This window comes from Heterocephalus glaber, unplaced genomic scaffold (assembly GCF_053883595.1).
Source record: "Heterocephalus glaber isolate CG9 unplaced genomic scaffold, H.glaber_assembly_v1.0 deba00001762, whole genome shotgun sequence".
In the NCBI taxonomy this organism is placed as follows: Eukaryota; Metazoa; Chordata; class Mammalia; order Rodentia; family Bathyergidae; genus Heterocephalus; species Heterocephalus glaber.
Genome location: NW_028258459.1, coordinates 1,024,851 through 1,096,939, shown reverse-complemented (window position 1 = coordinate 1,096,939; position 72,089 = coordinate 1,024,851). Strand labels below are relative to the sequence as shown.

Here is a 72,089-nt window from a genome sequence, read left to right as displayed (position 1 = left end):
TCCCTTACGTTTATTTGCTCCTTCTGTTACTTTAGGAAGTAGTGTTCCTCTCCTATGGAGGACACAAGATCCTGATACCTTCATCATGTACTTCCCAACCTCAGAACTGTGAGAAAATAAATGTCTTGTCTTTATAAATTACCCACTACATGGTATTCTATTTTAGCACCACAAATGGACAACGACAATATCTGTAATCATATACATAAACAGTAAATATAAAAGAAAAACATAACAAAAATAAAATGGACATTTTAAATATTCCTCTTTAGATTGCTAAGCCTTGAAGTCCTATTAAGAAGGGCAAGCTGACCCTTAGTGGCCATGTGTTCACTTCATCCCTGTGGCCTGATGAAGCAGCCACCAGCACAAAGGGACACCATCAATTGCCTTGTCCAATCACTCTCCTTCAAGTCTTCTGGTCACTTCATTTTTTATTTATTTATTTTATTTTTGGGGTACTGGGGATCGAATTCAGGTCCTTGTGCTTGCGCAGCAGGCGGTGAAACCACTGAGCTAAATCCTCAGCCCTTCTTGTCACTTTTTATCAAATCAGAAATACCTCCACCACTGGCTTATCTCAAAAGCAAGAATAGAGTCTACTTTGAATATACTGGAAACCTGCTAAGAGCAAAACTTTTAAAATACAATTGAAATGCTTTAATAGTAACAAAAATAAAATTCAATAGTATGATTTGAAATTAGCCTTGAATTAAACTCCAATTTGATGAAAAAGGTACTGGAATGATTTATATACATCACAATCTTTCTATGTTTAGAGAATGTAGGCTCAAATGAGAAATCTGATAGATGATGGAAAGAAAAGAGTAGTTAATGTCAGACAAAAACAATGAAAATGTACTGTAGAAAAGTCAATGCAAAAATATAGTTTAGGACCATTTATCTTAATCTCAGATTGGAAAATTCTGAATGAGCAAGGGACCAAAACTAAGAAGGATTTCAATTGACTTCTATTAAGCGTAGCAGTAATAACAGGACTAGTCCCATATATTCTGGTTCTCCTCTTCTGGGCACACACGTGGTAGGATTGAGATTTTCCAACCAGTGTGGGGAAACTAATTTCACACTTCCCACTTGAGTTGGCTGAGTCCTTGCTTTGGCCAATAAAGTGTGCAAGAAACGAAGGAGTCCCCAATGCCACTGTGGCCATGGCTGCCTAGAGAAAGACTGAGGGTCTAGCAGTATGAGTGATAACAGTGAGCAGAGTTCCTGAGACCTGAGTTGGGCATGCAGGGGCAATAAATATGTTTCTCTGCTAAGCCACTGAGATTTAGGGGTTATTTGTAACTACAGCAAAGGCTAACCCCTACTGACCCATGCTGTTATTAGCCCCAACCATCAGCTGTCCTTGATCAAATTTACCTAAACCTCTATTTCTAGTAATAGAAAGTTTTGTTGCTGGCATCTACCTAGTTACAAAAAAGAGACTGTTCAGCATTTCAGAGGATGGGGAGACAGAATAGCTCAAAAAGAGTAGCATAAGCTTTTTGAGTTAAAGAAAATCAGAAAAGTATCCAGGCGCTGACCACTATTACCTCTGCATCGTGAGCAAGTCATTAACTTCTCTGAACACCAATTTTCTTTCACCTGTAAGTTGTATAATATCAGCAACAATTTGTCGGGGTTATTCTGAGGATAAGAAAAGACAATGCATATAAAGCATTTGACAGAGTGGCTCAAAGACAGTGAGCATTCAGTAAATGAATATCATCATCATCACCATTATTTCTCAGTGTGTATTTACAATCTTACTTTTGAAATACCATAAGGTCAATAACTTGCCAACCTTATGGCACCCCACATATCAGAGGTAAGTATTTTGTGCTTGCGTATGTGTCATATATCTTGATTCCTCTGTCCCTTCTTAATGGAAGAAAATAGTGTTTGCAGAAATCAAATACCAGCCTTAACTTGTACATATACCCAAGATCATGTAAGTCATTACAATGTGCTTTTGAGAGTTGCCACTTCACTGCTCTATAAAAAGCTTCCTGGAAAAGTATTAACAGATGGCCTCTTATTCTCTGAGACTGTTAGTAGCACACCAGATGGCAACCCAAATGAGAAGATTCAACTGAAATTCTCCAAACCAAAAGAAATGTGACACTAGCTTTTTAATAAGAATACAGCATTAGAGGTAGCAAAGAAATGATCAACTAAGATGAAAACTCATTTTCTTGCCTTATTTCAATGTGAAATCCAGTCTTCATTGTCTTACCGCCTGGCCCGATAGTTTCTATAATAAATGCTAGAAATGATTTGCCCAACACAAACCGAAATTTTCTTCAAAATGACTGACAGATTTATGAAGTGTAAGGCTAGTCCAAAGAATGAAAATACAATGCAGAGCCCCAGGGACCCATGCTCTGTGCCACGGACACTCCTTTCTCTCCAGGACCAGTCATTAGTTTGCAACATTTTGCTGTTATTGTTAGAAATATTAGACCTTGGCTCAACTGTCAAACTTTTGACAGGGAGGTAATAACTGTTCTAAGATACTCATCATCCTTCCAAATATATGACTTATCTATGGGTGAACACAAGTGTAGACTGGGCAGGGTTTCCCCTCCAAGGCTTTACTGCAATACAAATTCTTTATCAGGCGCTTTTGCATTTTGAAGAAATCTTCCCCCATTAGGGTTCAGAAAAGACGAATGAAGTATGCATGTCTTGGTGGAAGATATCCTTTTGCCATCTTAGGCTACATGCGTACATGGGGATGGTTTTGCATATCAGAGAATCCCCCTTTATAAATGTTTCAAGAAGATCATGGACACCTCCTAGCCCGGCATTGGCATTAGCTACCCCATTCTGCAAACTACCTTGGATTTTCAAATATAGACCCAAGTGGCCACATGGTACATATGAACTGCGGCAAAGTGGATGGCAGTATGGTCTGAGGTATAAACATACGATATTAAAACATGTGTATATACTGTTTGAATCAGTCACTTGCGGAAAATGGTGAATCACTGCCTCCCTGACTATCCAAGGCCCTTAAAGAGAGTTAAACCTGAAAAATTCTTAGCCTGGACCACTGCTATCCTCTCTTGTCTAAGTACAGCTCTAATGCAGGCTGGGGTAAACACAAAAGAAGTGTGACGGCTACAAAGCTCATTGAATGTATAGGAGCTCATTGCAGTTTTCTCGTGAGCTGTTGAGACAATTAATTTCAGAAAAAAAAACTATGTATTTAGTCCATCCTCTACTCTTGTGGATCCTCCATACCTGTGGAGCCATGCCTGTGGGGATCCATTAATTGGAGGAGACAGACAGGTTCTAGAGCTCAAGGCAACAGGTATTATCTAAAGAAAGAATGCGTTGATCAAAGGGGCTGAACAGCACAGGAAACAGTTCAAAGAAGCACAAATTGCCATGTGTGTCTAAAGGCGAGAGATCCTGGATCTGGGTTAATGAGGAGAGAAACTTTGCTTGAAGACAGAGACAGAACCCTGGGATTCCTCCATAGTAGAGTAAAAACTTCCTATCCATAGGCCACACACTTCTCTAAGAAATATTTGGCTAAATGATTCTGCTTCCCAGGTCTCTGGAAAGTAGACACAAAACCATTCTGGATGCTGGAAAGAAGGAATTCCCACAATAAATTCTTTACCTTCTTGCCTTATACAAGTACAATACATCGCTGTCTGGTGCTTCTGGCAGACTGAGTCTATCCTCATTTCTTGTATCCTGACACAGTTCAAAACTGGGAACTAGAACCAAGAACTGAAATTCTTAACCTGGGGTTCATGGTCCTTTAGGGCATATCTTTAGAAGTTCAAGGAGCTTCCCTAAATCATAGGTATAAAAGTGAGTACATGCGCATATGAGTATACAGGGATGTAGAGCAAAAACGGTATGTTCTTTGAGATCCTTAACGTAGTCTATAACTCAAAAAAAAAAGTGAAAAATCACTTCTCTGGAATGTGGAGACCTAACCAAGAAGCTGCTCTTGAGAAACCCACTTACCACCAACCATCACACGCACATGGCACTTATGGACCTAGGTAGCATTGTTGCACCTCCTCCCCAAATTGCAACAATACCTAAACTGTGCTAATCATAAGTATTCCTATTGTGTCTAAAACTTGTCAGGAACAATTTTACCACTTCCCTCAGTTATTTATCTCCTTTTATTAGCTACCAATTCCTAGCTCCACAGATAAGATTGTGGTTTTTGTACTGCTAAGTCTTAGAGTAATTGGCTCATACTTCAAGAATTAAAAGAGAGGTCTAGTGGCAAACTAGTTCTGTTCAACACAAAAATGTCTGAGCTTTCTTTACTATACAATGCATTGGGACTCAAGAAGCAACATTAATCTCATAATAATTAACTGAAAACACAATTGCCAATTAACAGAATAGGACAATGTATGAATTTGCAAACTACACAGATGTCCTCTCAGACAAAGAAAGCAATTCTGTAAAGTCAAACAGACTGATAATAACATCACATATTTATCACAGTGGTGGATGCAGACAAAAATCCCACAGAGAAAGCCTTCCTCTTGGTTTCAGGATTGGCTGCAATCCAAAATTCACAGACTATAAACAGTGAAAAACTTTCCATGGAGAAAAGTTAGGGATAGAACTCACTTGGGGTCCCTAACTTTCTGAGGAAGTGCTCAACCCATAAGTCAAAGTAACATTTTCATCAGCCCAAGGTGGCAGGCAGGATAAATGACCTGGCCATGAATGCACACGTTGAGAAGAAACTGTGCAAGAGGCCCTCCGGAAATACCTGTGGAATGCTGACTCCTATTCCAACAGACCTGTGTTGGAGAGGAAAGCCCCACTGAAGGTGTTACACCACAGTGGGAAGCTAAGCTCCTCCAACTCTGCCTCACTCCAGTGAAACACAACCACTTCATTGTTGACTTTCTGTTGAAACAAGTTTCTGCTTTCACCAGCAGCCTAATTTGCAGTGCGCGCTGGCTGGGCTTTTGTGTTATGTAAAGTTGAGGTTGAAGATGGCCCTAAGTCAGGTCCTAGTGGTAAAGCCTAATGCCGCCCTGGTCCAGGAGATTACAATTTTCTCTGTGATTACTGCTGCTCCAGGTGAGCAGATGTCCACATATTTTACACTCTATTTTTCTGAGGTGTTGACGTTTTCCAGCTTTTGAAGATGTAAATTTGTGATGTGTGAAATGAAAAGAAAAGTACAGTACCAGCTTCTTTGAAAATCTGAAAGAAAAAAAAACATTAAAAACATTCTTTCTCCTTGAGGTCATTGGGTTGAATCCACCTTGGGCTGGTTGTTACCAAACCACGTGACTGAGACTTAATTTCTAAATATCAAAGTTTCAGAGCATTGAGAGAAGAGAGAGAAAGTGGTGCCGAGTGAAGACAGGGAGAAAAACAAGTTAATCAGACATCTCGGCAGCTGGTTCAGTTGGGGTCCAGGCCCCCCAAAAAGGAGTTAATTGTTGCCAGGAGGCTCATAATAATGGTCTCAAACCACTAGAAGCTTGTGCGAATGAAATCTCCTTATTCTTTTTTCAACTAAAAAATACTGCAGACTGGTCTTGAATAAAGAAGAAGGATTCATCCTCTCCTGTCCAGTGGACCATAGCCAGACTCGGCATGAGAGCCTTTTTGGGGCTCTGGTCTCTGAGACTAAAGTGGAGAGTACAGAGTTGGAGGTGATGATGGGTGATGTGACTCCCAGAACCCATGGAACCATACAGTTAGGGCTCAAAGTGTCCTGAAACATAGATGTCACCCCACGAAAAGAAGTAGTGCTTGGAAATTTCATAAACATTTTAAAATCCCTAATAGAAGCTTTTCTGTGAGCAGTGATAGATAAAGAAGACCAAAACCACATGGGCCTACAGATGCTGGATAATGAGTAAGACTCCTGCCCACACACTAGTTTCTCAGTACCTCCACCAGAGTTACAGATGGCCACATATTCTGGAACAGTCATTGAAACCACATAGTAAGTTAACACACGTGCAGAGGCCAAAGAGCTACCAGCTATGTAAAGTGACTAACACAGTACAGGAAGTCAACACATGGTGGGTATTGCTATTATGACATAGTTGTTTGAAACTGAACAAATTTTACCACTGGACTGTGCTCCCTAGACTTCTTAGTATGTCCTACTATACAAAGCACAGTTCCTGAAATATAGCATCAATGTAGTCAGTGATCGGCAAATGTTTTTCAATGAATGAATGGAAAAGCACAATATAAATATAACATGAAAAGAATGTTCTTTCATTCCCTACATTAAATCAATACTGTTACATTTACCTCTTGTAATTTTAAAAGCCATTTCTTATCAATGCCACTGCTCTATTCTCAAGGCTAGCCTGGACTCTACAAAAGTTTCCTAACTGGTCTCTCTTCCACGCATCTCAATTTCTCTCCTAATTTATGTCCCACTTGGTAGGGAAAGGGATCTATTTAAAATTCATATCCACTCATCATGTTGATCTCCTCCTTAAAAGACCAAAATGGATCCATTGCACTTAAGATAAAAATCAAGCTCTTTACCACAGTGTTCCAAACTAAAGATGGGTGTAAATTTTTTGCTATCCCTTCCTTCCTCCAATTCCTCATTAAGAAGTGGTATGTAGCCACCCTCACTGTGAGTCTAGGATGGCTTACTGACTTGCTGAACTAATAGAATGTGGCAGATGTTATGTTTGGAGACTTCCAAGGCTAAATCACCTTTTGCTCAGCTTTCTTAGAGAACTCTCTCCAGGGCCACCAGCTGTCATGTAAAAAGGCCAAATGCTCTGAGATAGCTGTACTGAAGGATGAAATGCCATATGAAGAGAGAGGTCAAAAACCACTGAAGCTTCAGATATGTGTAGAAAGAAACCAACTAGAAGGGCTTCCCAGTATGGCTGTCCCCTGACCCAGATGTGCACAGACAATTCTCCATCATCTCTGCAATATGAGGGTGTCTCTTGGTGTAAAAGAGACAACCTATGGGGTTGTGGGGGGTTGCAAAGAGGTGATTTGGTCTTTGAAGGTAATGTAAGGATGATGGGAGGGGTGAAGGAGCTGGGTTCGTCTATTGTTAGAAAGCTTCTGAGTTCCTCTCTGTCTCTGGCCACCGATATATGGCTCCTTCCCTTCACATTCATTCTTCAAACAACTTCCATCCTAATTTTCAGATTCTACACCTGCAAATTTATCTACAGGACAAAATTTCCAAAATTAATGCACAGTGTGCTTTCCTGGTCATTCTCAGTTGTGTACGAAGTTGCAGAAAGTTTGTCATGCCAGGAATGGTTGTGCACACCTGTAATCCCAACACTCTGGGAGGCTAAGGCAGGAAGATCACAAATTCAAGCCCATCCTGGGCAAGTTAGCTACTTAGCAAGACCCTGTCTCAAAATTTTCAAAAAGAGCTGGGGATGTAGCTCAATGTGGAGGCTCTAGGTTCAATCCCCAGAAAAGAAAAGGAAAAAAAGAATACAACTAGAAAGTAGATCATCCAGATCCAGCCCTCCCCCACCAACATAAGGCTACCTGGATCAGAGGCCAACCACCAAACCACCCTTCCCAGCCTCCTGACTGTAAGCAAAATGACATGGCTACTTTAAGTCACTGTTTGTTATGCACAGATGGATAACTGCAACTTATGGCCCACAAGATCATACATCACTCAGCCCCTCATTCTTTTCTCCAGACTTGTTTCAGGACACTCTTTTATCGTTTTGCATTCAGCCTTTTTGACCACCCATGATAGCTTTTGTCTCTAAGCTTTTCACACACAATGTCTCACAATTACAAAACCACTACCAGCTTTCTTCATTTGACTAGCTTGTCCTCCAGGTCTTAAGATACCATCCCAGGAAAGTTCTCCTTAAATCCCTCAATTGTGTCAGATTCCTACAAAGATCACTTGCCACACTATCTTGTCATCTTTTATGGGTCTGCCTTCTGCTTTGGGCTGAAGTTTTCCACTACAAAAAAAATTGTCCATCAACCCAACACCCAATATATTGGTGAACACATGGAGATCCTCAATAAATATTAGATGGTTAGTTGATCTGTTAAATGAATGCCTGTATTGATGCATGATACAAAAATAGTGAAACAAATGTCAGATGCCAGCATCTAATCTGACCTCACTGAAAACTTACTTGTGGACCTATAGGAAATAATTAATCTTCTCATAGCAACAGCACTTTAATGTATATAAGTCACTATCTCATCCATCATTTCATTCCCCTTACCCTCATCTCTTTAGATCTTCTCTCTTCCAAGTGGAAATAATACTTATAACTTATTTAAGAGATGAAAATAATGTCATAGACCTAATACCAAATAAAGGAAGATTATGAAAGTGAATATGATTTTCCCTTACAAGTAGAATATTTTCTAATTGGCTGTGGAATATTTCCATCAATATATCCCATAGGCATCTCGATCTCAATGTAGCCTTCACCTGTTTTAAAAAATACCTGTGAACTCCACTAGATATCTCTCCATGATAGGATTTGTACAAAGACGCATCATCTAAGGCTGATGTCTTTGTTGTATTTGACTCCTAAGGAAAATGGGCTTTGAGGATTCACTTTTCAGGCAAACGGAATTTGTGACTTCTCCAGAGGATGCTTGGTAGGCATCCTCCTCAAGACACATACGCATATGCCTGTGTACAGAGAGTATAGTACATGGTAGCTTTGGTTTTTCATCTTTGAGACACTGAATGATTGTATTGAAAGCATTCAAAACGCTAAGCACCTATTGGAAAAGAAAGGAGTGTCCTTTGCATATCAGGAACTGACTGGGTACTACAGGGATGCTGGTGATCCAAGTAGTGGTGACCTAACTGCAGTCTGTTTACAAAATAAACTAGTCGTTGAGGTCCACTGTCAAATAACTTCACCATCGTGCATCATTATACATCAAATACCTCGTACTGCTTTGTGTCTACTGAATTTTCACTTTCTCTGAACTGTTGATGAATGAACATGTTAGCCAGCCCACTTCAGCAGTACCACCTTCTTTATCTCTAAATGTTCGCCCAGTTATTTGAGTATTTATTACTTTATGCCATTATCATTTCATAAAATATTGGAAAACTAATAAGTAAAGTGCTGATTCAAGTGATGCAATGTGCAATACTCATAAATACAATTGAAATATAGGCATTAGGCATTGAAAGTAGCAAATCTTTGGATGGTGTGCAGTTATAAAGGAAAAAGGCCAACATTTTAAAGTTGTCTTGAAACATCAGAAATTTTGATCTAAAATCACATCTAAAATACTTTAAATAAGTGGAGACATTTGAATATTTTAAGCTGAGGAGTGAAGCCTCCCATTAAAATTTGTAAGTTCATTCTCTAATTTTCACATCTTTTATTTTGTAGGATAGTGATGAATTTCCTGTATCTTATTTAATCCTCATAATTCAAATGAGAACAATAAATTATGCTAAGCCCTTAGGCTAGGCACTATTTAGAGATGAATCATATGGCCCTGCCCTCTGGGGCACACACACAGTGAGGGGGAGACAGGAGGTCTTAAAGGTGAGCACAAAGATTATGGCTGCACAGAGGTGTGAAGTCCACCCTCCTGGGAGTCTGATTTCTTAGCACAGGGGATGTCTGTTCAAGCTCTTATGTGATAAGCAGGAGAAGGCAAGGTAAAGGAAGCTGAGAAGGGTATTCTCGGGGCAAAGAAGATCATGCATGGCCAAGGCATGTGACAGCATGATGTCTACTAGAACATGAACTTTGAGATGGGGAGGGAAAGGAAATGAGACTGGAGAAAACAAGGCAGGATTACTGACAAAGGCTAAATGCTGAATGACCTTAGTCCCTAATCAGATGACCCTCTGCTATTATTGTAAAAAGAGCCTCTTCTCTTCTCACCCCTTCCTTTCCATTCCCTTTGATTCCCTCTTCTGCCCTCCCCTCTTCTTCCCCTCTCTTTCCCCTTCCCCTTCCCCTCCCCCTTCCTCTTCCCCTTCCTTCCTTTCCAAAGGCCTGGTGCACGCTAGGAAAGCACTCTACTACTGAACCATACCTCCAGCCCAAAAGGGCTTGAATTTTAAAAACATCAATCAAATACTGGAGAGGAAGCTACTGATGTAGCCTGATGAAAGGGACTAAGTTTCTGAACTGAGATAACAACAAGAGAAATGGATGGGTACAAATATCACTAGAAGGAAAAACTGTCAGGACGCAATGACTGATTGGTTACTGTGGTGAACAAGATGGAGGAATCATAAGTAGGACTCAGGTTTCTGTTACATGCTCGTTGTCATTTACGAAAACAAGGGCTGAGAAGTGCCCATTGTATGTTGTGACAGTCATTGAGAGTGGAGGGGACTGCAGTAATGGAAGAAGATGACAATAATCTGAGGGCTGAGTCCAAGCTGAGAAGCTCAAGAAAGACTAATTCAGCTCTTGAAGATTAACACCCAGTCCAGGGGAAGATACCCAGGCAGCAGATGCAGGAGAAGACCCATTTGTACCCTCAATTTCAAAACTCTTGTGGCTAAGACTGAGCAGAATAAGAAATTAAAATAAATGTCAGGCTTTAATTTCTTTGGACTTAGAAATTCTGCACTTTGGACTTATACTCACAAGAAGAAGAGATTTCAATTTTGAACTTTTAACTTTTTTAGGCCTTACTTTCTAAAAACAAGAAGATTTAATTTTGAGTTTTCCTTTCCTTCCATGAATTGGATTATGGGGTGAGGGTTATATGCAAATCTGAGATATCTTTAGGACTGCCCATATGTTGTTGTTGGAGAATCTTTAATTTGTCGTTCAACCCCATCGCAGCATCTCTGAAACCCTCCACTAGACAAGATGGATGAATACAATTTGGGATGAAAACAAGAGAGTTGATTGTCAGCCTTGCATACAGACCAGTCTAGAATTACAGTTAATTAGCCTATTGTTCTGACCCATTCCAGAGCCTTCCAAAGAAAAAAATCTATATTGCCTCCCAGGAGCCCTAGGAAGTGACCCAAAGGGGTAATAGTCGGTATAGGACAGTGCTGAGAGTCAGGACAGTGCTGAGAGACTGCTGATCTGCCTTCCTTTCCCAAGGAGGACAGGCGTACCCTAGATGGCCTCAGCCACAGTGCAATATTGTTTAGAGAATAAAGAGCCAGCAACACTTGGAGAGAACAGGAAGGAGGCTGGGTAATTTAGTTGACCAGTCTGTTTAGGAAATAGAAAGGTGTTGGGGAATCATGAAGAAGTAAGAAGGGCAAATTCCCATTTAGCCCTCATGCTTAAGCTGTGGTCTCCAACTCTCTCAGGAATAATGGTGATATTTTAACTCCATCTGACTGACTCCTACATCTGTCTTCCATTTGAATTAGAACTCAGGAAGAGGAGAGGAGAAGAGAGGAGAGAAGGGGAGGGAAGAAGGGAGGGGAGGTATTATCAATTAACCCCTAAAACTCCAACACATTCCAATATAATCCAAATGTTTCCAAATTCTTCAAATTTCTTAATTCATCATTTCTTTGGAAATCTAAAATGACTCAAGCTAATAATCCATACAGTGAGGGAAGTAGATTAATCATCAATAATTTCAAGGATTCCTAGAAGGGCTTGAACCTTCCTAATACCTCCCTTTCTAAATTTCTTCTTCCCACTTGCCTCCCATTTACTCACATATTTTTTGTTCCTGCAGGCGTTATCCTCTATTCTCCTACTTTGTCCTGTTTTTAACAGTCCCTCCATCATTCCCTCCCACAAACACCCCTGACCCAGGTTATTCTATATAGCAAACTTTTCCTTAAGTCTTGAGGACAGTGAAGTCGAATTTGTACACAGAACAGAAAAGGAAACAAATCAGAATTGAAGGTTAGATGTTTAAAAGTCTCTGGGTTTCCCTGCCATGGTATTTGTCTTCAGTCAGGTGTCTTTCTCCTCAAACTCCAACCTCTTCTCTTGTCACTGGTATCCATTCTCCCTATGCAACAATTCTCCTACCTCCCCTCTCCTACAAGTCCCAGTTTCCCCATCACACCCACCCTCTAGGACAGGAGTCAGCACATGTTTTCTCTAAAGGACTGTTGCAAGCCATATGGTCTCTATTATCACTGCTCAACTCTGCTTTTGTAATGAAAAAGTTGTCAAACACAATACATAAATGAGTTGATGTGGCTGTGTTCCAATAAAGCTTTATTTACAGAAGCTGACAGTGGGCCATATCTAGGTCTTGGGCTATAGTTTACCACTCTAGAAGACAGCTGAAAATTTTCCTCAAGCCCTTCAATTTCTTTATTATATACAGTGATTGAGCTCTTCTTTATCTCAACTCCTCTCATTATAGACTTGATTCTAGATCCTCCCTATGCGTACTACAGAGCCCTTTTAGAAACTTCCTAGACCAGAACCTTTTGTTTTCAGTCGAAACATCATCATTTCCTAGTCTGTTAGTTAGCTTTTCTGTGGTAAGAAACAACCCTTAAATCTCAGGGGCTTACAAAAACAAGCTTTTATTTCTCCTATAAATTATACATTCATGGCTGTGGGTCACCTCCGCTTTGTGTGTCTTCGTATTCTAAGATCCAGGTAAAGATGGTCTTACTTATGGCAGAAGTAAAGAGGGAGAAGCCTGGCAGAAATGCAAAATAATTTTCAAAACTCCTACTGGGATGTAGTGGGTTATGCTCACTCACATTCTTCTAGCCAAAGGAATGCATGTAGCCAAACTAGACCACTATGGGACAGGGGTGCAGGGGAGCGGTGCTGTATAGGTCATATGGCACTGAGCAAAGATGTTTCATCCTCTGTACAGGCAACTAAGGAGAGAGAATAGCACACTCTACCATGCCTAGAATGCCATGTTGCTGAACTCATTCTATTTATAAAATAGGTTTTTATTTTCCTTTTTCTTTATATAGTAAGTCTCTGAGGAAAAATTATTTTATATCCTTGGTGATGTATAGGGCTTTCTAATGCCTACATCAGGTGCACATTTGCAGATCCCCTCAGAGGATGGGGCATTTCTACAGATGCCTCAGCTCCTCCATTATTTGTTGGTTTTCAGGCACTTACTTGCAAATGTTGACAAGAGAGACTCCACCAGCATGCATCCCTGAGTGACTATGAGGCATGAAAATGCCCTGCTATGCATTGGGAAGTACTGTGAATGAGAAGTAGAACATCATGAAGGTGTGTGGAGCTGCTATCACAGCATAACCTAATCCATACTGACTAACGCGGACTGTCTTTCATGAAAGAGTTTTCCAAGGAAATTAATAGTGTGAACATAATTTCAGGAGTCAGACAATCCAGTTAAGGATCCTATTTTCCTCAAGTACATTAAGAGCTGCAAATTTTAATGGATAGTTATGGTAGTGACAAAAACTTATTATTTTCTCTTTATTTAGGCAGATTCCCAAAGATACTTTCTGAATCTTGTTTGAGTGGTTGTATAAATTTATTTAACAGTATTCACTAATCTGTAATGAATTTCAAAAAAGGGTTTGGCCACATATTCTTAATTTTTAAATCAAATATTTATTAAGTATACATTCCAGGGGGTCTTCTAGGTGTTAGGTATTCAGTGGTTACCAAGAATTAAATAGTTCCTTCCTTCAGAGAGATGAGGTATATTCTCAAGAAAAGGAACAGGGTGCTTTACAGTGTATAACTCGGGACCTATCATGGTCAGAGGGGATAAAGAAAGCCTCCTGGAAAATATGACTTCCTCACTGGAATTAGAAAGATGAATAGGAACCAGTCTGGCATAGCATCTATCAGTAAAATCTTGATTAAATGGAATATTAAAAGAAGAGGATGTTTATGTTAATTCAAAATTCTGGCTGTTTTAGTTAAATAATTAATACTTCATTTATAAACTAAAATTCCAGTACTTTTATATCTATTTCTCATTTTACTTTTATAAATTCTCAATGAGGAATTTGAGAATATGTTATTTTCTCTGTTTTATAAATACTTTCTATGCAACATTCATGTCCTTTAGTCCTTACCATTTCCATAAACACTGGCCCAACTTCCAACTTCCTGAGTCTCTTTGCCTGGATATCATCTCTGACCACTAGTGCCTGTTTCACTTCCTAAAAAGCAGGGCTGAAGAATAAGAAATTGATCCCCACACTATAAGGAAGTTTTGAACCAAGGACTGATAGAAGTCAATGTATGAATAACCCAACTTCTTCATTCCTCTGAAGCATATGTACTACTCTGGTACCCAGATGTCTCTATAAGGGTTTAGCTCCAGTTGTCCACAGCAATAATCTGCTTAATAACACACCCTTTACTGGTTACTTTTCATTCCTTGTGTCACTTCTTCCTCTACTGGTATTTCCTGAGTTTATCTCCGTGATGCTCAACTGTGTGCATTGATTTGGCTAGGTCATGTTACACAATTTTTGGTCAAATACCAGTCTAGATGCTGCATGAAGGTATACTTGTCTTAATATTAACATTTAAATCAGGAGATTTTGAGTAAAGCAGATTACCCTTCATAATATTGATGGGCTTCATCCAATAGTTGAAGGTCCCAAGAGGAAAAGACTGAGTGAGATCCACCATGAAGAAGAGAATTGTGCCTCCAAGCTTCCCTTGGACTCAGGCTGCAACATCCATTCTCTGAATTGTCATCCTTCTGGCTTGCCTTGCAGGTTTAGAACTTACCAGCACCCACCATGACATGAGCCAGTTCCTTAAAATAAATCAATTCTCTCTCTCTCTCTCTCTCTCTCTCTCTCTCTCTCTCTCTCTCTCTATATATATATATATATATATATTCCATATTAGTCAGCTTTCCTGTCTCTGGAACAAAATACCCAACATTCACAACTTAAAGGAGGAGAGATTTGATTTAACTAGTTGTCTTGGGGGGATTCAGGACATGGTCAGCTAGCTCCAAGGGAGAAATGGCCAGTAGAAGGGCATGGCAAAGGAAAACTCTTAACCTTGTGGCACCTAGGAGGCAGAAAGAGAAGGGAGGAGCCAGAGAGGGAAATATACCCTCTAAAGACATGCCCCTAGTGACACACTTTTCCAACAAGGTCCTCCCTCCTAACAGAACACTTAGCTATGAACTTATCAGTGTATCATCCCACTGTTGAATACAACATCACCGTGATTCAATCACCTTTCCAGACCTCCACCCCTGATCGTGAGACTTGAACATTCTAGATATAAACCATAACAATGTGTCCCCAGCCACAAAAAGACTCGTGTACATCTTACTATGTAAAATATATTTAGTTCATCTCTAAGAAGTGCCAAAGTCTTAATAGTTTAAGCATTGCTGCAAAAGTCAAAGTCCAAAGTGACTTGAGAGTCACCAAGTCAAAGTCTTCTGAGACTCCAGGAAAACTCTTAGCTACAAACCCTTGCAAACATCAAAAAGAAAGTTAAATATTTCCAACATACAATGTCACAGGATAAACATTTCCATTCTAAAATGGAGGAGTAGGAAGATAGAAAGGAATCAGACTAAATAAAGACCAAAAGCCAACAGGGCAAATATTAAATCCTATAGCTCCATGTCTAGCACCCTGGGCAAGTTATGGCCAGATACGAATGCCCCCAAACCTTGGGCAGCCTTCCCTTTATGGCCTTCCTGACTGCAGTTCACATGACCTCTCTCTTGAGCTGACTCTGCTCACTACTTCTGGCTTTTCCTACACAGATGATCAGTGTTTCTGGCATCTCCAACTTCCTGGGGTCTTCACTGCACCTTTAGTATCACTCTCACAGCTTCAAATATCACGGTTTTGGGGACTCTTGGTAGGGACTATGACTTTGCCACACATTTTTGCCTGGCCTTCCAGGCTTTTTTTCTGAAATCTGGGAGAAAGGCTCTATGACCTTATAACTCTTGCATTCTGCATGCCTGAAATACTAGCACTGTGTGGATGATGCCAATGTCTGCCACCATCTTGAGCAATAGCCTGGCTCCCTTGGACCATAACTACAGAAGCCTCTCAGTGTCTGGATGCTTGAACTCAGGAAAACATTTCCTATGTGACCCTGAATTATCAAGGGCTGTGGGGCTCTTTTCTCAAGCCATAGTCTTTCAAAGGAGGTTGAGCCTATGATGGGTGGAGTCTGGCTGGTTCCTGAAATCCTTTCAAGGAATCTTTCCTATAGGTCTGATGCAAAATACTTCTTTTCATGAGTGTTAATCTCTTCAGCAACCACACCTATCTTTGCTTCAACTTTATATGTAGTTCCTTTTGGGCCAAAATTTAATCTTTTCAATTTTTTGGCCCCAGAGTCTTCCTATAAATATGGCTAAAAGCAGCCAACAATACCTCTGCCACAGTCTGAATTTTGAGCTATCTTGTAATTTCCTCAACTAGATTACTTGGTCCACAGCCCTTAACCTCAGTCTCCAGCAAAGTCTCAGGATATGGGCAAAATGTAAACAAATTTTCTACCAGAATAAAATATACATGGCCTCTAGTCCAACTACTAATGTAGTCCTTGTTCCCATCTGAAACCTCATGAGCCTAGCCTTTAATGTCCACATTCCTATCATCATTGTAGTTTTCTGAGCTCCAACTAGAATCATCCATTAAACTGTGTTTATAGCATTCTGGGGCTTCTCTAGTCCTAATCTCCAATTTTTTCCCAAATCCTCCTGCAAACTAGTTCCAAAGGCTTCTAAACAACATAGTTTGGTATAGTCACGACCATGACCCCACTCATGGTACCAATTTTCTGTGTTAGAGAGATTTCCTGTCCCTGGAACAAAATACCTGATACCCACAATTTAAAGAAAGGTTGAATTTGTATAATGGTTTTTAGTGGATTCAGGCCATGGTCCACTGGCTCCAAGACAGAACAGGTATAGTGGAACAGTGTGACAGAGGAAAGTTGCTCACCTCATGGCAGCCAGGAAACAAAAAGAGAAGAGAGGAGCCAGAGAGGAAGATATGGCCTCCAAAAGGACACCCTCACTGGCACATCTCTTCTAACCAGGCCCCACCTCCTAGCAGCACATTTAGCTAAGAAATTATCAATGATCAATCCACTGATGAGTATAGCACACCCATGACCCAAAAGCCCCCACCTCTGAACACGATACTTTTGAGGTACATTCTAGATCTAAATCATAACAACTTATATAGATACACACAAAATGCCTAATGGTTCTGTTTCTTTGGAGAATCCTAACACAATCTCTCAAATAAAATTCTTCTACCCAGATCATTTTTTAAGGTCTGTTTCTGCAGAAACTCAACAGCCTTACAGATAAAGATTCCACAGCACAAACCAGTTATGTTGGCTCATAAGATGTTATAAGTTCCTAAGTTATAATTCATAAGATGATTGAGACCTAGAGCTCAGACTAGAAGCCCTACTTCCTGACCAGTACTGCTTTCACCTATGAACATTTGGCCAACACTTGCCAACCACTGCCCTCCCTGTGTCTATGGCAGCCACTATGAGTTGACCTTTTCCTCTGGGTCTAATTGCATCCTCATGAGTTAACCTACCTCCCCCACCAAAAACTAAAATGAAACACACAAGGGACTGGAGCCTAAAATTCAGTGTCAACCCCAGAAAATAAATCTTAGGGTCTAACTACAGCTGAGGTACCTTGCCCCAGGTTCCTTTGAGGCCTCCGAGCTCAGCATGGCCTGACCAAGGGTAGGCAGGACTCTGAATTGCTGGACTGAGAAAATGAATGAATGCCTCTAGGCAAACTAAGTTATTTCAAAGTCTCTTGTTCCCATGGCCTTTGGGGAAACTGGCTGAGAACAGACCAAAAAGTAACAAAGCTGGTCCTATTATTCTTGAGACCCACCCATGAGCCTAGACTCATTCGAATATATGTCAAAGTGCTTATAGATGCTACAAATTTCTCTTGTTACAGGATCTAATGAAGGCCATTGATTTGGGGTAGTGGATTGCAAGATAAACTTGGCAAAAATGGCAAATCCTACCAGGTTAATAGCAGTAAAACTAGGTGGTACAGTGACCCCCCCTAGACCCAAAGCTATCTCCATTGGTCTGGGAAGTTCCTAACAGATAGAGCTCTGGACAAAGTCTACCTTCAGCCTTAGAAAATCCAGCCCCCTCCCTGTGCTTGGTGCGGACCCTCAGTATGCACTGCTGCAGCCTACCAAGAGAAGGAAGACATAGAAAATGGCTTACGTGGCAGATTGAATGGCAAACAATGACAGAAGTCATGGAGCCTTCAACAGAGGAACTATTTGAGCAAGGCCTGGCCTCTGTCCCCTCACCCCATCTTAGACCTGGCATGTTATTAGAAGTACAGCGCACGTCCAGCTGGGAAAGCAAAGATGCTGGGAGCTAGGGCATTCCAGCTGAACTTTTCTCCAACAAAAGTACATACAGATCACTAAGTTGGCTTTACCAAGGTCATGAACCCTGAAGCAAAAATCATCTGTATCTGAGATGAGGGCACCAGACTCCTAGTGTCAGCATTACCACCCACTCCCTAGGTGGCACATCCAAGGTCAAGGACTGGCCAAATGCACTGATGATGCAGCAGCATACCCCTTCTGATGCTTGAGTTTGGGACAATCCAAATAGTTCACCCAGTGAGACCGGCAGGACTATAGTGCCCTTTTACACATGAGCAAGTTGACTATGACTGAGAGAAATTAATGCACTTACCTACCACACAGCCAGTCAGTGATAGAGTGAGAATTCACTTTCCAAATTCAGGGCACATTCTCATCCTCCATGATTTGTCTCACAAGCTCCCAAAGAGTGATTAAAATGTAACGAAACAAATGTTTTTCCAACACTTGTCAGGCCCTATTCTAAGTGTTGAGAACAAAATGGTAAATAAGATGCCACAAGGCCCTTGCTTTCTGGACCTGACATCCTAATGGGAGAGACATTAACAAGAACACACATCAAGTTTGTAAAACAGCAGGTGTCATGGAGTAAATGGAGCCAGGTCATATGTGAGAGAGACAGGACAGATCTAGATAGAGCGGACTGGAGAATGAGGCAAATGATGCCCTCAAAGGGCCCAGGGCTGTTGAGGAAATCATGCACCCCTAGGCTATGCATGTGTGTGTTCAAGGGCAAGGTCTACTGTCCAGACTGGGGTCTGACCTCCGAAGGTGATAGCCTGCAGGGTAGTCCCACACTCTGCCCCTCTGCCAGGAAGCCTTCTCCAGATCGGTAGTACCCTGGAAGTGGCTCTCAGGCTATATGCAGGCCTGCTACCCTGTGAATCTAGGATTCTGCTACCCTAAGAAAGTTGAGAAAACTGTATGTGTCTAAGGCTGAAGGTGGGAAACACTTCAAAGCCTAGTCTATAAGAAAGAAGGAAGACAAATGCATAGGATTTGTGTTGTCACTCACAATGAACACAACTCAGAGCCTAGGCAAACAAGGAAAAAAAGGTCCAAACAGGTGTGGCTTTTTGCAAGAATATACAGTACGACAGCTGGGGACGATAGTGCCCAGATGGGGTAATGCAGACCCAAAAAGGAGTTTTATTCTAGGTCACCCTGTGGTCACTGCTTGAATCTCCGTCTTGGTAGAACAAAGACAGGAATACAGTCCCTAATCTCCACATGCTCAGAGCCTAAGCAAACAAGGAAGAAATCGTTCAAATAATTCCCACATATCTTGATCCTTCCACAGTAATTATTTAGATAAGGTAGTTGCTGTTTTCGGAAGCATCCCCAATGAAGACCCACTTCCCTCTTAAATGTTAGTACTCATCAGCAATGATAGTGTGGCAGGTGCAGACGAATGGCTTTTGTGTGGGTTCAGGTGAATTCCACCCATCCTCCTCCTCAACTGATGGAGTGCAAAAAGGAGTAGACAGATACCACATGCTGCACTGGCCACTGAGGATTCATTTCTGTCCCCCATTCTGTTGAGCATTCAGGCCTAGAAGAAGGGAAGCACAAGGTCCAGCTCTCAGATGGCAGAATGGGATCAAGCTCTGATCTTCCTTTGCTGTTGCTTTTGATATCCCCCAGCATTTCTCTAGGGCTTGAATTGCCATACCGACCTCAAAGAGGGGCCAAAGCCTGGGGGCTTTTCAGTTGCTCTGGTTGATCCAACGAGCCATAAACTAGAAATTTGAGAGATGCCTGTCTCCACTGGTTCATGAAGATCTCCAAGATGAGAGCACTTTGCAAGGAGTCAGAGGAGGGGAACATTAACAGGTTGGGGACTTGGGAACTAAATCAGGCCCAGGATCACACTGCTTGACATACAGCATCAGTGCTCCCTTGCTGCCTTCTGCATTAGTCAGCTTTCCCATCACAGGACACATTACCCAATACCCACAATTTAAAGGACAGGTTGAATTTGGCTCACAGTTTCAATCCACAGTTGGCAGCTACAAGGCAGAAACATCATGGCAGACAGGCATGAGCAGAGGAGACCTGCTTAGTTCATGATTCATGGAAGAAGGTTGGGGAACAGAAGATGAGGCAAGGGACCAGTCATATAGACCCAAAGTCGTGCCTCCATACCCACCCAGACACACACAGAAGTATGCTCCACTAATCCTCTGGGCAGATCCCAAAGCAAATCAAGTTGAAACTCCACCCTAACCTCCACACCTTCCATCTCCCTGGGTGCACAGAGTGAAGTCCACCCTTGGACCTGGGGCAATCCATGTGAACATGTGACACTTATTACCACTCGCCTTGGAATAGAATTGTGTGTGCCCATCTTCAGCTCTGACCACCCTGAGACTCTGACTTCTCCCAGGGCAACTCCCACAACTGCATCTGAATCACCCTTTTCTGTGTTGGGAGACCAGGTTTTGCCAATAAAAATACAAGACTCAGTGAAATTTGAATTTGAGATGGTTAATATGTTTTAATGTAAGTATGACCCATGTGATATTTAGGATATAGTACTTAATTAAGCAACTGTTGGTTGTTCATGTGAAGTTCATGCCTAACGAGGCATCTATCCTGCATTTCATCAGGCAAACCTGCTCCTGCAGCCCCCATGGTGACTGGCACCTGCTGCCAACGTGGGCTGATGGAGAAAACAGCATAATACCCTGTTTTGGAAAAGTACTGAGAAATAAATACTACAGGCTACAACAGCGGCATTTGTGCCATTTTTAGAGGACATTTCGCTCTAGCTAAAGCCTGCGCCTCTGAAACCTAGTCCCAGATGGGGGAAAATGGTTCGAAAGCAGTTAGAAAACAACCCCAGGGGATCCGAGACCCGAGCTTCATCTGCCGGGTATTTTATTCTCGTTAATTCAAAACAGTTTCTTTAAAATCCTGGACTAGAATTCTAGAACAGTCAGTATGCGTGACAGTCATTACTTCTTGGAGACACCCTCTCCTCCAGCTGGACGCCTTTTGTGCGTTCTTGGTACCACAGCGGCCTCTAGTGGCTCTTGGCGGAACCACACGCTGTCTCCACCTCCGTTTGAGGAGTGGGAGAAAGCCAGGGCGGAAGACTGCGGCGCCCCCTCGCTTTCGGTTGCACAAGGGCCTGGGCTGTGTGGCGAGATCAGAGGCGGTAGGCATAAATCCAAGTGTGCGCCCTGGAAACAAAGCTCTTCCCTGTTGCTGTGAAGTTCAGACCAGACAGCATTATGTTTGCTCTTCCATGCCAAAGTGTAACGTATCTGCTGACCCAGTTTTACAGATGTTCTCTTCTAAATGGACTTGGCTTTGTGAATATGTTTCTCTATCAAGCTGTGGTGATAGAAATGTCAAAAAAAAAAAAAAAAAAGCCCTTTTCAATGGGATGAGAGATGGTTCTACTCAGAATTGATTCTCGTTCTACCAGTTGGTGGGACCCAAATGAATAGCTGGGGGATGGGGGGGGATAAATCCACCGGAATGAGGATCCCTCCCACCCCTTCCCAGTGCCTCTTACCGTCGACCTAGCAACAGTCTCACTTCATTTCCTATGAAAGGCAGCACTACCGATCCATTATTAAAAAAACGACTCCCATAACCTTCTTCATTTTCATATATGTAGCTCAGGGCAAGATATTCTCTGCCACGGCTTCCCTTTGGTTTGAAAGCAATACATGGAAAGAGGGAAATGAAAAATGTAGCCATAGGAAGACAGGTGCTTGATCCTTACATGTGCGTGCCCTCCATTACATACAAAGGCAATTTTCCAAACGGGTGATCGCCAGCCTTCCTTCCTTCCCAAGTTGATTTTCCGGCAGCTCCTAGCTTTGAGTTGATTCCTGCATGCATCATTTCAACTGAAATCTACCCCTTGAGTCCTTGTGCAATATTGTGGATGCAGCTGTCTGTACAGCCCCCCTCGCTGAGGTCTAGACTCAGAGGTGGGCTTCCAACGGACTTCCCAGGCTTGGGTCTGAGGATTCTTTTTTGTTTTCCTTAGATTCTTTTATTGGTACATTTTAGGCATACAATACGTTTACATTTATCATTGGGTGCTTGTACTTGTACATGATGCATCTTGGTTCTTATTTTTCCCCATTTCCTGCCCTCCCTTCACCCCCTCCACCCTTCCCTGTTTACAAGACTTTGTTTCCATTTTTTCCTTTTGTCATCATTTTTCCTCTCCCTTCTTTCCTTTCCCCTGCCCCTCCCACTTCCCCTGCCGCTTTGGACCTTTTCTTCCTATTTCACATTATCAATTATTCATTTTAATCCTCATTTACACTTTCAGTTTCTCACACCAGAGAAACTATTCGGTATTTAGGGTTCTGTAACCTAGCTAACTGTGAAACCTTGAGGGAGTTGCTTACCTCTTCTGGTCTTTGGCCCAGGAGCGGGGTAGGCCTCCTCCCAACCTCCAGCTCCTGTTTCTGGTTGTGCTGCCTTTGGTCTTCCTCAAACTCTTTAAAGACAATTCTTTACATTCATTCAATTAGTGAACATATTAGCGCCTAAAATGTGCCAGGTGCTGGGTTAAACACTTAGTGCAGAGAAATGGTTAAGAACTGGATCGCTGCACAACAACATGCGTAGTACTGGATGTTCTGCACCCTGGTGATGCGAGGGTGAATTGATGCCACCTCTTTGGCAGACAATTTGGCATTCACTTCCGTATCCTGCAACGCATACACTGCATTAGTTGGAAGCCCCAGTTGCTTGACTGACTCTAGTTAATTTCAAAATAAAGGGTGTTTCTTGTTGCTGTTGGTGGTGGGGTTTTGCTGTCTGTTTTGGCCAAGGCTATTGAATAGCTCACAGAAAATCAGGGAAGGCCAGTCTCAGACCTCAATAATGAGCAGGGAGAAGGGTGAGCAGGCAGTTGCCATGACCACAGCCAAAATCAGACCCTAAAACCAGTCAGTCAGCAACACAGCCCACTGGCACTGCTGGACACTAGCAGCCACCATCATTTTCGAGTCTGGATGCTATGCCATATTGCCAGTGCTTCCTACTGCAGCCTGTGGGAGAAGGTAGGTCACAAGTCACCTGCCCACTCTCTAAGTGAGCATCTGGTATTTTGTGCTTGTACAAAGTGGGCTCTGCCTCCTGTCCAAAATAATAGAGTGGGGAATTTCCTAAGTAGAGGAAGACATTTATGATGCCGGTGGTTGAAATCATGACAAATGTCCTCTATCTCAGCCTTTGACCTGCAGATTCCATTCCTACTATTTTAACCTTTAGAGATATGTTAACACAAAGTTGCACAAAGATGAATCTACAGTAATGTTCCTGCATCGTAGTTTTTAATACAAATGACACTGGAAGCCAGATGTGCTTGTGAACACCTGTCATCCCAGCACTCTGGGAGGCTGAGGCAGGAGGATTGCAAGTTCCAGCCCAGCCTGGGCAGCTTAGCAACTTAGCAAGTCCCTGTCTCAAATTACAAAATAAAAAAGATGGGGTTTCAGCTCAGTGGAAAGGCCCTGAGTTTAATCTCCAGAACCTCAAAAAAAAAAATGGACACTGGAAACAACCCAAAGGGACAGCAGTAGGAATTTAAGGAAATTATAGAAAAAGTGCAGCTATTATGAAGACTGTACTCATCCAATTAACCGACATTTGCTGGAGTATTACTATGTGCTAGATACTGGAAGACAGTGGCACAAAAACGGAAACTCTCTACCCCCATGGAGCTGAGGAAGGAAACATACAAATGAAGTCATTAGAAAAACGAATTGAAAAGTACAACTGAGCTAAGACCTAAGAAGAATCCGTATGTGTGCAATGCAAGCTGAAATGTGACCCAGTGAAAGGTTTTAGAGAAGGATGACCTTGGGAAGGGTTAAGCACACCGCCAAAACAGTGAGAGTTCGGATGACAAGGTGTGGCGGGTCAGTGCGGGCCAAACCGTGAAGGGTCTGCTCCAAGACCAAGTTAAAGAATTTTCTGCTAATGGAAAGACACTGGAATGGTTGAGAGCTGTGGGGAAATGCAAGCAGTGGACAGTGACATAGAGTGACATTTTGCCAAGATCCTCTTGAGAAATGCATAGACTGAGTGGGAGTGCAGCAAAAGTCAGAGACCAGTTAGTAAGTGGTTGCATATCCCAGTGACAGGAGATGATGGCACAGAATGCTACTAGGTGAGAACAGAGACCTGGCTACATATACTCAGAGTCCACATGGCCTGCTAGTAGCATGGCCTGCTAGTCCAGGCCCCATAGAGTCTTCTGGGCCACCCAGGCCCACTGAGAGCAAACAGAATTGCGAAGCCCATGGCCAACAAAAGCAGCATCACTGCTATTAACCTTTGCAAAAATACCTACCTGTACTAGATGTCATGGGAAAGGAAGGAAACTCGGGATTCTAGTTGTTTCCACCAGGAAATGACACACATGGAAATTCTCACAGTTAGCATGGCAAAGAAAGTTGGGTTGGAAAAGCTCTAAGAAAGCACAAAGTATGAAGAGCAGGTTGTAAAATAGGATGTAGAAAACAAATGGGAGGTACAATATAAGCCAATTTTTAATATATCATACTGAGGAAGGGATTTGTCAAATAAACACTAATGTTAGATTATTTTCTTTGCCTCTGTATATTTTTCAATTCTTCTGTGACAACTATGTAATACTTTTTCAATAAGGAAAGAATATAATATTTTTTAAATAAATCACCTAGAATAACTCCCCTTCTATAGGCAAGGGACTCTGGATGGGAGAGTCTCTGTGGACAGGAAGAAAGAGGAATCTGATCAACTTCTATTATAGAAAAAATGTTTGAAGTCTTCATTTTTAACTGAAAGCTACTTATCTTTAAACATATTTTCATGGCTATATGCAAAGGATCACTTACCTTATATGGTCAACACATTACTTTAATAACTGAGTGTGCATTCGCCAGCCATAAAAGTCTCAGAGACAGAAGGAGTTTTAGTAGTTATTCCTCTGTCAAATGATGACCCATGTTAGGGTTTCTTTGTGTTGGCACTTTGGGGGCCAGATAGCTTTTTGTTGTGGGGAACTGGCCTGTGTATGCCTCCTGGCCTCTACTCATTAGAGGTCAGTAGCAATCCCTCCTCAATTCTGAACCGAAAATTACTCTGGACATTGACGAATGTCCCCAAGAGCAAAATTAATCCCAATTGAAAACCACCAGCCTAGGTGATGCTTATATATCTCAGGTGACAGAGCACTCACCATACCTAGGGGAAAGCCCTTCCAACCCCAACCGTGAACTGCTAACTTAGAAATTTCAGCCACTGAGTGTCCATCCAGTGTCTGATGCTAGGTTTTCCTTGCGACCATAGGAAGCAAGTTCAATCTCTCTTGCCAGGAAGGTTCTTCAGAAATTTCAAGATTGTGCCATGCTCAGGCCCCTAGCCCCCACCTCTGCCCCCTCCCAAATTTTCTCTCTCCCAAGTCTAACTACTCCTCCATCAGCTGTTCCTCACATAAAATGTTGAGTCTTACCCATTTTAAGGAAGTCCTCCGAAAATGCTCCTGCCTGTCCACATTTCCCTGACAATTCAGTGTGCTCCACTAAATACAATTTAGGTGTTGACTATCAAGAATGAGTAGAGCAACTTACCACCTCCCTCCTGCCAGATACCATCGATTTAGCCCAAGATTGCTTTCACTTCCTGGCAGCTGCCCCATATTGCTGTTGACCAAAATAAAGAAGGTGTCTATGTGTCACACTGTCCCTTGGGTCATGCCTCCCTAACACCTTAGTTCTGTGGCCCACCTCTTGGTCCATATTTATCCTCTTCAAGTTTCACTGGCTCACAAGAAACTGGTAAGCTTGCTTTCCTCTGAGGATAGCAGGGAGGCTGAGGAGTGGAACAGAAGGGAAAATGACTCTTCATTGCATACATTTGTGTCTTAAATTTTGCACCATGCACATTATTCCCTGGTCGCAATAAACAAGCCAACAAATATGCACGTTAAGCTTATTTTACTTGCTAAGATTCGCCCAATCCTCCTAGCCTGTTAGGAAATTTATGTCTTCCAATGACCTCACTTGCTCTGTATAAATATAATAAGCACTGATTTAAAAATCTTCAGTCAAAGCCATTGATAAAGGTAGAAAAAGATGAATCAAGTCTCATCCAGGCACTAAGTCAAGATACTAAGTGGGCACTTTTCAGTTGAGATCCCAAGAACCCACCCACTTCCTTCCTTTACCTGGTTACTATTGGGTAACTGGTTTCCCTACGTGAAAGCCTGATTGATGAGCCTACTTCTCTTCTGGACACTCTCTCCACTGTAACTGCAGGGCAAAAGGAGAGACATGCCAATGCCGAGAAAGGCCCTCCTCCACTCAAGAACTGCTCACAACTCACCACCAGGAATTCAGTCCCAAGGCAAAACCCACACCACAGCTTCTCTGGTCTAACACATGGAGGAACAAGTTGGGCACCTGAAGTAGGCAAACCTGTACGGTGGTATCAAGATTTGTTAAATGGATTCATTTATTTTAAGGAAACAATAAGCAGTCCCAAAACAGCAGCAAAAACTCCACACACAATAATGGCAAATTTAATATGGCTTATTCATACAATAACTCATGCTACACTTAACACAAATACAAGGGTATGGTTTTCAATAGTGTGGAAGAGACGAATTCATAAAACCTGTTAAGTAAATATTGAGCTTTGAATATAAATTACCTGCGAAAGCTTCTTTTTGAAACACACCCAAAACAATAAATTAGGGCAAGGGTTTTGTAAATGCCAGCTTCAGGACTGCTCCAAACCCTTTTACCCACATTAGTCACGGTCCCTGACTTTTACAGAGGAAAAATCAAAAGCAAGAAACTCCTGGTTTTTGCTTCTCTGGTCACATTCTAACTCTTGCTTCCTGGCATTTGATGCATACATACCCTATTGGGCCAAAAGCCTTTGTCCCTTATTAGTGTGGGGCTCCTTCTGCCTGGGTTCTGCCGCATCACCTTGTGCCAGGTTCCTGAGGGGTTGTCTCCCTGATGCCTTGCCCAAAACCAACCTAAATTACCTGTTTTCTCTCCAGCCAGGACTCCTCCCCTATGAGAGAAGCAGGATCGTCACCTACAATCCAGAATCGAGAAAGAGCATCCTTTCATTCCATAATACATGACAGTGATCTCAGGCAAGACATGAAGTAACAGCTGGGAAACTGATCCCAAAGCAAACTCTTGGGGGTGGATTCCCCACCACACCAGATTGCCTGAATTTTCTCATATACTGGAGAGTGGAATCTGCTGTATTCCATGAGTAAATGGACAAGGATCCAGCTGGAGCTGCCAGTAACACATGCAAAGGCGAGACCTGAGAGCAGCAAGGGCTCTTACCATGGTGCTAACACTACGGGCGATCTCAGGGCACTAATGACAGCCTCTGCTTTGAGTTCTCATATGCAGAAGACACTGCCTCAGAGAAGCAAGTGGACTCTGAGTGCAGTGAGGAGTGCTAGCATGTTCAACCACAAAGGGCTACACACAAGGCTGGAAAAAAATGAGTAGAGGCCAGAAAAAGAATGTAGGTTCTGGCTTGATCTCAGATCCCAGGCCAGAATTCAAGACTCTTCTGAAGAGTTGTAACCTGCAAGATGGACTCAGGCAAGGAGAAGGAATTGAGCACGCGTTAGAGAATTTACACACAAAACCCTTCACACAGTGAAGTATGGATGGCTTGGGAACCTGCCAGGCAGCCAGGAGGTTGGGCCAAGGGCAGAAGAACCAGGACTTGCCATTGTCCAGAGAAATCTTTCCCTCTGCAGCCAAGGTCAGGCTGCTCCAGCCACCCTGCTCTTCTCCCAACACATACCCCAAAATCTCAAATGATTAGTGATTAATGCGGGCTAAGCATATACACAAAAGAATTAAGAACAGGGACTTGAACAGATTTTTGTACATCCATGATGACAGTAGCATTGTGATAGGCAAAAGGTGGCAGAAAACAAACCAAGTGTCCATGAATGGATGGAGAATACGCAAAATGTGCATGTGCATATAATGGAATATTATTCGGTCTAAAATTCTGACACATGCTACAACATGGATGAGATTTAAGGACGTTATGCTAACAAAGGGACAACTGCTATATGATTGTACTTACATAAGGTTCCCAGAGTGGTCAAGTACTGAGAGAGTAAGTAGAATGATAGTTGCCAGGGGCTGGGGACAAGGTGGAAATTAGTATTTAATGGAACAGAGTTTCAGTTTTACAAGAAACAAAGAGTTCTGTGGGTGGATAGCGGTGATAGTATTATACTTAGATGAGCTAGGTAAAAATACTATAGGCAGTCAGATAGGGCTGAGTCCTCGAGAGGGCCAGGACAAAGGTGAAACACACCACAGCTGCACATCAGCTGAAAACCAGGCCTCAAGACGGAGACAAGATGACCAGACCTGCATACTTCTTCAAAGAACTGGGCTTAGTGAAGTATAGATGGGCATCGACCAGACCTCTGGACCCGCCACTTCCTGAGAGAATCCTTGTTCTTTCCAGCCACTCTTGTCACGTGACATGCTTCCCAAGTGGACCACCATTACCTAAGTGACTGAACTTGTAACCTTATTGGATGCTCATGGCTGTGGCCCATGTTGTACCCACATGGGTTTCACCCTATAAAACTCCTCTGTAAAGTGGGGTCCCTGGGCTACCCACTTGGGACCCCTCCTGCCCCTCAGGAGCTTTCCTATCAATGAATATCTTCCTACTCTTAATCTCTGTTGTTCCTAGGACTCATTCTTTGATTTCTAGAGAACAAGAATTCGGCGTATCATACAGTTAACAGGTTGGGAGATATCATATTTCATATTTTATATTTCCCATGACAATAGTAGCCTAACAATGTCAATGAACTACTAAAAATGGTTAAGGTGTTCTGGCAATGCACACCTGCAATCTCAACACTCAGGAGGCTGAAGCAGTTGGATCGCTGCAAGTGTGAGGTCAGCCTGGGCTACACAGTGAGATGTTCCCTGTCTCAAAAAATCAAAAAGGGGGCCGGAGATTTAGCTCAGTGGTGCCACTGCCTGCCTTGCAAGTGGAAGATCCTGAGTTCGACCCCCGGTGCCAAAACAAAACAACAACAAAAAATCAAAAAGGAAGGGAGGGAGAGAACGAAAGGAAGAAGGGAAGAAAGAAATGGACAGGAAAGGAGATGGTAGGGGAGGAGAAAAGTTAAAAGGAAAGAAAGGAAAAGGAATTGTCATTTAAAGGAATCAGGGAGGGCCGGGGATTTAGCTCAGTGGTTCTGCTGCCTGCCTCACAAGTGCAAGGACTCAAGTTCGATCCCCGGTACCAAAAAAAAGGCATCTGAGTGCCTCTTAGTGATAAAGGAATCAGGGATAGAACTGGAGATCATTATGTTAAGCAAAATATCCCAGCCAGAGTCAGAAACACAAGTTTTCCCTAATATGTGGAATCTAAGAAAGATGATATGAAAGTAGAAAGGAGACTATTATTAGACAAAAGGAAGGGAATGGAGGGGGAGTAAGAGGGGGATGGAAAAATAGCTATTAATTATATTAAGAGATCACGATGTTGACATGAATTTACTGAAGTGGAAATAGTGTCCACTACACTGCATTAAAGTGAAATAGCAGATTACAAAACAATGCATATGGCATTGTCAATTTATTTTCAAAAATGTATTAATGCACAGAGATATCCAGAAATTATCTAGAATGATATTCACTTAACTGTGTTAACCTGTCCCTGGAAGTAAGATACTGAGCACATCTTTCTTTTTAAGATGATTTTTAATTTGTTCTATTATAAAATGTTTCTATGTGAAGGAAATTACGAATTGCTATAAGTACATTAAGTAATGGATAATTAGCTTGATTATAGTAATCACTTCACAATACATATGCACCTCAAAACATGATACATATGATCTTATCAGTCAATTATATCAAATTTAAAAAGAAAAAATGGTTAAGATGGTAAATTTTATGTTGTGTATTTTACAACAATTTTTTTAGATGTGCATTAAAATTTGAGAATTTCAGTCAAAAGAGAGAGAGATTAATGTAGGAAGAGTGATGCAATCACAACTCTTAACCAGTAACTGTCACTGGGATGAAAAGCATGCTATCATTATGTCAGATCAAAAAAGCAAGATAGACATTATATGTGATAGATTTCCGCTATATAAAGATAAATGTCCACATCTATGTAACATGTGTTCTGGGGAGGAAAAGGAGTAGAAGGACATATGTGAATGTCAACAGTGGCTATATTCCAAAGGGTGGACTTCTTTCCTTCTTCATCAGTTTTCACATTTTCTAAGTTTCATACAATGAACACACATTACTCTTATAATGGGGTGGAGAGACAAAGTAAATATAAAAGCAAACCACAAAAACATTCCAATGAAAATGAGCATTTATTCAATCTCCAGATGAGGAGGTGTCTCCATGTTTCACAGGAAAAGACAGGAATATGTATCACACAAGATCAATTTATTCATCACTTTGATTACTTTGTAAAATGAGGCCCATAACTTGACATTTAAAGGCAAATTCACACAACTGGATATGCAAATGTCCAAAAATCATACAGAGGAACAATGATCAAAGCCATTAATAAGCAGAGTTAGAAGTTAAAACAGGATACCATTTTCACCTATTACAGTAGGGGTGTTTTTTCATGGTTTTTATTTGTATGCTTGTTGCTTTATTTTTTAACTTTGGTGCGCTAAGGTAGGGAGAAAATGGAGACGTTTTTGACAACTTGGCACTGAGAGGCTGTCCCTAGGGAATAATTCAAAATATATAGAAATGCTCTATTCAAAAAGTTTATCATCACAACATTATTTATAAAACTGAAAATTAAATTTCCAACAATTGAAAGAAGGTTAAGTAAATTACAATAAAACTACAGAATAAAATATACTATCGGCAAAATAAAGTATCTCTGGAAAAATCTGTAATAATCATCTGTAATATTTAATGGAAAAGTACAAGCATAAATTGCATGATAAAGAACACAGTATGATCATTATCGCAGGAATGTAAAAAATTCATATCTTCCTAAAGACAAGATACTAAGTGGCTATCTTGGAACAGAAGATTCATTTTTCTCCCTATGTGCTACATTCCTGTTTTCTGATTTTTCTGTAACTAACAGATCAATTTTATAGTCAGAACAAATATCTTTTTTAAAGTACAGTGAGCACTAGATTCTTTAGCAGTGTTCATCTCATCGCATGCAGGGTCACAAAAGCCACAGCCTCTTAGCAGGGGACAGGAGGCGGCTGTGAAGAATGGCCATGAATATATGGGTGGAGAGAGGAGGGTGGGCACAAGCTAGGAGGCGGGGAGGAAGGGACTGGCAAGGGTGAGTCTGCTGAGGGCAGGGGTATGTGGAGCCAGGGAAGACTCTGACTGCTCTGCAGAGGTCTGTCTAGACCTATATAGTAGGCACTGGTGGTGTTCTTAAAGGGCAGGGGCAAGAGGCATTTCAGGAAGACACATGGATTCTTTAGGAACAGGGGAGGAAAAGGGAGGGGAGGTAAACTACTTGGGAAGCGGGGGAGAAGGAATGAGGGATGGTGATGGGAGTGGAGAGGAAGAGGCCCTCAGCCATAGCGAACCCCTTGCTCTGTACCTAAACCAAGCATACCTTGCTCAACTCCCGACAGGTCTTTGTGGCAAACACAGGGTAGAGGACGAGCTCACAGGGAACACCTGCCAGTAGCTAGCAGACCCAGCTCAAACTCAGAGGTGATCTAGGGCGGCTCTGTCCAGTCAAACTTTCGGCCATGACACAAACGTGCCACATCTGTGGTACTCAACACTTCAAATATGGTGGGGCCAGGAATCTTTTAAAATTTCCTTGGATTTTAATGAATTTAAATTTAAATGGTCACATAGGCTTAGTGGCTACCAAGTACCTAGCATAGTTCAGCTTATGACTTCATCAAGAGCAGAATTTGGAAAATTTTATACTGCAACTGTGCTTCAGGAAATAAGTGTGAAAATACGGAGTGTACATATTGTGGCCTACCAGGAGCAACAACTGGATATCAAATAACAACCTATGTTAAAACTTATAACTGTGAAATAGGAGATAAAGCTAAATACACTGAAAACATGTCATGAGAAATTTCTAGACTACATCATAAAAATTAGAGTGGATGTGATGAGAGCAATATAGAAAGGATGAAGAATAGGAAAGGAAAAACTAAGAGAAACCATCTACAAAAGCCAAAGATTTCAAAGGAGAGATGAATCCTGGGACCAGGAAAGATGAAAAGAGCCCTTAATACCTTAGATGAAAACTGCTGTTAGCAAAACAATCGCTTAACAGCTTGGGATCATTGTATTATCATATATAGCTCTATCAGAAAGGAAAAAAAAATCTGCCTTTGAAACTTAACTGATTTTACTATGTTTTGCCATTTTTAGTACAATTTAATACATTGCGGTAGCTTAATCTAATGTGCAATTTGCTATATTGTATTTGACAAATACTTACCTTGAAACACTGAAGCATTTGTAAGGGGAAAATAACTAAAATTGCTCATTTTGATAAGAAATTTGACTATCTTAGATGTTAATTTAGAAAGATGTTGATTTTTTCTGATGACTACTAACAATTCATCAGCTTATTTATGCTAGAATATGACTTGTAATATTCCATTCCTTTTAAGATGATATGGACTATGCCAGTGATGGCGAACGTTTTAGAGCTTTCAATGCCTGCTGTGGCACTCGTGCCATAGGTTCACCATCACTGGACTATGCCTTTCTCATTACTTTCACGTTTAGGGGATAGAGAACTACATTCAGGAGAATTGCAAATTACTTAATATTATACTAATAAGAAGTTTTCACAATACTTGATTTAGAATTTGATAAAATTAATGTTTAATAAGCAATTGAAACTAAAATATTTTCTGCCTCCTAGATAAATGGATGTCTGTAATCAACCATCCCTAAATAAGAGCATTAATATGGTTTTGAGTGACTCGCAAATCATGGATATAGATACAGTGAAATGTTTCTCATTGTGAATGACAGACTTTTAATGGCCAATGAGTTCAAGGGTCCTATTATTTGCTAACATATTATGTGGGCCAGAAATTTCCCATACATCTCATCCCTTTAGTTTACCAGGCATTATTTCTTACATGATATAGAAATAACATGTTAATAATTTCATGGATATTTTATTTTTGGATTTTTGAAATGCTGTGGTCTTAGAAATGAAAATTTAAGGTACTGGTTTCTGTAATTATTGGTTTCTATAATTTTTAACTTTATATCTGAGAAAGAAATGTGAATTACATGTTGATATAATTTGAATATTTTGGACTACCTAATATATATTCTTAAATTATAAACAAAATAACTGGGACATTAGGGTAGAACCTTATTTGATATATGATTACTTTTTGAAATGCACTAAATTCCACAAAGTATTTCTTGAGTATAGTGGTATGTTTGGTTAGTATGCTCTTAATATACAAAGATATGACACAATTTCAGTTTGTTCACTTTATACCTATTAAATTAGTAATCTATGACCATTTAAAAGAGAGAGAGAAAAAAGAAAGGAAAAGAAAGTTTCAGCCCAGAGCCAATCTAATGGCCAATTATAAATCAGTAAGGACTAAATGAAAAGTTTGGCCGTCACAAATTCATGGACCAAATTGTTGATGCATGCTTTGATTACCCCCCACCCCCCTGTTGTTTTCAGTATTATGAGTAATGACAAAATAACCATCTCTTATGCCTCCTCTTGCCAGCTCAATTTTCCCTCTGGCTGGCAAAACTCAAGGCATCAATGAGGGAGGGATTTCCCCATGTTGGGAGTAATTATATATATTGTGGTCTTGCAATGGGTCAGAATCCACAAAATATAGTTCCCCCGCATGGATGTCAGAAAAGTTGGCCAGAAATTCATCGGGATCAAAGCCCACCCACACAGTATACCTATAGTCTACGGTGCGTATGGAGTAGCCCATGATCTTTATATCTTTCAAACTCGGCTTGTCAGAATTCCACTGAGGGGAGTCTGCAGGCCGGGGGTACTGGCTGTAGGCAACTGACTCACGAGGGTTATCGTGGAGATCCGGATCTTCTTCCAAGTCACGGGATCGAAAATGCTTCAGAAGGTTGTCACCTTCTCTGCACACCTCCACGTCAAATGAAGGAACAGGGCATTGAGGAGGGACATGCAGTCCTGCAAGGCCAGTGAGCGTGGGGAAGAGAGACACAAGTTCCACGAGGTCTGTGGTTTGCCTGCCTGAAATAGGAAGTGACAAGGGTGAATCTGTTACACTGCAGACTTCTGCCACACCAGGCAGCATTGAGTGAGGGCTGAGCTCCATCTGTTTTCTTGTTTTGGTGACAACATTTATTTTTAGCAAAAGAAGTTTAGAAACACCTCTACTTCAGCACCACACTCTCTACTGACTACTCATCCAATTCAATAGCAGGATGCAAAATTAAGGTGCATGCAGCCTGTTGGCACTTGCAAAAGCTACTCGAATTCTAGAACCACCAGTGGAATGCAGTACCTGATTAGGCAAGCTTCACTGCTCAACACTAACACCAGTGGATAAAGCTCTGCTGAGGAACAGAAGACTACATCTCATAGTGTCATCCCATATACTACAGTGGTGCCTCGGTTCACAATCTTAACTCTTTCCTCAATTCTGGTGGCAGAGCAACAAGAATCATGGCACAAATTCTGCAACCAGAATCGTGGGAAGAATTAAGTGTGTGAACCAAGATACCACTGTATTCCCTCTGGATGTCTGCATTTGATCTAGCTTTTCTTTTTCATAAGGGAAAATACATAAAACATGAAATTTACAATTTTAGCCATTTTTAATGGATAGTTGAGTGGCATCAAGTACATTCATTTTGTTGTGGCAACATCACCATCCTTCATCTCCAGAACTCTTCATTTTACACACTGGAAGCTCTGTCTCCATTTAAAAAAAATGTTCCCTACTTCTTCACCCCTGGCAACTGACAACTTCATTCCACTTTCTAGCTCCATAAATTTGACCATTCTGGATACTCTGAGTGAGATTATACAGCAAATTTCCCTTTGTGTCTGGATTATTTCACCTAGCATAACATTCTAAAGATTTATGCATGCTGTAGCATGTGCTGGCAATTCCTTCCTTTCTTAAGGCTGAATAATACTTCACTATATGTGTATACCACATGGTGTATATCCATCCATGGACACTTCGATTACTTCTACCTTTCAGCTACTGTGAATAATGCTGCTATGGACATACATGCTCAATTTTTGTTTGAATATCTGATTTCAGTTCTTTGGAAGAGCTCACATGTTAATTTTATGTTTAACTTCTTTTTGTGGCACTGGGATTGAAACCATTACCTCATGCATGCTAGGCAAGTGTTCTACCACTGCGTTTTGTCCTTTGCCCCCTGCCCTTTGAATTTTGGGATAGGATCTCACCAAATTGCCCAGGCTAGCCTCAAACTTGAAATTCTCCTGCCTTAGTCTGTTCATTAGCTGGCACTACAGATGTGTCATGCCCAGCTACATTTAACTTTTTGAGGAACCACTAAACTGTTTTCCACAGCAGCTATGCCATTTTATATTCCTGCTACTAATATATAAGTATCCCAATTTCTCTACATCCTTACAGTACTTGCTATCTTCTATTTTTAATTATTATTTTCAATGTCCATCCTAATTGGTATGAAGTGGTCCATCCATCTTTAAAATCTAAATCCTGCACTTACATTGATTCCTGCTAGAACAGATCTAGGCTTTCTGCTATCATTTTGGCCTTTCTGGATAGCTAACGGTCTGCTTTATAATGCCCAATTTCATTTTCTAGACATTTGATTTGTAACTAAAATGAAATAGTAAAGAAGGCTTTAAAAAGATACAATAGCAGATATTACCACCTTGAAAAAAATGATCAAACTTAGCATCACTAATAATGGCACAGGCTGCCATGAATTACCCTAGTGTGATATAACAAGACAACACATCACTTGTAGTACACTGCTCAAAAATGTTTACCCTGGATCTAGCTACACAGAGTACGGGACACTGCACAGGACAGCTGGCCTGGGTATTTGGCAAAAGAGGTCAGAGGGATGAACAGAGAATCGAATCATACCAGGCCCTGTCTGCTACTGTGACAAGATTTACAAGTGGGATGGGAGCACAGGAGGCTTCTGAGCGGGGCTGTAATACAGTATGCCTTGGGTTTTTTTCTTTTTTGGTTCTGTGTGTGTTTGTTCGTAGTTCTAAAGGTGGAATCCAGTGCCTCGCTGCATGTTAGACAAGAGCTCCACCATTAAGCCACACCCCTGGCCTCAGCTTTGGGCTTGAAAGGGATCGCTTGGGCGGCTCTAAGGAGGAAACACAAGGATCAAGAGAACAAGCAAAGAGACTCAGCAAGGTGCTGCAGTGGTTCAAAAGAGATGCTGGTGGCAGCAGAGGTGGTGAGTGGGGTAAGGACAGAGCCCAAATGAAGAGTGACAGGCTGCTAATGTACTCCGCATCACATGTGGAGTAAGAAAGAAAGACGTGTTGGGCAGATCCCCATTGCTTTGCCCTCAGCAACTATTACCGTTTCCTAAGAAGAAGAGTGCTGAAGTCAAGCCTGAAGGTGGACGAGCACAAGCTCAGCTCAGGCATTCGACAGTGCCAGGTGGGATGGGTTGCTGGAAATACAAGTTGAAGTTCAGAGAAGATTCATGCTAAACATAAAAGCTGCAAAGAAGCCAGATAAACAGCGCGGTTACATACATTTATAACTTACTGAACAAAACCCAGAACAAAGGTTGTCAGAAGTCTTCTCCCAACAAAAACAAGGGCTAAAACCATGTCTATCAGTGATGTGAAAGAAGACAGTACATGCATTGCCCCCAAATTAAATGTGCAGAAAGGCAAAGTAGGCAATGGAAAACAAACTCAAAGATCCAGGAAGGCCAAAATGATGTTCTGCAACCAAGATCAATTTAAACAGGAATCATACAAAGTATCAGACTTAGGTGTTAAGATGGATTAAATGCCTAAGTTGGCGAGATGGGGGTGAGAATCTGGCTTGGGGTATGGAGAAAGCACCCTAAAATGAGCAAATGCCATGTGAAATACAGGATTTGTCTCTGAAATGGACTGGGAAGACCAGTCAGGATGCAACTCACAAGAACTCACACAGGTCACCCGGCACAAGCGAACCAACTGTGCCTTTAAAGCTCGGAAGGACTAGGGCATGGAAGTCAAAGTAAACTTGCCTTTACTGTTGGGATCACAGAGGAGAATTGCCTGGCACTTTCTACCAACCCAGTGGTTCACTAGGTCAGTGAGCTGCCAAAATGGAAAACAGTCCAACAAAAGTGGAATCCTTACCAAAGTATGCAGCTTTAGGGTTCTGCTCATCTCTTGAGGGGACAGCCCCTGTCGCACGTGGCAGTCTCTAGCGCCTGTCTCTAAGCTCTGAAGCTTGCTGTTGTCACCTCTACAACAGTATTCCCCATCTTGGGGATGCCATCGGCTCTTTTGTTCTCACCCCTCCAGGCTCCTCATGGAGGCAGCCATACTTGTCAGCTCTGGCTATGCTGCTCCTTCCCAAGCCAGGGCATAGAAAGTGCCCGGTAAACATGGACCGACCGAGCAATGCCAAGAAGGAATTCCAAAATGGCAGGAGTGGGGCTGTGTAAGGCCACAGCCCATGATGCGGAGAAGTGGTTCACATGTAAACTAAAAGCACTCCCATCACTTCAGTGTTTATACCTGGTTCCATCAATTCTGAAGCAGAATCGAATGGGTCGAGGTAAGGGAAAAGCATTTCGCCTGCTTCCAGGAATGAAGTCGTCCTTCCAGGAACATAGAACATCAGGGGCACACGGGTAGTGACATCAAAATTGCTGTATTTGGCCCATTCTCCGTGTTCACCTAGGGCCCAACCTGGGTCAAGAAAAGTACAGAATGATACAAAGTGAATAGGCGTATCACAGCTTGTTTATTTTAGAAACCATTTCATTTCCTGTTGTAAACACTAAAGGAAGGAGACTGACCACTTTGAGAAAATTCTTCTAAAATTACCACAAAAAAGGGTGATTTATTAAGCATTGGACATCTGTCCTCAAGAAGGAAAACTCTGAAAAGGAAAAAAATATTAAAGTATTAAATTCCCACATTTAGCCAGGGATTTAGCTCAGTAGCACTGCGCCTGCCTGGCAAGCACAAGGTCCTGGGTCCAATCCCTGGTACCAGAAAAAATAAATATATAAATTCCCAAATTTAAGTATCTTCTTTCTTTCACAAATAACTATCAATATATACCCACAGTGGGCTTCGTCAGGCTAGTGGGCCTGAAAGAGACATGTCTCCCCTGCTAAGACAGGATTATTCTTTTTTATTTTACTTTAAATATTTTTGGTGTAGAGATTGGTGTAGACATGCTAAGCATTTGCTCTACCTCTCGGCTACACACCCAAAGATGGATTGATTGGGTAGGCACCTCAAAAATTGGAGACTCACCATTGCCCTGTCCTGTACCTATCTCTGGACTCCCCCACAAGCCAGATTTTCACTTAAGGTTCAACTTGCATTGTACCACCAAAACATGAGCAGTGTGACCGTGGCACAAGACAAGGTTGCCCTGCTCATTTCTTAAGACATATCGTATGTAAAGAAAAACCAAACTTTTGGCCCAAGTCTTTAACTCTGATCAAAAATAACCCTTATCACTGATTTAAAACATCCCTTATAAAACACTGAATAATCAAAGTTGGAAATTCTCAATCTTTTAAACTTTGAGGATCCTTTTTGCTACAAAAGCAGTGCATGTCAGGGATTGTACGCAGAGAATTTAGTTAGAAAAGCAACCTAAGAAACCAAAAGCTGTGGTGGATGGAGCGGAACAGGCGCCGATGTAGGTCTGCGCTGTCTTCATCGCAGCTGCCGCTGTGGCGTTTGGCAGGTCGGAGCCAAGTCCAGCACGAGACCTCGCTGGCTCAGTCTGCACGGGACACCAGGCCGCTAGAGGAGCCCCAGCTGGCTGGCCAGGGATCCTGGTGTCCAGAACAGGGCAGGAGCCTGTGCTGCATCCCCAGCGCTCTCCTCAGGTGACCCAGGTGACCCGGGTGAAAAGGAGCCTCTGGCCAATCAGTAAGGACAGCAGACTTGGCGCCCACCGCAGGTCCTCCAGGTCGCCAGAGAGCCCACCTTCCCTCCTTCTCACCCTCCCTCTTGCCCACAGTGCTGGGGAGTCAGGCAGCGGTTTGCAGGAGCTCTGGGGAACTCGGCTCGCAAGAGGCAGTTTCTACAGCTCGTCAGCTTCATGGGCTGGGCTGGGTGAGGCAGCCCTGCACCTCCAGGTTTCCCCTCTCTCCCGGAGGACAGGGCGGAGCTGACCCACGAGGGAGGGCTGGTGACAGGTGCCTCATGGGCCGGCTTCTAGGGTGCCAGCTTGGAGGTCATGCTGTCCCTGTCTGGCAGGGACCTAAGAGGCCGAGGGTAGAGAAGTCTGCGGGACAAGGGAGTCAGCGACCCTGGCAGTGGGGCCTCAGGAGTCAAAGGCCGCAAGGCGGACTCGGGTGCACCCACAGGCTCTGTGGTGTCCCCAGATGAGGGCTCTCCGAGCCTACAGGCCTGGGCTTGGCACACAGCAAGCACTCAGGACACAGCTGTGGACGTCCTGACTGCAGGAATGCGCTCATCAGTCTGTGCCAGGCTTCACCGTGGGCTGCTGTAGCCTGGAGCAAATCCAGGAGAGAGGAGAACACATGCATGGGAGGGCCCCAAGGGGCGTCTCTCACCCCAGGAGAGTGAGTGGCCAAGGACCTGGCAGGCAGCTCAGAAGGGTTCTGACTCCCGGCCCAGAGGCCTGGCATGAGGTCAGCGTGGCATGGGATGGCCCAGGCATTAGGACAGAGGGGAGGAGGCTCAGAGCCATGAGAGACACTTGTTAAAGTCACAGCCCTGTGCGTGGGCCTGTGGCCCCCTGAGCAGATGCCCTTGCATCAGGCCGTTTTACTGGCTCTCTGGTGATTCTGATGGAGGACGTCCCAGGAGAGTGCTATGAGATGGGCCACTGTACTCAGCTGTAGCTGCCTCAGCAAAAAGAGGAAGCTGAGCACTAAGAAGAAAGGCCAGAAATGCATGGCAAACCATTGGGAACCTGTGAAACTTGAGGCACCTCCTCCTGATAACACAGGAGATCGGGCAGATTTAGGGTGGAGCAGCTGTAGCCTGGCACCTCCATATGTAATGAGCTTCGAAGGGAGCTAGTTTTTATTAGAGAGCTTTGTAGGGGAAGGGTTAGGCCTGTGAGAAATGACAGAGAGTACTGTCTACAACATTGTTAAGTGGGAAAAAAACCAAGGACATGAGTACACATAGCACAACAAACCCTGTCTCATGATATGCCACACATTACACACATGCACATGTATAGCATGTATCCCTGGGACCATGTGCCACAACCAATGACTGGCAGACAAAGTCGCGGTGTGTCAGCAGTAGTTAGCCCTGGACAAACGCCATAATAGGGCCCTGTGGGGCTGGGGATTTAGCTCAATGGTTTTTCTGCCTGCTGTGCAAGCGCAAAGACCCAAGTTTGATCCCCAGTACCAAACAAAAAAAAAGTAGGGCCCTGTGTTATAGGCTCTGTATCCTTTCTTCTTTCCACAATGAAGACATGCTATGATTTACTACTGTCCCATTTCATATTTGAAGATATAAAAGAATTCTTTTCCTTTCCCTAGCTACGCAAATGGTACTGTGTTTATGCTTGAAGAGGCTGCATCTTTCAGAGATAGTGAGCAGAAAACAGAACCCCCTCTGATTTGTTTCAGGGCAACTGAAGAGTGCGGGGAGCAGGTAAGGACAAGGTGTGCAAGACTGCCACTAGCACAGAGCTGGAGGAGCTGGTACTCTCCACTGCTGGGGAGGCTGGAAATGCTTCAAATAAAAGAGCAAGGTTTTCAAACTACAGGTCCATATTTGAGAAAAGCAGGACACAGCCTCAGAAGAGTTGAGAAGCCTGGTCTCTTGGCAGAGAAGACAGCAGGGACAGGAGCAGAAGGGGTGCAGCCAGGCCTGCGGGTGTTGCCAGGCTCTGCCAGGATTGTTCTAGATCCTCCTGAGAAAAACTGAAAGCCCTTCAACCCCCTAGGTTACAAGTGTGTGTGGGGGGGGTGCGTAAAAGAGCTCCCCCATTAGGGGGTTCCTGCCGAATTCACCAAGAAAAAAAGTAGTTGTGCCTGTAATCCTAGCACCCTGGGAGGCTGAAGCAGGAGGATTACAAATTTGAGCCCAGCCTAGGCAACTTAATGACTTGGCTAAACCCTATCTCAAAATAAAAAAATAAAAAGGGCTTGGGATGTAGCTCAGTGTGATGGCTCTCGGTTCAATCTCCCTCACCACACACAAAAAAAGGAAAAAACATAGTTTGCCATATGCTCCTCTCCACTCCTTCCTCCACCACAAGTCTCCAAAACTGAGTTCCCAGGACTAGTGTTTTGATCATAAAAGCACCCCAAGACCCTGGATACTGCTGCTTCACAAAGACAACGCACTGTGTGTATGGCAATTTTTGAAAAAAAAACACCTTTCACAGGAGGTTGACATGTTCTGAGTGACTCACCAGAGCATTTCAGAATGCTTACCATGATCGGAAGTAAGCGCGATGATCGTGCTGTTGGCCAGCTGAAGATCGTCTAAAGCACTCAATAGGCGGCCGACCTGTGTATCCAAGTAGGACACAGAGGCAAAGTAGCTCTGACGGATTTTCCGCTGCAAATGAAAACAACATCAATAATGAGAGTACAACTTTAATTGCATGGATAATGCCTGCCTGGGTATCTTTCCTAGTCCCAACCCCTGCACTGAGGCTTTAGTGAGGTCCTGAGTGAAAACACTCCTTCTCCTGCCATCCGCATCCCTTCATCCCCTGGCTTGCAAAGTCACAGGGCAATGGCAAGTCCAAAGTAGATTCCTGTTTAAGCAAATCAGCTGAGGGGCAGATCATGGTGGGTGGCTGTCACTCACTTCCTTTCTGTCTCCTTCACAAATTCTGCTAGGCCCCATGGCTCTAACGAGGGGTGCACCAAAGATACAATTCCGCCTTATTCACTTCCATGGCTGCTGTAATGAAGTGCTATGAACCGGGTGCCTTAAGACGCCAGAAATGGATTGTGTTCTTGCTGTGCAGGCTGGAAACTGAAAATCAGAATGCTGGGTGGGCCCTCTCAGCCTGAAGGCTATAGGGGAGGATCTTGCCTCTTTCTCCCTTCTGGTGGTTGCTGCAACACTCGCTGTTTCTTGGCTTGCAGCTGCGCTACTCTACCTCCATTTTCACATGGAGCTCGCTCACTCTCGCTCTTTCTCTCTCTCTCCTTATAGAGACATCACTCATTGCATCAGCAGCTAACCCTACCTTTAGGACCTCATCTTAACTGACTATGATGACCCTATTTCCAAATCAGGTCACTTTCTTGGTGTAGAGGGTTGGGATCAATATATCTTTTGGGGGAAAAAATTTAACAATGGCCCTGGGTGGTCCTTTTTTCTGACTACTTTCTAATCCAGAAAGAGATGGTAACTGCTTATCTTCCATGGCTGCTATGTGTAGCTCATTTCTAAGAAAGCCTCAGGGTGTAGGAGAAAAGCAATGAGCAAACACAACAGCCATGGTCCCTGGACCCAACAGGGACTCTGGAGACATCCAGGCCATACACCAAAGTAAAGGAGCTGACTCACTCCCAGCCCTGTTCACAAATGCTAAGGAAAAAGATGAATCCTCCACGCCCATTAATGGGTGGAAAGTAACATAATGGAGCTGCTGACTTATCATCTCAGCCCGTTTCTGCTGCCTGTGTGGAGCCGGCTGTACCAGCTGGATCTGCCAGCTTCCTGTCATCACTGCTAGGGAAAGGTCAATCACGAGATGGCTCTGTCCTCTGCTTGCAGTGAAGAGAAAAGATACACATCTAATCTTCTAGAAGAGTTATGCTGGGCCCAGCCTATTTGACACTTGCTGATAGATGAAGTCTTTGGGAACCAAAGGCACCTATCAGGATGGTGGTGTGCTGTATAAGCATACCCTCTCTTCCCCTATGCCGATCCCCAGAGATAAGGCAATAAATAGGTAGGCACAGTCCTCACCCTAATAAGCCACCTTCCCAGTGAGGAAACAATCGAAGAAACGAGAAAGCATGTATGTATTACTGGTAGAAGTGGAGATGACACAGGAGAACGCACTGTCAAGTACTCTGGGGGAAATCAGGGAAGGCTTCACAGAGGAGTTCACATTGGGGAAGAGGTGCTTGCCACCAGATAAATGGGGACACAGTGCCCTAAGCAGGGGCTGGAGTGGGTGGAGAACGGTGTGGAGTCAGGACACAGCGAGGAGTATTTGGGGCTGGAGAATAACACGGGAGGACAGGGGGTAGCAAGGGACACTGAAAAGGTAGGTCAGGGCCAGATGATAGGGACCTGGTGGCCTCCTCCAGGGAATAGCAGGCTGCAGGCCAAGGGAGTCACTGAGGTCGCTCAACAAAAGGAAGGGGTGCAACCTGGGCTGCAGGTTAGTAAGTGCCCTGTGGCAACAGGCAGAGTGTGGATTCCAGGCGCTTTAGACAGAACAGCACCACATCCCTGCTGGGCCCCTAAGAAGTGCTCAGAACACTTGCTTATCAACTAATGAAACAACACCGGCTGCAGCGGACAGGAAAGTGTGCTACAGAATCCAGAGGCCAGGGCAAAATTGAGAGGAATCTGGGGACCTGAAGCAGGCCTGGGGAGGGAAGGAAGGAGTGCGAAATCCAAGGTGACTCTAGATCACCCATTCATCTGGTGACATGATTCACCAGCATGTGGTGGGGAGAGGGGCATAAGAGGCAGAGGATGTAGGAGAAAAGGCAGGGCAGGGTGGAGCCTGCACAGCTAAGGGTGCCATGGTCATCTGCCTGGGAATGACTCTCAAAGGCAGTGGAAACATAGACTATGTCTGAACATCAGGAGCCAGCACTGGGCCCAGCAGTACAGAAGAGGCAGAAAGCAAACAGTGAAGGGCCTGGGCCTGCTTCTTGGGGGCAGCACCTAAGTCAGGGAACACAGAAAGAGGAGCCTGCCATGGAGACTGGAACAGGGGTGGCCTGGAGAGATGGGTAGGCAAAGTAGGCCAGGCGGCAGGTGATTAGGGTAGGGAAAGGGCTGGTGAACAGTGAGAAAGCAGCAGAGCACCCAGGGAAGCTCGCTGCCCGCAAGGAAGGGTTTTACATTGCTAACAAGGTTGGTGTCCACTCAGGTAGGAGAAGCCTTAGTGGGTTGGGGAAACAGAGGCCTGAGCAGAGGAGAACGAAGAGCCAGCAGGTCACAGACACAGCCACAATAGACCACTCTTGACTCTCAGTAACGGTTACACGGGACTCTCAACTTAATTAGCTCCAGTGACACCTAGGAGGTGAAAAGGCCTGTTTCTGGGTGTGTCTGGATGGCTTATGAGGGCATGGCCTTGAGGACTAGATCTGGTCTCTGACCCCTCCTCCCTCCTGGGCTCTACTCCAGCTCTTTGCTCCCAGCCACCAGGAGTTCAGCGGCTCTCCTCTGTCATGTCCTCTCACCATGAGGTTTGCACCGAGGATCGACTATGGACCAAAACCTCTGAGACTCTACGTGAAAATGAACCCTCTCCTCCTTTCGGTTGTGGCTGTCAGGCACCACATCCCAGCAATAGCAAAGTGACTAATGTACTCTCCTTTGGAGGCCAGTGCAGGGAGGAAAGAATGAGGGAGCAGGAAGGGAGGAAAAGCAGGCAAGGGCAAGGAAGTGGTACTTTTGCAGACAGGAGAAACTTGACAAGATATTCGGGTTCCAGGAAGAGTGGGAGGGGACGGAGAACTTGTTGGACATGGACAAGCTAGAGGAGCCAAAGCGGAGAGCTCACGGGGGCAGCTGAGCACCTCTCCGCCCCGTGGTGGTGTGGACTGTCTCCAGCTGCCCTCCAAGCTAGACTGTCTGTGACCATGATGCTGCAGGCGGGGCAAGCACCAATGGGCACGTGTGCTGAGGGCTGGCAAGAAGAGGAAATTGCCTGCTCCAGGGAGGAGCAAAGCAAGGAGGCCACCTAAACAGAGGAGGGGAGCAGAAACCCATGCTCTCGCAATCCCCGAGAGGTACATGGGCAACAAGGACATGCAAGGAGAGGCGGCCATGATCAGGGTGGGGACCAAGAGGTGTCAAACTCCTGAGGGCGGCCCCCAAGGTCACTAGAGAGGAGTGAGACAGGGCTTGGACACGGACACTCAAACGTGCAAGAGGACAGGGAGCAGGGAGCAGGGCCCAAGGCCAGAGGGAATGCGGAGGAGGTGCTGCACATGAGCGCACCAGGGAGGCCCCTGGTGCATGCTCTCTGCTGTGTCCAACAGACGGGTGAGAGGAGGGGACTTGGAGGACTTGAAGGAGCGCTCACCATGCCACTGGCACTGTCCCACATGCTTCCACATGTTCCCGTTAGTCCCCACTGAGAAGCTCCAAAGCCAAAGAAAACCTTTACCCATGCTCTCTCCATTTTACAGGTAAAGAAACTGAGGCTCCAAGAGGTTTCATTACTTGACAAAGCTAGCAGAAAGTGAATTCAAACCCAGGCTGTTCACAAATGACAAAACCAACCATGGGGCTTAGGAGTCACATGTCGCTGGGGGTAAATCAGCTCCCCTGGCATTGTGGTCAGTGAGGCCAGCAGCTTCTCTGCCTTCCACTTCCTCACCTGACAACAGAAAGGCAGTAGCCTCACTGGGTTCCCATGCAGACCAAAGGAGATGGCACACATGAGTGTTCAGCACTATTCCTGGCACCCAGTCCACCGTGGAGGGTCACTGTAAGTGACCGTCACTAATAAGGCTTCCAGGCACACTCTCAGAGCTATGATTTGAACCACCTGGTAATCAAAACCCAGCTATGCAAAATTAGGAAACAAAGAGACATATCCATTCCTCTCCAAATTCTCATCACTTGCCATCTGACAATTAGGCATCAAATAGATTTGAGGAATGCACACTGCTGATCCCCCAATCTGTCTGTGCAACCTCGGGGGCAAAACAGGTTTGGAAGCAAGAGATTCCGCAGGGCTGTTTGCTTTTGTGTTAACCTCTGTTCTCCAGCAGTGGTTCTAAAGTCCTGAGTGCATCAGAATCATCTGGCGTGCTTTTGGGGGCAATGTAGGTTCTTGGGCTCCAGCATCTAACCCAGTAAGTCTATGAGGGCTAGAACTTTGCATTTCTAACAAGTCAGCCCAGTGATGCTGATGCAGCTTGTCCAGGAAGCACACACTGACGACCCTGTCCTCTTCCCCCCCACAGTAACTTGCCTGCCAGCATTCACATGGTAAGAAAAAGGCAGGATTCTGTGTGAAAGATTCCAGACAGAATGCTGGGGAGCGTGTCTTTTGCACTCACATGGAACTCTAGTGACCATATCATGGCAAAGGGACAACCGGATATCCCAGCTGACACCATTGACTGTAATGGCATCCCAGCTCCCGCTAGCCACCCCCACAAGTGACAGGTGCTAGTGTCAGGCCTTCCCACAGAGGGAACCAGCAAGTGCCAGCAAACTGAGCACTCCAGACTGCTGGGGAGTTGCCTACACCCTGTAAGTGATGAGGTGTCACCTGGATTAAACAGCATCACCCATGGGTTAGGAATGTTCCCCTAGGCTGCTACTCCAGCCCTGAGCCTATCTACAGCAAGTCACCAAATCTCTGCATGCTCCCTTCTCTGGAAGCTGAAACACTGGTCAGGAGACTCTCATCCACCCAGCACTTCCTGTGTCCTAACACCTAAAGAATGTCCCGCCGAGAACTTCACACAATGCCTTGCACAAATTAACTTCTCAGTAAGCCACTATGGATGGACAAGTGGCTTCACTGATGATACCACACCATCAGTACCATTAGTACCTGAAAGTCCACAGGAATCGGGCCGTATGGTACACTAATGTTTAATGCCTGGACATCTTCCCGTTGCCTTATGTCCATCCAGGGGTTGTAGGCCACTGCTGGTAGGCTGTCAGGGACCTCGGGATCGGGAGCCAGAGTGATGTTCTCCAAGGGATACAACTTCTGAAATTCCTGGCAGAAAAACACAAAGAGCCACAAGGCTGTCACTTGTGTGGCAAAGGCACAGGCTGTGGTTCCTTGAGTGTTTATACTACCTTCTCTTGAAGCCTGGAGTGCATTCCCATGGTGGCTCACTAAGGCTCCCCCGTACCCAGCCACCACCTCAATTCAGGCCTCGGGTCACCCTAACGAGGTGCCAACAGCAATGAAATCGGGCAACTTGTTTCCTACAACCAAGCGGTGACAGCTCTCTCCTCTCAAACACTCGGATATCCTCCTGTTCCTATCCCTAGCTCACACCCAACTCACACAGATGGGGTGGGCGCCCCAAACCATGCTCAGTTTAGTAATTCGCCAGGAGAACTCACGGGACTGAGCATACAGTCACAATCAGAGAGATGGTTTATTACAGTGAAAGGACAACAAACAATCTAGCAAAGGGAAAAGGCCCACGAGAAAAGTGCAGAGGAAACCAGTGGCAAGTTTCCAGAGTCCTGTCCCTGAAAAGCTACAAGGGACACACTTCAGTGTTTCAGCAATGAGTGACGAAGCTGCCGAATGGGGAAGTTTTTTAAAGCCTCAGCACCCAGGTTTGATTTGGTGCTGGTCACATAGGCACCCTCTGCCTGAAATATGCTAAAATTCCAGTGCTCCAGAAAGAAAAACAGGGGTTCAGTATACAGCATAATGTTTGCCTACAGTTTAGGCATGGTGAGCCACCCTTACGAGTTCTGACAATGGTAGAACACTCTCAAAATCAAAGTTCCCAGAGCTGCCAGCCAAGGGGCAGCCTTGTAAGCAGGCTGCCTTTGTGAACACTTTTCTGCAAGGGGACAGAAGAGGTGAGTCTGACAGGCTTCTTCTATCAAGGGGGCTGACGGCTCCTGTAGGAAGGCCAAGTCCGCCAGGCCAGCCAAAGCAAGGTATCTGCAACATCAAAGAGCATACCCTTTGGTGTCTACTCTTATGACAAGTGAGAGGCATTCTTTTTCAAGTCAAAAGGCTGAGCTTCTCAGGCCGGGGGAAAACATAACTGGAAAAAAATTGGAAAAAAAAGATTATAAAAAAGAAAAGCCTAGATGCTCTAAATGATATACAAGCAAGTATAGAGTGTTCTGTGTTTATAGGGTCTGATCTGGCAGGCTCAAAGGGAAAGGCAGTTGTCACATTCCCTGGAATTGCTTCCCAAGAATTATCCCTTGTTACAGGCTTCTGGTAGCTCTGACTCACTTCTCTATGATGCTTTCACCATGCAAACCAACCTTTGTGCAATGATTTCAAGGAAAGGAAATAACTTTACAGTGGAGAAAAGTGAAAATCCAAGCTTTTCTCATAAGATTCTTATAGGTCCTAAGATTACTTCTTGGCCTTGACCTCTGACTCCACCTTCACTAAGTATACTAGTGCCCATCAGGCAGCCCTGGTGGCTGGGAATGGTAGGATATGGCCATCTTCATCTTCGTTACATAAACCCCTTGCTCAATAAATAAAACAGCTGTAATGGCTATGTGAGATGAGCCCTCATCCAGCTCATTACCTTGGGATATCTGAAGGGGATGTGCGGTTTATGATACCCAACAGCCAGGAAGAAAGGACTGGCCGATGTTTTCATCTTTTCCAACAAACGGATGGCTTCCTCAGTGCTCTGTTTGTCAGGCAAGGTGCCCTCAGGCACATCAGCCATGTCCACAGGGCAAATCAGGTTGGCATGGAGTTCTCCATCTTGCCCCCTACAGGTCTTTTAAAACGAAACATGTAATGTCAGCTTTTCAAATGCAAGAAGCAGAAGTCATGAAGGTTAAACACACAGCTTTGATGGTCATATTAGCAGCCCCTTAGGTGTTAGTCATTCAGAGTAAACAGACATATCAGAAGTAGAACTAAACCAGAAAACACGAAAACATGTTTCTCCTTTTCCAGGAAGGAGCCAGAAGCACACAATACTTAGTTTCTTGCTGCTCATTCTTTTTTTTTTTTTTTGGTACTGGGGTTTGAACTCAGGACCCTGCGCTTACAAGGCAGACGGTAGCACCACTGAACTAAATCCCCAGCCCTCTTGCTGCTAATCCTCTGTCTCCAGGTCACAACTAATTAAAGACCACCAAATGAACCAATTATTGGAAAAAATCTATCTTCGACTCAATAATAAAAAGATAAATGAGCCGTGGATCTAGCTCAGTGGTTCCAGCACCTGCCTCATAAGCGCAAGGTTCTGAGTTCGATCCCTGGTACCAAAAGAAAAAAGATAAATGAGCCGACTAAAAGTGGGCAAGAGACTGAGACATTTCTCTGAGAAGAAACTGAAATGGGCAACAGCACACGGAAGCATACTTAACATCATTATTCATTAGGGAAATACAAAAAAGAAGCACAACAAGATGGTCAAAAAGGTGGCTATAATTTTTTTTAATGGAAGATAATAACTGTGGGCAAAGATGTAGAGAAACTGGAACCCTCATACACTGCTGGTGGAAATTTAAAATGGTGCAGCCACTTTGAAAACCAGTTTTGGGACTGGGGATTTAGCTCAGTGGTTCTGCTGCCTGCCTTGAAAGTGCAAGGTCCTGAGTTCGAGCCCCGGTACCAAAAAAAAAAAAAGAAAGAAAAACAGTTTTGAAAGTCCTCAAACAGTTAAACATAGTTATTATATGACCTAGAGATTATACCCCTATGTACATACCCAAGAGAAGCAAAAAACATTAGTCTACAAAAATACTCATACATGTATGCTGATAGCCACGTTATTCCTGATAGTCAAAATGTAGGGCCTGGCAGGTATAAATGAAACCATTAAAAAGAAGCAAGATGGCCTCATAAAATTGAGGAACTGAGATGAGGGTCTTCCAGTCTCATTCTCTTCTTACTCAAGCCACAAACTGAAGGCAGAGCCCTCAGCTTTCACTGTATTCTGAAATGGAAAGTTATCAAGAATTTAGAACACCTTCCACTCCACTGTCAAATCTCCACCCTTCTCTAAATGATGTCTCCAAAAAAGCTCAGAGGAGGATGTCATTTTTCAGTTTTCCAGCTGCTTTTGTCAGTTTCTTAAACTTGGGTTTTAGTTTCATTTATACATTGGGGGTTCCACCAAAAACTTAGGTTCCTTTGTAGATTCTTTTTTTTTCTATAATGCTCTAAAATTTTAAAATCCCTATTCGAGGCCTGAGAAGCCGAACAATATAGATTAGGCCTCTCTCTCATTCTGGGCTGAGGTTTCGGAAGCTCAGCCTCTCTTCCACCTCCCATGTCTCAGAACTTCCTACAACCCTCAGCTCAGAGCCTCATCCAGCGTGAGCACCCAGGAACAATTACGTGAGCTTGACACACTAGATAAAGCCTAAGGTTCTCAAAGAAAGAATCCTCCCCAGCTGCTACACAGAAGCCACTGTTCCCATCAGGCCTAATGCTAAAGATGCGAACACTTGTCTCTGTCAAGACATCAACAGAAGTGAAACCCACAAACCTCACAGCGTAACCAGCTTGAAAGAAGGTAAAGTAGACACAATAGATTATCTGCTAGACAAGAAAAAAGCACTTTCTCCTCAGGCTGGTGGCCCTTTCCTACTCTTACCTTCGTGTTTTCATACTTCTCCGAGGAGGGATGATAAGGTGGAAAAGACCAGCTATATGGAGAATCATCACTATGATTGGAAGATATACCTTGGGGGGGGGGGAGAAAAGTTGTTAAATAAAACAGGAAGGGTCTTTTAATATCCCACTCCCCTAAATTAAAATTTGGTAAATACCTGGGCAAGTGGCACTTCCCCTCTTTGGGCCTCAGTTCCCTTACCTATAAAGTCAGGAGCTTAGGCCAGATGTTATGTCCCCACTAATGCCAACCCTCTCTGTCTTCATATGAGTAATGAACATCTAATCTCCTGTCCCTAGGCCCTGGGCATTTGTGCTAGACAGTGCAAAAGGGATCCACAAGGGCAAGATCAGTCAAACTGCTGCAGCAGTGCAGCTCCTTAGAGACCACACTGGAGCCTCTCATTCCCCCTATAAAAGAGGGGGCAGAGGAATCGGCACCGTGAGGCAGGTGAGGGAAGGGAAGTTCAGAGCTCTGTGCCTTGCCCAGTGCCAGCCAGCTATCAGACGACAAAAATCCACCGGACTTGCAATTGAGGGATTAAAGGAGAGGCCTGCAGAGTAAATGGCATGTACCTCACACTCACAGGTGGCTACTGTCATTATTGAGCAGGCCCCAGCCCAACAGAAAAAGATCCTGAGAAATGACTCACTTGAAAAATATATTTCCCCAAAGACTGCAGACAGTATTATTCTCTAGTTCGGACCCCACAATCAGCTCAGAGCCTGGTTTCAAAAATCTAGTCACTGGGAGGAAGAAGGCCGAGCAACAGCTCTCAGGCCTTGCACGGTTTCCCTTCCTGAAGCCAATCTCCTCCCTCTGCTATGTTTCCTCCTCAAACCACAGTGGTCACTTGCTGCCAGCTGCCATCAGGCTAGAAGTGTTATGATGTGAGTACCAAACTGTAGGAAGTGCGCTTGACACTGGGCTTTTGGCTGCACGATGTTTCCTAATAGATTTACCTTCAAAACTGGGCTTGACTTAACCTGGTTGGAAGCTACCCTAACCTGGACTGCCCAGCTGGGCTCTGGAAGAAGGCTGCTGAGCCTGCCAGTATAAGCCCTGTGTAAAGGGAAAGCTACTGAAAACGTTCAAGTTGTCAGCCTTGATGACTAGCGCTGCTGTCCCAGTGGAATACCCACACTGGGATGGCGCCCAGGGAGGGTTAAGACAGGTGACTCTAGCTTCCCAGGTAAGGAATCCAAGGCCCCGAGAGGATGAACATTTGCCCTGATTCAGCCCCACAGCTAACTGGCAGTAATGTGAAGAGAACCAGGTTCCCAGGTGCCCGGTGCTATTGCTCATCGGCAGCTCATCTTAGGGCAGCAGAATAAAAAGTGATTTACATTTTTTAGTTTATACTTTCCATTTTGTTGTCGAAGAATCATGCATTGCTTCTATGAATAAAAAGTAAAAGGTTTTCTCTATGCTTCAACATTCTCATTCTGGAGTTAAAGAGTGGGTTTACCAGGCAGGCAGTGCTCAAGGGCAGAACTGACAGCCCCCTGGCACCCTCTAGGCCCTGAGCACCCTCTTCCACTCCTCTTGGTGACATCATTCACTGAGAGCCAGCAGACCCCCCGCCAGGCAACAAAGCCACACAGCCCTCCTGGCCACCTCGCAGGGAGGGCCGGCCCTCAATGTCCTCCCCACACCCTTAACCTTACAGACAGGGACCCTGCAGGGCAGAGGGCCAGCCCCAGAGCTGCACTCGTCCCCGACACTGCCACTGCCCAGCCCCTGTCCTTGCCACCGCCCAAGGAGCTGAAGGACCCCGCGGCAGCACCTCTAGCTTCTGAAAGGAAGCCAAACCCTTTCTCCCCTCTGCACTCTGGAGGAGGGCCTGAAGGCAAAGTTGAGAAGTGGTCTTCCTCCCTGGAAAGGCAGCAGTGAGCAGCAGCAGCAAGGCCTGCCGCCTGTGGGGAGAGGCCCCTGCAGAGACAGCCCCTGCCCCACCCCCAGCAGGGGACTCCCACCCTCAGACACAGGAGAAGCCAGGCTGGGGCATGGAGCAGTACCAGGGTGAAAGACTTTTCCCACTGACAGGGTCACATAGCCGTTCTCCTTGAAGTACTGCGGGAGGGTGGAGAAGTTTCCCGAGTGCACCCTCCAGTAGGAGTTGAAGTCATACAGGCGGGTGGTGTCGGGCCTCCTGCCAGTGAGGAAGGACACTCGGCTCGGGGCGCACACTGCTTGCTGTTAGGAAGCAGAAGCACAGGTCAGCGTCATCACAGCCACATGGGGAGATGTGGCTGCTGTCTCCCAGGTAACCAGGCAACCTCCCCAGGCCCTCAGCAGCAGTCTGGCAGCTGAGTCATGCAGATCTCAAAGCCAGCCAGTGGGATCTGGGCTCTGCTCAGGTGCCGGAGATTGCGGCTTCCTGGCAAGGGAAGACAGCAGCGAGCCCCTCCAACCAGCAGATGCCTGCCTCCTCCTACGTGATGGTGTCGCTGGGCACCCAGGGCTGCTGCTGTGCTTGGGGGCCTCTGAGAGGGTTTCAGGGAGGGGGCCTCCATGGCCAGCTGGCTGGCCCTTGCCCAGGGCTCAGTGGGCAGCCATTCCGCAGCACCAGGCAGTGTTCCCTTCTGGGAGGAAGCTGACCAGGGTCAGTCCTGAGCATGTTAGGGCAAACTGTGCCCTCCACCCGATGAGGAGGGGCAGCCTTCAAGGTGCAAGCTTCCTTTTGAGTGAACAACTAGATGTTCTTTTTATTTTTTGGTACCGGGGGTGGAACTTGGTCCTTTCGCTTACACAGCAGACAGCGAAACCACTGAGCTAAATCCCCAGCCCTACAACTAGGTGCTCTTAATCACAGTTTTCTAGACCTTGCCTGCTTCTTTCCGGGAGGTTCCTGGCATGATCGGTGCCACCTAACATCAGCTGAAGCCCCCCTCCCCCCAGCCTAAGTGCATCAGAAGGCACATTTCAAGGAGGAGTGTTCCCAGGACATACCTGGGCGAAGGCATTCTGGAAAAGGAGGCTGTGGGATGCCAGCTGATCGATGTTTGGGGACTTCACTAGCTTATCCCCGTAACAGCCCAGGGAGGGGCGCAGGTCATCCACGATGATGAGCAGGACATTCCGAGCATCTGCACAGGAGAGAGGGGCTTTGGTAAGGTAGCATATGCAGATGATCAAATTCCTCCTCCTTCAGGGATGAGAGAGCCAAGGGGACCCCTGCGCCTTGTCAGCCCAGCCAGAGAGGAAAGCCACCACCAGTGTGCGTCAGCAAGTCGGGGGCCAGGGTACAGAGGAAGCCTGAGGTCTGGGTGGCAAACTTAGGGTTTGGCCAAGGTTTCAAGCCTGGTGGAGGGAGAGAGGGATGGAAGGATAGAGAAAAGGGAAAAGCAATTTAGGATGAGGGAAGAATAAGTGAAGAGAAGATGGTTAGTGAATGAAGGGTGGGTAAAGGGAGAGAGGAAGAGAGTGGTGAATGGAAGGAGGAGGGGAAGAAAAGAATAGACTATCAGAGGGATGGAAGGAGAGAAGGACAGAGGGAGAAATATCGGAGGGAAAGGACATGAGGGGATGGAAGGAGGAGGGAGGCATGCAGGGAGGGATGACTGGAAGGATGGGTGAGGCAAGAACAGATAATGAAGGAACGAAGGATGATGGAAGGCATGAAAATGGGGGTAAAAGATGGAGGACGAGAGGGACGACAAGCTGCGTTCGTGCGAGAAGGAAGAGTAGCAGAGGGAGCGAGGGAGCAAGGATGGATGTAGGCAGGGAAGGAGGGAAGAACAGAGACGCAAAAGGCAAAAGGCCGGGCAATCTGCGCGAGGGGGCAGAGGCACCTGTGCTCGAGTTGACCTGCGCTGCGGCTTCCAGGTCTGCGCAGCAGGAGCCCAGGACCAAGCCGAGCCAAAGCAGGGGCCAGGCCGGCGGCGGCAGCATTTCTTCTTCGGCCCCGCGGCTGGGGATGGCGGTGACAGGCTAGGGCTGGCTGCAGGGAAAACTGCGCGACGCCACTGCCCCGGGCCATCAGGCCTGGGAGCCGGCCTGAGTGCGAGCACGCCTGCGCGCCTCTTCCCCCGCCTCCCCGAGGGGCGGAGCCTGGAGGCGCGGAGGCAGGCGCCCAATCCGAGACGAAATGGGCGGGGCCACGGACCCAGCATAGCCCGGGCTCCCTAGCTGCCCCTGCTTTTAACAGGGTGGCCCAGCCCTGGGCACCGCCCTCGGTGGAGAGCTGGTGAGAGTCCTTGTAGGTGTTTTAAAGGTTTTGCGACTCAACCACTGATCTTAACTAGAAGTTTTACCCCACTTTGCCTTTGGTCCTGCGCAGCCTTTCACCTCGGAGCTCTGCCCTTTCTTCATTTGCCTATAGACGTCTCACTTTTCCTTGTTGGTCCTGGTCATTGGCAACCTGTCCATAACACTGCATTCTCTCCAAAGTACAATTCCATCCTGACCTCAGAGGTAGCACCCCTTCAGGCTAGCTTTTGAGATGCCTTCATCCTAACCTGGTTCCTAGCTGCACAGTTTACCCAGCTATGCCTCATGCTGTTTTCTCCCATAACAACCCATAGAATCAATCTCCCTCTCTCCCTCTCTCCCCCTCTCCCTCTCCCCCTCTCCCCCTCTCCCTCTTGCTCTCCCTTGCTCTTTCTCATTTCCACGTCCTTCTTGGAGGCACAGGAAAATTCAGCCGTCTTCCCATGCCACTTTGGTGTCACAGGAAGCTTAGGGGTCAGCCTCAGGCACTTCTACATTTGAGCTATGCTGATCTGGTGTGAGGTGAGTTCTCTAACTGCGTGCTTTCCAGGGTACCATCTAATAAGTTAGCACATTTCCCTTTGCCCTTGGACTTCTACTTCACCTCCAACTTTGGCCTTACCTTCAGAGGCCAAAGGATCTGTGATGGAAGGTTGAAGATGATGTCCAAGGTGAAGGTGAAGACTGGAGCTCCTCTGAAGAAACAGAAGCATCAGCCTTCCTTCCTCGTTTCCCCTTTATACCATTGTGGCAACACCCAGAGCCACGCTGAGTCAATTAGTTGGGCATTTTTTACTCAAGTTGACACAATCAGTTAACTATCACACCAGATGCTCAAGGCAGCACTTGGATTCTGTTCTCAAGCTGTCTGAGAGCATGGATGGACAGAGCTAGACCCAGGCTGTCCTGAGGTTTGCCCAGTAGTAGCCCTGGGCTCCCTGGGGCTCAAGAAGGTGAAAGTGAACTGCATCACAACCAGAATCTGATTCTGTCTTATTTCCCTAGAAGTGAAGCCCCATGGAACATGAAGGGACAGATGGGCAGCTGGGCACCACAGCATCCTTGGCACCTGCTAAGCTCCTACATTGGGTCGTATATACACTGTGTCAAGTAATTTATAAAACAAGATGAGTTTTCTCCTTGTGGAAGAGGTCAGCCACAGTCCTGTTTGCCTCTAGAATCTTAAATCATCTTCCTACCTTGAACTCTTCCCTTCTCTTCCCCTTCCTTGCTTTCCCTCTTATTCTCCCCCTGCCTTCTTCTCTCTCCTCTCCTCTCTTCTTTCTATGGCCAGACTTTTCTGTCAAGCCATTCATTCACTGGTTCAGCCAGCTCAGCTCTAGGTAAACCAACAAGCAGGCAGGCTTTGGAGCACAGTCTAGGAAAGTAAAGGATTTTTAAATTTCCACCAGAGGTCGCCTAAGCTCTAGTGTTCATTAATACTGCTTTAAAAGCAATTCATTTCCTTAAACATGATCTTATAAAGTATAAAACTAAAACTAAATAAGTGAAACAGAAATGCCTAATCATACTGTTCCGAGTACTCCACTGCCACTGAGTGAGGTATGACTGGTTCTTTCAACATTTGCATTGCATTTGTCTGAACGAGTTGGGTACCTTTGGTCACTCCCTTTTCTCCTGGCTTGCTGTTCCTTTTTTGACCTAGGGAGGATTTCTGCTTATTCTCCTAGATATATCTTTGAAAGCGCCTCAGGGAAGGGAGCAGAGTATGGCTGTTTGGGAATAAAGGAGGGCTCTCACAGTTGAGGGTATCCCCATATGTGCTTGGCTGACAACAAGGGCTTCTGGTCCTTCAGATAAACCTGGAGCCTATCGTGTCCATGCCTTCACTTTCAGGTTCTGACAAGCAGATGTTTCTTGCAAAGAGAAGCCCACAGCTGGAATAGCAGGTCAAAGCCCATTACCTCCTGCAACAAAAGCCAGGGGACTAGATAGACTGGGAAACACTGCAAGGCCTTTGCTGCAAAGCTTTTGTTGACATTTCTCCCAGGCCTCCTGTCATACATATGCTATGAGCCACACCTCAAGCATGAATAAATGCATCAAGAGTGGAAAGAACTACCAGCAGCCAGAAACACGACAACTTCAAGGGGATAAAACAAGAGGAGAGATCTTCTGAGGTACACAAGTTCCCTATGTCCTGCACCCTGTCATCAGGTTTTTATTTGAAGAAATGTGGCATATGGGAACCAGCATATGTCACCCCTTGTGGAATCCATGTGATATGATAGTTTTGTAGCATCATTAAAAAGTCTAACATTATGAGAATGTTCTCTAAGAGTCTCTAAGGGACCAATAAAAACACATAGTGGAGGAAGGCATATTAGAGGACATTTTGCTGAAAGGCATAAATTTTCACATATGAGATGCAGTTTTCAACAGTCTCCAAAGCCCACAACTGGGATTGTTCTCCAATGAATCTAGGAGCCAAACTGTTGTCTTTGAACCCTGAGCAGGAGCAAAGCTCTAAAGCCCTGTGTTCTAGCTCTAATCTTGTAGCCCAGGAAAGAAATCACCAGCTTTCCCTTAGCTGGCAGCCTGGTCCCCACCTTGCTGATGAATTGGGGTTGTTACAGCTGTGTCTGGATGTCCCCTCAAAGCCTCATACAGTCATAGATGGGGATTTTTCAGAGGTGGCAGGATCTAGAGTGTGTGATGCTAAGATCAAGGGTCTGTGATTACTAAACTAGTCCACTGATTGGTTTGGCACAGTTCTGGGTAGGATTAAGGGTGCCCCACCCTGAGTGTGAGCGCTACCTGCTATAAGGGTGGGTAACCTGGATACAGTATAAAGGAACAGAAAGAATCTGCTTGCTGCCTTCTGCCTGACATGAACTGTTTCCCCTATGCTATGCCATTCTGCTTTGGAGCCAGTCGATTATGGACTAAAACCTCTACAAAGTGTAAGCCAAAATAAATCTTTCTTCCTTTCACTTTGGGTGTCAGGTATTTTGTCGCAGCAACCAGAAAATTAAGTAGGACCAGGGCTGAGCACTCATATGACAGAGCAGTCTTCAGAACACAAACAGAAACCAGGCTGACTGATTTCCACCCCAGCTCTACTGTGTGACCCAGAACCACTGCTAAAGTCCCCAAGGCCTCATCAGGAAATGTGAACCCCACCAACAGCTTATCCAAGAGCCTATTCCCAGCCTCCAAGAGACTCTCAACAAACAGGGTTTGGCTACTAGGTTCTACCTGCCTGGCCAGACTCTAGCCCATGCAGTTCCAGATCCAGCCCTCCCAGCTGGGGAACACCTACAGCAATTACTGACTCTCCTGAGCTCCAGGCCATGGATTGTAGATTTCAAGGAGATGTCATTTGGGCCAGTGAAATATTTCAGTTATAAAGCTGCAGTCTGTGGCATGTGGGGCTTTGGTCTGTGCTCAGGCAATGCCCACCCCACTGACTGACAGGGGCCACGCAACAGGGCTTCATGAGCATCTTCCTGAGAGCCCCTTCCCTGGCTACTGTGACCTGTACAATTCTGATTTTCCATTTCTAATGGAACTGGTTTTCTACCTCAATAAGCTACTTAACAAATACATTCCTAGAGGAATGCAATAGCAGGCTGGAAGTAAGGTGGCATAAGAACTTATCACATCATTGTCAGCCCATGGTAGGGCCCAAAGTAATATACAAAATTTTCTCATCTCTTTTTCCTATGACATTCTTGTGGACCAAATTCATCCCAGACTTTTTAGCCCATTGAGTCCTCGCTGCTACCCCAGGGATAGTGTGCTATTGTTATCTCCAGTGTACAGATGCACAACCTGGGGCAGGGAGAAGGCTGTCACTGGCCAGCAGAGCTGGAAGCCTGGACCCTTAAGAACTATGCCACACTTCACCCAAATAGGTCCCAGCCAGGACAGTGGGGTGAGCTGCTCAGCTGTATGCTGTGAGGGTGATCCCATTGTATCTTCACAGGCAATGGAGACTCCTGGGGGTCATGAGGCAGAGAAGCAGGGGTGACCAGGCAAGTGAGAAAACCAATTTTGCTCCAGGAAAAAAAAGTACAGTTTACAATTCAGGGTCCCAAAGAGTTTTAATGCTATTGCGGCTAGCTGCCAAGTCTGGAGTGAGTCCTTTGGGCCATCACCTGAAGGATTTTATTTAAGCCCCAACAATGCTAGGTTGTGGCTTGGAATGTCCTCATTTTATAGAAGGAGAAAACATAAGTAAACTAAGGTCACAACACTAGTCCATGGCAATGACAGGGCTCACACCCGGTTCCAGCCAGTATAACTGCCCCCTCACTTGGACCCTGTGCTTTGTACTGACTTAGTGAAGAAGAAAATGATTGAATATATGGCTGCAGCAAGCACAATAAAGTACCCTGCATGCCACACTTGTCTGTGCTGGCCCTGGGGTAACTGCTCCAGCTTGGAGGCCAACTGGCTTCGTGGAACCACCTCAACATCTTGCCTCCTTAACATGCACTCCAATCTCCATTCAGATCCCTCGAGGGGAGAAAAATGGAGAGCTCAAAATGAGACAAAGACCTAGCTCTGGTAGGAAAGATTATAGATTTCAAGAAGAAGTCATCAGGCATCTTTGCATCCTGTCAGAAGTTCCCCAAGAACCCTCTGAGGAACAGAGCAGGCTGCACAACAGTCATTTGGAGCAGGTTGAAGTGTCGGGTCCCTTGTAGCTTGTTTCCTGCCACATTTTCTATTCAGGGCTTGTATCCAGACAGTGGGTGCCACAGTGCACAATACAGCTGGACAGACAGACAGGTCTCAGCTCATCCCTAATCTCTTTCCACTCAGCCTGCCTGCATCTGCCAGGCTAAGCTTACCTTCTCCTGCCCACTCCAAGGTCTCCTTGAAGTCAGACCATCTTTTCTCTCCTGATCAAGTCGCTGTCCTCTGCTCGCTCTCCCCCCGCTACCCCAGACCTACTCTCATGTCATCTCTGGCAGGCACTCAATTCCATGAGCAGCATCTGAGAATTTTGATGTTAGGTTAGCAGGATCTTGGAAACTTTCTATCCCAATAAGGGCTGGAGAAGGGGAAAGAGACTTTGGGCTAAAAGTGAAAGCAATGCCCGGGGAGAGAACATTCAGAGAACCAGAAGAAGACTTCACACGTGACACACCCCCAGACCTTCTGAAAGTCAAGCTCTACATTTGCCAGAAGATAGCATTGTCCATCTCTGATCTTTTATCCCCAAGAATCAGTGGTGAGTGAGTGCTGATGACAGCCCAACAAAGTGAAGGTACTCAATCCCACTGAACTATATACTTATAGTGGTTGAAATGGATATATATATATATATATATATATATATATATATATATATATCCATGGAGAGAGAGAGAGGGAGAGAGGGAGAGAGGGAGAGAGGGAGAGAGGGAGAGAGGGAGAGAGGGAGAGAGGGAGAGAGGGAGAGAGGGAGAGAGGGAGAGAGGGAGAGAGGGAGAGAGGGAGAGAGGGAGAGAGGGAGAGAGAGAGAGAGAGAGAGAGAGAGAGAGAGAGAGAGAGAGAGAGAGAGAGAGAGAGAGACAGCGCTGAGACTCTGTTTTTTGGAGTTGGTAACCCATAATGCCTCCCAAGCACCATAGCTGCAAATGTCTGGGAGTGCTGTCTGTACATGTTTTCCCAAGACTGTCCTTAGGATGACAAGGCCCTGTTCCAGGGGTTGGATTCCTAGCTTTTCTCACCCTCTGCACTCCTCAGCAACCTTGGAAGTTCCATAGAGGCAAGAGTATGTTACATTATAGGCTTGTTCCCCAGGACTGAATATCATTTCTCTGTGCCCTGGCCACTGCCTATTTCCCCATTCTCACCCACAGATGGACTCAAGCTCTTCATCCTCTACGAAATCTGAGTTAGCTGCTCTCGCCTTTTGCTTGGGAAAATATCATTTTTGCCTTTTCCAACCTCTTTGGCATCTGAGTACCCAGGAAAAGCTTTCATTTTAAGCTTTCTTAAGAGTTATGGTTTATTTCTGTGGTGCACTTAATTAGTCCTGACCCACTCACGGTGCACCCTTACTTTGTCACTACTTTAACATGAGCAGCAGCTGAGCCTCCATCTGTCAGTTCCTATGTTCCGACTTCATGCCCCATCTTGGAGCTCTTGGTACCTCACTCCAGCCACTGTCACCCAGATTGATTCTGGTAGTTTGTCCCTGAAGCTACCAAGTCCAAAGAAAGGTTCCAAAACATATGCCCCCTCTTTTACCATCTCCAAACTAGAATAAATGGCACTCAAATGTCAAAATCAGAAGGTAAAACCCAGTGGCCTAGTTTCTAGGGGCAATCTGAGTATGCACCAGGAAATCAATGAAGTATTCGGAGGTCTGGTGGTCAGGAGCATGCTATGACTCCTCTCTCTCAAAGTAAAGACAAATAATGGTATCTCACATTTCCTACCACTAAGAAGGAAGCACAAGGCCATACAGGCATCTATGGGTCAGGAAGCAGGGAACCAAGGGGTACACTGACCCCACTTACTCGCTCTCCCAGTGATCCACTGGGACTTTGTGCTCCCTGCCCCCACAGCTTTGGGTTCTGTGAGATTACACCTGCACTGTCCAATACAGTCACCATTAGCCACATCTGGCTGTTTAAATTTAAATGAGAACTACAAAATCCGTTCCTCAGTTGAACATTTCAAGTACTCAGTAGCCACATGATGGCTACCTTATTTGGACAGTGTTAGCTAGGCATCCTGGTTCACCAGATGGAATTTGATTCCACCGGGAGACAGTATCTGAGTCCTGTGAAGTGACTTACAAGTTATGGCACTTTGAGTTCTTCAAATGATGGGACCAATATGCATGAAGAAAAGTTACCATCTTGTCAGGGGTTGTTGGGTCTGGTAATTAGAAAGTGGTAGGGATGCTCTTACATAATAGGAAAAGAGAGGGATATGTTTGGTATCTAGGTGATCCACTCAAATGTGTCTTGGTTACCCCTATCTGATTTCTACGATGAATAGACAAGATCACTTTTCATAGCCTGAGAAGGACATGGCAACCAGGGCCTCAAAACCTTCAGGGATAAAGTCCTGCCACTTTCCACCAGGTGAGCCACCAAGAACATAAGAGCTGGCTGGACTGAGGGGAATCTAGAACAGACAGTAGAAATGGGAGGTCATGAATAACAACTGTGTCTCTGAAGCCAGCTTTAGCAATGAGGGTCATGAATGGCCCACTTTTCCATGTGAACTTCCTAAGGACAAGAGCCAACCCAAACAAATAATGGAGTTGTTCTTCAACAAGATGACCTTCCTGTGTGAAGCAAGTCTACCTCAGCACTGTGAGAAATGGACTGTAGGCGATGATTTGGTATCTCCCCTCTCCCACCTTAGACCAGAGATAATCACGCCCTTGACTGCCAAGAGTGATGCTTGACAATGACTTGTAGCTTAGTCAAGGAGTCAATGACGGAGGAGTAGTAGCCAGGTCTGGACCCTAGCCTCCAAGTGGGGCATCTCTGCAGGACCTCCCCAACAGCATATTTCCTCTGAGATGAAATGAAACTTATGTTTCCAGTGTATAACAATACAACTCCACTTTCTTCCCAATTCTACTTCCCTCAATCTCCTGCGTGACTTTCTAGAGGACATCCTTGACCTACCAGGTTGAGCTACTGTTAAGTGGCTCTGGAAATCCAGTTGTTCACTCAAAAGGAAGCTTGCACCTTGAAGGCTGCCCCTCCTCATCGGGTGGAGGGCACAGTTTGCCCTAACATGCTCAGGACTGACCCTGGTCAGCTTCCTCCCAGAAGGGAACACTGCCTGGTGCTGCGGAATGGCTGCCCACTGAGCCCTGGGCAAGGGCCAGCCAGCTGGCCATGGAGGCCCCCTCCCTGAAACCCTCTCAGAGGCCCCCAAGCACAGCAGCAGCCCTGGGTGCCCAGCGACACCATCACGTAGGAGGAGGCAGGCATCTGCTGGTTGGAGGGGCTCGCTGCTGTCTTCCCTTGCCAGGAAGCCGCAATCTCCGGCACCTGAGCAGAGCCCAGATCCCACTGGCTGGCTTTGAGATCTGCATGACTCAGCTGCCAGACTGCTGCTGAGGGCCTGGGGAGGTTGCCTGGTTACCTGGGAGACAGCAGCCACATCTCCCCATGTGGCTGTGATGACGCTGACCTGTGCTTCTGCTTCCTAACAGCAAGCAGTGTGCGCCCCGAGCCGAGTGTCCTTCCTCACTGGCAGGAGGCCCGACACCACCCGCCTGTATGACTTCAACTCCTACTGGAGGGTGCACTCGGGAAACTTCTCCACCCTCCCGCAGTACTTCAAGGAGAACGGCTATGTGACCCTGTCGGTGGGAAAAGTCTTTCACCCTGGTACTGCTCCATGCCCCAGCCTGGCTTCTCCTGTGTCTGAGGGTGGGAGTCCCCTGCTGGGGGTGGGGCAGGGGCTGTCTCTGCAGGGGCCTCTCCCCACAGGCGGCAGGCCTTGCTGCTGCTGCTCACTGCTGCCTTTCCAGGGAGGAAGACCACTTCTCAACTTTGCCTTCAGGCCCTCCTCCAGAGTGCAGAGGGGAGAAAGGGTTTGGCTTCCTTTCAGAAGCTAGAGGTGCTGCCGCGGGGTCCTTCAGCTCCTTGGGCGGTGGCAAGGACAGGGGCTGGGCAGTGGCAGTGTCGGGGACGAGTGCAGCTCTGGGGCTGGCCCTCTGCCCTGCAGGGTCCCTGTCTGTAAGGTTAAGGGTGTGGGGAGGACATTGAGGGCCGGCCCTCCCTGCGAGGTGGCCAGGAGGGCTGTGTGGCTTTGTTGCCTGGCGGGGGGTCTGCTGGCTCTCAGTGAATGATGTCACCAAGAGGAGTGGAAGAGGGTGTCTGTGTGTCCATTTGGGAAGCCACAGGCCTGCGCACAGGGCTGTGACTTTAACAAGTGTCTATCATGGCTCTGAGCCTCCTCCCCTCTGTCCTAATGCCTGGGCCATCCCATGCCACGCTGACCTCATGCCAGGCCTCTGGGCCGGGAGTCAGAACCCTTCTGAGCTGCCTGCCAGGTCCTTGGCCACTCACTGTCCTGGGGTGAGAGACGCCCCTTGGGGCCCTCCCATGCATGTGCTCTCCTCTCTCCTGGATTTGCTCCAGGCTACAGCAGCCCACGGTGAAGCCTGGCACAGACTGATGAGCGCATTCCTGCAGTCAGGACGTCCACAGCTGTGTCCTGAGTGCTTGCTGTGTGCCAAGCCCAGGCCTGTAGGCTCGGAGAGCCCTCATCTGGGGACACCACAGAGCCTGTGGGTGCACCCGAGTCCGCCTTGCGGCCTTTGACTCCTGAGGCCCCACTGCCAGGGTCGCTGACTCCCTTGTCCCGCAGACTTCTCTACCCTCGGCCTCTTAGGTCCCTGCCAGACAGGGACAGCATGACCTCCAAGCTGGCACCCTAGAAGCCGGCCCATGAGGCACCTGTCACCAGCCCTCCCTCGTGGGTCAGCTCCGCCCTGTCCTCCGGGAGAGAGGGGAAACCTGGAGGTGCAGGGCTGCCTCACCCAGCCCAGCCCATGAAGCTGACGAGCTGTAGAAACTGCCTCTTGCGAGCCGAGTTCCCCAGAGCTCCTGCAAACCGCTGCCTGACTCCCCAGCACTGTGGGCAAGAGGGAGGGTGAGAAGGAGGGAAGGTGGGCTCTCTGGCGACCTGGAGGACCTGAGGTGGGCGCCAAGTCTGCTGTCCTTACTGATTGGCCAGAGGCTCCTTTTCACCCGGGTCACCTGGGTCACCTGAGGAGAGCGCTGGGGATGCAGCACAGGCTCCTGCCCTGTTCTGGACACCAGGATCCCTGGCCAGCCAGCTGGGGCTCCTCTAGCGGCCTGGTGTCCCGTGCAGACTGAGCCAGCGAGGTCTCGTGCTGGACTTGGCTCCGACCTGCCAAACACCACAGCGGCAGCTGCGATGAAGACAGCGCAGACCTACATCGGCGCCTGTTCCGCTCCATCCACCACAGCTTTTGGTTTCTTAGGTTGCTTTTCTAACTAAATTCTCTGTGTACAATCCCTGACATGCACTGCTTTTGTAGCAAATATGGTTCTCAGAAGACTTTCTCTTTCATGAACATGGAGTCTTCCCATTGCTCACTATTCTCTTAAGTAAAATTCTTTGATAATACTCATAAAATAAATAATATCATGAGTTTTCTGGTTTTTAAAACTTTTCAGCCTCCTATATCCCAGAAAAGGAGCCAAAGACTCTGATGACCAAAAAATACCAAGTGCAGAGAAACAACAAAAGAAGAAAGGCATTTTAGAAAAGATGGGGAGGAAACAGAAGGGGAGGGAAGTAATGAGAGAATGAAAGGATGAAGAAAGGCCAGCCAAAGACAACCAGGAAAGGTGTAGCCTAGTATGAGAAGAAAACCTTATATAGTAAATTTCTCGACTCCATCCAAACACCTTGGAAAGAACTTTTACCTCTGCCTCCAACTAGGCTAGCAAAGATCCCTGGAGGCCTCAGAGCACCATCTTTGCAAACCTGTAATAACCCTCCCCACCCATCCTTGGAGTGTCAGAGAAGGCAAGCCGAGAGCTGGTACTTTTAACTTCTGCCAGGTGGTAATACGTTCTCATCCCACAAAATGTCAGTACAGGCCTCATGGAGAGCAGAAATAACATCATCTCTAATCTGCTCAGCCAAGGAGAAACCAGTGCAGGTTCAGCTCAGAACCAGAAATCCCACCATTGTGCAAAAATAAGAAGGAGCTCCCTACTGATTTCAGGGACCAACTAAAGCCAAATAGGAATGCTGGACTACTACACTCACCAGACAGTAATGTAGTTGCGCCCCTCCCCTCTCCTCTGCTAAAACCATATTTAAATAATATCTTGAACCTAATCACATAATAGGAAATGTACAGATTTCAATGAAAATCACCCATCATACCAAGAACTAGCAAATCTCAAACTAAATAAAAAGCTACAATCAACAGATGTCTATACCAATGACAGATATTAGAATTATCTGTCAAAAAATTAAAGCAGCCATCAGAAAAATACTTCACTGTGAATTAAGAACTCACTTGAAAGAATCTAAAACTATAAAGTATCAGTGACAAAAACAGAATAAAGAATAAAATGAAAATTTCAGAATTGACAAACATGATCGCTGAAAATTTGTTTCAAGAACTCTATAAGTGGATCAATGACAGAATAGAGAGCACACAGGAAAAAAATCAACAAACTAGAGGACAGAACAATAAAAATTTCTTACTTTTAAAGACTGAGAGAAGGTATACTTTAAAAGAATTAAAAGAGCAGTGTTTCAGAAACACATGGGAGTATAAAAAATTTAGTATCTGTCAAAAGTTTTCCAAGAGAAGAAAATAAAATGTAACAAAGAAATAATTCAAGGAAAGAGTGATTGAAAATTTTTGAAATTTGGCTAAAGATAAGCCTACAGATTTAAGAACTGAACAATCTCCAAATAGAATAAACCCAAAGAAATCCACACCAAAACACATCAAACGTTTTGAGAAGTGAAAACTAAGAAAAAAATCTTAGAAGCAGTGAGAAATGACACCTTACCTATATGAGCAAAATTATTCAAAAGAAGTGGGGAATTTCTCATCAGAAACCATGGAGACCAGAAGGAAGTGGCTGGAAGAAAGAAATTTTTCAATTGCTGAAAGAAAAGAACTCCCAACTCAGAATTCCATATCCTTCAAGAATGAGGAGGAAATCAAGACAATTTCAAATGAAAGAATATTAAGAATTGAATCCAACAGATATAGCCTGAAAGAATACATAAGGAAAGTTCTATAAATAGAAAGGAAACAGTAAGACATGGAATGCAGAACATTAGAATAACAACATAGTAAGCAAAAATATGGGTAAATACCTTTTAATTTCCTTTTAATTTTCAAATTTCTAAATTATGTTTCATGCCTGAAGGAGATACTATAACACTAAATTTGAAAACCATGGACCTAGACCACTGATTTTCAAACTGTGTTCTTAAACAATGCTTTACATTCCTCTACAAGGAATGGTCTGAGAACAGGTTGGGAGGAGAGAAGGGTGAGGCCTTGCCTCAGCTGAACAGCAGCTTTCCTCTGATGTATCTGGCAGGTGGAACTTCTGGCCAGACCAAAAAGTTGGGGGTTTTTGTTTCTTTGTTTGTTTGTTTTGTATTTTTGGTACCAGGGATCAAACTTGGGACCTTGCCCTTCCAAAGCAGGTGGCAGAACCACTGAGCTAAATCCCCAGCCCCTGACCAAAAAGTTTTGAAAGCCATGTTCTAGGCCAACTGATAGGTTTCCTATATAACACAACTGAGATACTCAAAAGGGCATAAAGGTCTTTGTCAAGATCACATTACAGTCCCTGGAACACTGCTGGAAATTCCTGGCATTTACAAACCTCAGGAACCAAGAAAAATTCTTTGGTCAGTGTTGTTGGAATAATCTCCACCCTGCAGATGTAGAAACCAAGACTGAGAACCAAAGTCCCAGCAGGATACAAGACATAAAGGGGTGTCGTGTCAACAAGACGGTGAAGTGAGTGGCATTTGTGCCAGCAGATTTGCAAAAAGAAAGTGGGAAACACAGACAAGTAACATCTAAGGTCACCTAGGAAGGGAAAGAGTTGAAATTCAAACCAGGTCTTCTAGATACCAAAAGTAAAGGCTCTGGATCTCACCTGTATTCTTCACGAGCACACTGACCTATCCATATCCTCTTCGTGCCTCTATGTACTGGTCCAGTGTATGAGTTCCAAGAACCCATTGGATGCAAAAAAGAGAGAGTCCTATGCCAATACCTGAACCTGAGCCTATTCATAAACATCCTTTTGAAAGGAAAATGCAAACTATGTTGCCATACTTTCATGTAATAGGAATCTCTGTCTTAACTTCCCTCATTATTTATTTGATATCCTACGTTATATGCCTTGAGAAAGCTAGGAAGATGAAGGCAGACCTGATTAGAGGAGGGAAAGAGAGAAGAAACGTTTTAGGATGTATTGACCTAGTACTCTTGGCACCTCATTTTACACTCACACTCCCCAAACACCACATCAAACTTTCTGTGCCTGTATCACGCCACCAATCGCCCACTGTGGTTCAAAGTGAGGCTGGGTGTGAAGGCCAGCAGATGGCACCACAAGGGCCATGACAGGCCCAAGCACTAAGGAGTGTCATGTCATCCATACAATGGGCCTTCCCCAGAGCTTTCTCCAAGCATCATTCACGAACACTCTAGTGGGCGCTGCAGGCCACCCTATCTCATCACACTGTCGTCACCCCACCCTCCTCCCTCCCTCCCTCCAAGGCAGCTCGGCCAAGGCTGCGGGTGAGGAGCGCGTGCCGCCAAACCCCACCTGGCCCTGGACGCTGCGCAGCTCGGGCTCTGGGGTGATGCCTGGGCGACCCCCACCCACACGCCTTCTTTCTTTGGGTCGTCAGCAGGAGCCACGCTGCCCAACCCCAGGCATCGTGTGGGCAAACAGACTGCAAGGACCTGACCCCGGTGCCCTTCTCTCCCCTCACGCTCCTTGCAATAGTCCTGGTGACCTCACAGCATCTCTCAAACTTCACTGTGAACTCAGGGACAATAACCGGAAGCCTCACCAGAAGCTGAGAGAAAGAGGCAGGCTTAAGGTAAGTCCAGAGGAAAAGAGCCAGGGCCGAGCCACTGGCCATGGAGGGCTGACCCTGAGCAGCAGGGGCTGCTGCTGACCCCCGCTGGCCCCGCCATCTGCACTGCCCAAGCCCCTCAGAGGCACAGGGAGGCGTTGCGGGGGGCTGACTGGCCAAATGAGCAAATCCATGCATGCTTCTGGGGAGGAGGAGGACGGCTTGCCTGTGCAAGTGCTCATGGTGAGTCCCGGGACAGGGCGCAGACCCAGGCCCGAGTGCGGCCCAGACTCCTGCAGGAGCTTTCAGAGTCCGCCCCACCTGGTTTCCCACCCGCCTTGGCAAATGGGTCTGCTCCAGCCAGGAAGCTCTCTCTTGGGCCTGGGCGGACCTCACCCTCCCGGGCAGCTGTCCCCCATGTCGTACCTAGCAAAATCTTCTTCACTTCAACCCCGGGGGCCCCTGGGGCTTCACAGGCCCTCCCTCACCCAGCGCTTGCAGCTCCTCTTTCATGGCTCCCTAACTCACTTGTCTTGGGTCGGGCTCTGAGGTTCCAAGGCCGGCCTGCAAGATGCCGCAGCAGCCTGTGAGTGACCAGAGGTGAGCGTGCTTGCCAGGAGCCTTCTCCACTCTGCGGCCTCCCGGTGTCCCGTACTGCTCAGATCTGCTCTGTCCGGGCAGGCTGCGCTCCCAGCAGAGGAACAGGCCTCAGATGCCCTGGGAGCAGGCGCCCCGGAAGCACGTGCCCTTCAGCATCCAGCAGTTGTCCAATGCACCAGAGGGGCCACAGCACCTTCCATGAAGCTGGACTCAGGGCACAGCAGGCTCGGTTCTGCCTATGGAAAGAGGCTGCTGGGCCCCTCCCCCTGCTGCTCAGCCCCACCCACTCTCCAGAGCCCAGCATGGACAACATGGCCCACTGTGCGCCAGGCATTAGGACCTGATGCGACCACCCATGCCACACACCGGCCCCTGCCCTGGGTGAACCTCACATACCGGCCCTGCCTGTCTGGCAGGCTGACACTGGCAAGTCGGCCCCAACCTGCTTTCCAACACTGCTTCCTTCCTGCCTCTCCCACAGGTGTGTTAGTCCCAGGAAACCTTTGGCTCTGCCTCCTGGGGACCCGGTGTTTCACGATGGCTCCAGAGCTCTCTAGGAAAGCAGGTGACAGGCTGGTGTCTTGGGAAGGAATCACCCTGCATCTGCCCAGCTGATAATAAGGCTCCACGGAGGGGAGGGCCAAGTAGGTGGCCCGCAGGCAGCCTGGGCACAGGGTGGCAGCCCAGTCATCAGACCTCTGGCGTTCGGTGTGTGCCAGGATGATGTTCACGGAGAGGAGACTGCCGGCAGGTAGGGCATCCAGGCACATGGAGTGAAGAAAATGACAACTCTGAGCACAATGGGAACGGATGGCTGTGACTACTGGGCCTGGACGACCCCAGGGGATAATGAGTGGGGCTGACAGGAGTAGCCCCCGTCAGGCAGGCAGGGAGCAGCAAAGCCGAAGATGAATCACAGGCCTTGATAAGGAGGTGGCCCTCCAAAGACGGCCAGATGCTCCCCAGAGCAGCTTGGGCAGGCCAGGGCAGGAGCCCTGTGGGGGACCTGAGTGCCTGGGGAGTGGGGACTGGGGTGTGCGGAGAAGTCCGAAGAGCACACTCCCGATGCCTCTGAAACTTGCAGCCTGCTGGGGTGCCCGCCCCCAGGGGCACCCACGTGCCCCCACAGGAGAAAAAGTTACTGGAGCCTTCTGCCCTGGGGACGCCCCTCCCAGGAGCTGCCTCACCTGTCTCTGCCGCAGGGACAGTGACTGCCATCTCGCTTGGCTGTGGGACTTGTGGAGCTACACACAGGAGAGCAGCAGGCCACGCAGGAAGAGCTGAGAGCCTGCTGCCAGGCCCCTGAGCAGGCAGGGTGTGCTGGGCCTGGAGGGAGGACAGGGAGGACACCGGAAGAGGAGCAGGAGCGGGATGCGCGCGGTGGCAGGGCCAGGGTCCCCGGAAGGGGATCTGAGTGCGGCAGCCAGGGGCCTGCAGATAAGGGACTTGCAGTACCCTGCTAGGAAACAGAACTTGCTGCTCTGGAAGGCCGGGCCAGGGGCACAGACTCGCCTCGGGGATGGGTGCTAGAAGCCTACAGAGAACAAAGGCCCACACTGAGCAGCCTTGAAAGGCCTGCAGGGCACAGAGGAAGGGAGCCATGAGGCCGGGGAAGGGTCCCCCTGGAACTGGGTGGATGAGTGAGGCCAGAAGACCCCCCTCAGGGGGAATATATTCCCTGAGAGGGCTCAGAGGACACACGGTGCACCGAGGGGGTCAGGGATGAGCCAGAGAAAGGCTCCTCTGCAGGCCGGGTGGAGGCAGAGGAGGCTGCTCTGTAGCACGGCTCACTGTGAACAGGGTGCTTGGCTGCCTCTATTCCCCCTCCTCCCCTGCAGCAGCAGCAGCTGGAGTGGAGGCCAGGGCTGCACTGAACAGCACTGAGCAGCCAGAAGCCAGGCGAAAGGATTGGATGCCGCTGACAGTGGGGAGTGACAGAGACTCTCGGGACCACACAGCCTCCCTAGGGGCACAGAGGCTTCGCACCCAGGTGGGTACAGCTCCAAGTGGACCCCAGAGAGAGCGCGGCTGGGGAGCAGGAGGCAGCAGGAGGCCGAGTGCTGCCACCCCAACCATCAGCTTCTGCCCCTAACCAGACTGCAGACCGGAACCCCACTGACCAGAGCAGAGGCTGGGGTAGGCACCAGGGACACTGCAGCACCATGGCAAGGAGAGACTGCAATGGTCGCACCGCCCTCCCTAAAGGGCCCCGAGGCCCTGTGTGGGGTTACTGAGCAGCGGGGAAGTGGGAATAAGCGGACAGGGCTGCTGCAGTGTCCCAGGGTCGCTGGTATCTGGAGTCTTGGTAAGCTCTGCGTGACAGCCAGCCTCGGGAAGTCCCTGCGCTTACGCTGCTGGACAAATTGGTCACTGGACGAAGGCCAGATGGCCCATTCCCGGGGACCTGTCTGCTAGTCTTGACCTCAGACAGGCTGGCGGGGTCTGTCTGAATTTGGCTCACACTGGCCATAATGAAAAATTACAAGGCAAAGTTGCAAGCTAGCATGCGCTCAATGGGAGAAAACACAGAAAAAGAGGCAGGGAAAATATGCCTAAGTTGTAAGCATCCTTGCCTGTGGAAATGGCCACAGGACAGTTGTTCCTGCTCCTCACTTTTCTGTACTCTCCAAAGCTGCCACAGGAGCTGCAGGTAGACCACTAGGTCAGCTGAGGGCCTCTGCTGAGGACAGCTCACTGATCCCGCAGCCAAGGCTGTGGCTGACAGTGTGTCCCGCTATCTGACTCACTTAGACAAACAAGCTAGGCCTCGGTCACCAGGCCATGGTGTGTCA

The 72,089-nt window shown here is 46.0% G+C and overlaps 1 protein-coding gene across 1 annotated transcript; it reads right to left on the bottom strand.

Moving 5' to 3' along the window:
- Positions 1–30,634: 30,634 nt before the first annotated feature.
- On the bottom strand, positions 30,635–54,963 carry Ids (iduronate 2-sulfatase). Its single transcript, XM_004871046.4, has 9 exons — positions 54,729–54,963; positions 53,887–54,023; positions 52,953–53,130; positions 50,917–51,005; positions 48,883–49,083; positions 47,187–47,357; positions 41,893–42,019; positions 38,012–38,185; positions 30,635–34,519 (listed from the first exon to the last, which is right to left on the bottom strand). The coding sequence occupies exons 1-9, from the start codon at positions 54,826–54,828 to the stop codon at positions 34,047–34,049; spliced, it is 1,650 nt and encodes a 549-aa protein (XP_004871103.1). The 5' UTR covers positions 54,829–54,963; the 3' UTR covers positions 30,635–34,046.
- Positions 54,964–72,089: the final 17,126 nt, after the last annotated feature.

Bases quoted from the DNA above. Each gene is read 5' to 3' on its own strand.
- Ids (XM_004871046.4), bottom strand. From the start codon at position 54,828: ATGCTGCCGCCGCCGGCCTGGCCCCTGCTTTGGCTCGGCTTGGTCCTG. The intron at 53,131-53,886 runs GTATGTCCTGGG...GCTTCCTAACAG, and splicing joins TCCAGAATGCCTTCGCCCAG to CAAGCAGTGTGCGCCCCGAG. The intron at 42,020-47,186 runs GTACTAATGGTA...TTTCATTTGCAG, and splicing joins CGATTCCTGTGGACTTTCAG to CGGAAAATCCGTCAGAGCTA.